The following is a 72,089-nucleotide window of genomic DNA, read 5'->3' as shown; positions in this document are numbered from 1 at the left end:
AAGCTAAGCAAATATTAATGCAATTAACAACTTGGGAAAAAATAATGAGGCCAGGCACAGTGGCTCACGCCTGCAATTCCAACACTTTGGGAGGCTGAGGCAGGTGGATCACCTGAGGTCAGGAATTCAAGACCAGCCTGGCCAATATGGTGAAACCCCATCTCTACTGAAAAATACAAAAATTATCTGGGCACAGTGGTGTGTGGCTGTAACCCTAGCTACTTGGGAGGCTGAGGCAGGAGAATCACTTGAACCTGGGAGGCAGAGGTTGCGGTGAGCCAAGATCTCACCACTGCACTCCAGCCTGGGTGACAGAGTGAGACTCCGTCCCCCAAAAAAAAAAAAAGGAATTGTAATCTTACTACAGCACTTGGTTAGTGGTAAGCAATATGCACATGGAAGCAATATTTACATAGGCATAATCACATAAACACTGAATATTACTCTAACCAGAAACACTGACTAGACTGTATCAGGAGACCAAGAAGAGCAAAGCAGCTGAATGACAGTGTGGGGTGGGAGCACTGTAAAAGAGCTAAATGCTCATCTACTGCAAGTGGAAGTCAATAAATCAATTTTTAACAGTCTAAAATAAACAAATCACGTAAGGAATTCCAGATGCAACTGCTACATGGATAGAAAATGGGTCCCTCCCAGAAACAAGACTAAACGTTTGGGTAGGGTAGGAAACTATTTTTTTTATTTTATTTTTTGTTTTGTTTTTTTGAGAGAGGGTCTCCCTCTGTTACCCAGGCTGGAGTACAGTGGTGTGATCATGGCTCACTGCAACCTCCAATTCGTGGGCTCAGGCAATCCTCCTGCCTCAGCTAATTCCAAGTAGCTGAGATTATAGGCATGACCACCACACCTGGCTAAATTTTTTTATACTTTTTTTTTTTTTTTTTTTTTTTGTAGATGGGGTCTCCCTGTGTTACCCAGGCTCGAACTTCTGGGCTCAAGAGATGCCCCTGCCTTGGCATCCCAAAGTGCTTGGATTACAGGCATGGACCACCACGCCCAGCCAGGTTTTTAAATTTTAAGCCTTTGTGTCCTATTTCACTTTTTTAATTTTGGTAATAAAATAACTTTTAATAATAAATAGAATAAAGGGGGAGTTCTTTATTAAGAAAAAAAAAGGCACCACTGGCCTGATTCAATCTGACAAAGCCTACAAGTAGCATCAATTCAATCCAATTATGAACTGTTCTTTTTCTAGTCTGGCTTGAAAAATCAACACCTTCCCTTTTAAAGAAAGCCCAGCCTCAGATTAATTAACACCTGAGTTGGCACACAGTTGTATTCAAATGATTCCTTCAGGTTCAATCTCAAATTAATTAATGACACTCTCCATTGCACTTGAACGTCGTGTATTTCATCTTTCACAATTACTTAGTTTGCCTTCTCTGGACAAGGATTTATTCTTTGGCTCTCAATATACTTATAGAAATTTACTCCTACCCTGCAAACAAGAGGAGAGAAAGCAATTCATCTGCCCAGGAGAAGCCTCAAGGTGAAGACCTCCTCTGTCTAAATCACCCTTCGACTAATAGGAAGCTGACAGGCTGCAATGAGCACATCAGCTGACTGTTTTTCTGTGCTCCGCTTTTAGAGGAAATCTCAGGGTGTATCACACACACATACACATACAAGAGCAGATAGTAGAGATGGAATTCCAAACAGCCAGGCTCAAGACAAATCCTAAGGCTAGCACATGTAGACACCTCTAACACCCCAACTCACATCTCTCAGCTCCCCATTTCACCTCAAATCGTCATGGACTTCAATGCACCCCCCACTGACAGTGCTTCCCCTCAGGCACAGCTGGGACTTCTCCAGTACTCTAGAGCCCACAGGTTTCATCAAGGGCTCACAGGGAGTTACCAACCCCCAGGGAAACCTCAACGAATGGGGGCCAGGAGCAGATGAATAAATACTTCTCCCAGTCCGTCTTCTGATAGACCATTCTGAGAGGTATTCTGGCTGGAATGTTCCAGGCAGGATTAAGCCCCAGTTACTCTCAATGTTGACCTCATTAATGTAGCCTTTTCCTTCTCCCCTTGCTCTCCCTGACTCCTCATCTTTGCAATTTGGCAGAACCTCCAAAATAAACTACCTGCATCATATCTTTGTCTCCAGGCTAAGCTTTCAGAAATTATACAACTTAAGAGCTAGGGAGACTCAGTGTCCCAGTTTTCTGGGGACACTGATAGTACCTCACCTCAAGTATGTGCTGGGGGACTCTTCCAACACTCCAGACCCCAGGGTTTCTTCAAGCACTCACATGGGAGAGTTACCAAGTCCCAGGCAAGCTTCAACTAATGAAGGCCAGGAGCCAATGGAGAAATCTCTCTCAGTCATGCTGGGTGCGGTGGCTCACACCTGTAATTCCAGCACTTTGGGAGGCTGAGGCAGGCAGATCATTTAAGGTCAGGAGATCTAGACCAGCCTGGACAACATGGCAAAATGCTGTCTCTAGAAAAAAATACAAAAACTAGCTGGGCATGGTGGCGGGAGCCTGTAGTCCCAGCTGCTGGAGAGGCTGAAGGTGGGAGGATCGCTTGAGCCTGGGAAGCCGAGGCTGCAGTGAGCTGAGATCGCGCCTCTGCACTTCATCCTGGGTGGCAGAGTGAGACCCTGTTCCCAAACACATGAACTTCTTTCGGTCATAAATCTCCCAGGGATTCCCCATGACATGGGATATTGAGTGCCAAAACCGGGAAAGTCCCAGACAAACCAGGATGAACTCACCCAAGACGGTGAATGTTCATCCACTCTTTGACACTTCTGATGTTATTATCTGAACAACTTAAGAAATATTATTCTTGATTATTTTTCATCAATTCATTCATTGTTTACGTGGCTCATACTCTGCCCCAATCACTGGGAATGAGAGATGAATGGGATATATCTCGGAGTTCTGTTGGTCTAGTGGGGAAAACAAATATAAACACATCACAGTATGTCGCAATGCATGTTGCGGCTAATACATGGGGCACCCCCAGAGCACGGAAAGAAGGCCTAGCTCTGTGATGGGGGTCGCAAAAGAATGCAGAAGTGGACCAGGCACAGTGGCTCGTGTGTGTAATCCCAGCACTCTGGGAGGCCGAGGCAGGTGGATCACTTGAGCCCAAGTTTCAGACCAGCCTGGGCAACATGGCGAAACCTTGTCTCTACAAAAAATACAAAAGTTAGCCAAGCATGGTGGCCCGTGCTTGTAGTCCCAGCTACTGGGGAGGCTAAGGTGGGAGGATCACTTGAGCCCAGGAGGTCGAGGGTGCAGTGAGCTGAGATCATGCCACTGCACTCCAGCGTGGGTAACAAACCTAGATCCTCAAAAAAAAAAAAAAAAAAAAAAAAAAGCGGAAATGACTGGTGAGAGGTTATGGAAGCTGCAAAACCCCTTGCAGATTTTGTTTTGTTTTGCTTTTTGAGACACAGTCTCACTCTGTCACCCAGGCTGGAGTGCAATCTTGGCTTACTGCAACCTCCTCCTCCTGGGTTCAAGTGATTCTCCTGTCTCAGCCTCCTGAGTAGCCGGGACTACAGGAGTGTGCCACCACATCTGGCTAATTTTTAGTAGAGATGAGGTTTTACCATGTTGGCCAGGCTGGTCTTTAACTCCTGACCTCAAGGGATCCACCCACCTCAGCCTCCCAAAGTGCTGGAATTACAGGCATGAGCCACCACACCCAGTCCTCCTTGGGTATTTTTTATGATTTAAATATTTTCATGAGTTTGCCCCACTAAGGTAAGAAAATGAACTGATGGATATCAGCATGACTTTTCAACAGCAAACTTTGGCATGAAAACAGTTTGGGTTGAACCTGGAGTATACCAGGAAATTCAGTTAACTACAAAACCCCTTCACTGACGTGTGAAGGCAAGTCTGATGGTAATTTTTTTTAAGTGCAGCACATTGGAAATTCCTGAGGGAGCAACAAGATGTTTCCCCACGTGGCAGCTTAAAACTTCCTGGAGTATGTAGTCCTCACCTCTGACAGTAACCTCAAAATCAGATAGGACTTCCACAATAGTAAATACTTCAGGTTAAAGATGATTAGCTGGATGCTTGGAAAAAGGATGCTGAGGAAAAAGAGATACAGAAATGTTCTATGGAAGGAAGAGAAAAAATTATTTTTAAAAATAATTACCGGCCGGGCGCGGTGGCTCACGCCTGTAATCCCAGCACTTTGGGAGGCCGAGACGGGCGGATCACAAGGTCAGGAGATCGAGACCATGGTGAAACCCTGTCTCTACTAAAAAATAGAAAAAAATTAGCCGGGCGCAGTGGCGGGCGCCTGTAGTCCCAGCTACTCGGGAGGCTGAGGTAGGAGAATGGCGTGAACCCGGGAGGCGGAGCTTGCAGTGAGCCGAGATTGCGCCACTGCACTCCAGCCTGGGCGACAGAGCGAGACTCCGTCTCAAAAAAAAAAAAAATTAAAAAAAAAAATAATAATAATAATTACCACATGATCCAGCAATCTTAATTCTGAGTATATACCCAAAGGAAATGAAATCAGTATATTTAAGTAATATCACATGCCCCTGTTCATTATAGCACTATTCGCAATAGGCAAGATGGGAAATCAACTAACTATCCATTAGCAGACAAATGAAGAAAGATAATGTAAATAGTATGCACAATGGAATACTATGCAGCCTTTCAAAAAGAAGAAAATCCTGTCATTTGCGAAAACATGGATGAACCTGGAGGACATTACATTAAGTGAAATAAGACAGACACAGAAAGACAAACACCATATGATCTCACTCACATGTGGAATCTGAAAAAGGTGAATTCATAGAAGTAGAGAGGAGAACAGTGGGGTTTGTGGGGGGTTGGGGGGATGTTGGTCCAAGGGTACAAAATTTTAGATAAGCAGGAGAAATAAATTCAACAGATCCCTTGTACAACATAGTGACTATAGTTAATAACAATGTATTCTATTCTTGACTATCACAAAAAGAATCGATTTGAAGTGTTCTCATCACAAAAAAAAAAATGATAAATATGTGAGGTAATGTACATGTTAATTAGCTTGGTTTAGCCATTCCACAATATATACATATTCCAAACATGTTGTGCCTGATAAATATATATAATTTTTACTTGTTAATTTAAATAAAGATATTAAAAACTGGATAAAGATGGCGAAGTGAACACAAATGCTATTCTCTGTCATACCCCAAATACCTTTAAAGTGACAGAAAAAATGTATTTTTAAATAATAAAATTCATAACAATCTTGGCAAAAATAAACAGCATCGTTAACAGAAATCTTAAAGAATTCCTGGAAGTTAGGAAGGAATCAGATTTATAACGAAACTACAGCAACAGGAAACTGCCATCCGAAACACTAAGATGCTAATAGAAAAAAAGGATGACAAGATAACGCACAAAGCAGATATTTAATATTACTGACAGCAGATTGATATCCAGAATATATAAAGAATATCTAGGAATCAATAAAAGGCCAGGCGCAGGGGCTCACACCAGTAATCCCAGCACTTTGGGAGGCCGAGGCAGGTGGATCACTTGAGCTCAGGAGTTCGAGACCAGCTTGGCCAACATGGTGAAACCCTGTCTCTGCTAAAAATACAAAAATTAGCCAGGCATGGTGGTGTGCACCTGTAGTCCCAGTTACCGCAGAGGCTGAGGCAGGAGAATCCCTTGAACCTGAGAGGCAGAGGTTGCAGTGAGCCAACATCACACCACTGCACTCCAGCCTGGGAGACAGAGCGAGACTCTGTCTCAAAAAAAAAAAAAAAAGGAATTTCAAAGACAAAAATAGGGCAACAAACACAAATAGGAATTTCAAAGACAAAACACAAATGCCCAGTAAACATATTGGGACACAACCTCAGCAGTAATCAGAGAAATGCCAATTAAAAACAATGCCTATCAGGCCTGGTGGCTCTCACACCTGTAATCCTAGCACTTTGGGAGGCTGAGGCGAGCTGATCGCTTAAGACCAGGAGTTCCAGACCAGCCTGAGTAACATGGTGAAACCTCGTCTCCACAAAAAATACAAATATTAGCTGGGTGTGGTGGCGCATGCCTGTAATCCCAGCTACACAGGAGGCTGAGGCAGGAGAATCGCTTGAACCCGGGAGGCAGAGGTTGCAGTGAGCCGAGATCGAACCACTGCACTCCAGCCTGGGTGACAGAGAGAGTCTTAAAAAAAAAAAAAAAAAAACGGCTGGGCATGGTGGCTCTTGCCTATAATTGTAGCAGTTTGGGAGGCTGAGGTGGGCAGATCACCTGAGGTGAGGAATTTGAGACCAGCCTGGACAACATGGCGATACCCAGTCTCTACTAAAAATACAAAAAAAAAAATAGCTGGGCGTGGTGGCGCACACCTATAAATCCCAGCTACTGGGGAGGCTGAGGCAGGAGAATCTCTTGAACCCAGGAGGCAGAGGTTGCAGTGAGCTGAGATCATGCCACTGCACAGCTTGTACAAAAGCTCAGGGAGAAAGGAAGGATTCAGGCAGCATTCAAGGAAGTAGAGAAGGTTAGTATGGCTGGCACTTAGAAAAGAGGGAGCAGCCAGGCGCGGTGGCTCATGCCTGTAATCCTAGCACTTTGGGAGGCTGAGGCGGGTGGATTGCCTGAGCTCAGAAGTTCAAAACCAGCCTGGGCAATGTGGTGAAACCCCGTCTCTACTAAAAATACAAAAAAAAAAAAAAAAAAAAAATTAGCCGGGCGTGGCAGCATGTGCCTGTAATCCCAGCTACTGGGGAGGCTGAGGCAGAAGAATTGCTTGAACCCAGGAGGCAGAGGTTGCAGTGAGCCGAGATCGCACCACTGCACTCCAGCCTGAACAAGAGCTAGAGTCTGTCTCAAAAAAAAAAGAAAGAAAGAAAAGAAAAGAAAAGAAAAGAAAAGAAAAGAAAAGAAAAGAAAAGAAAAGAAAAGAGGGAGCATGTTGCAAAATGAACTGGCAAAGGCAGGCAGGGGCCAGATCATGCAGAGCCTTGAAGGCCACATTAAAGGTTCTAATGCCTATCCTAAGAGCTATCGGAATCTACTGAGAGTCTTTGCCAGGGGAGTGACCAGAAGAGATCTTGGTTTTGAAAAGGTCAGCTCTGGCTGCAAGGGAGAAAACTGGATTGGCTGAGAGGCTGTACTGAATAAGAGGGTGAGAGAATGTGGACAATAGCCATAGTCCACACAAAAGATACAGGTGGCGGCAATGAAAATAGAAAGAGGTGGGCCAATTTAAAATGTGTTTACAGGCCGGGCATAGTGGCTTATGCCTGTAACCCCAGCACTTTGGGAGGCTGAGGCAGGCAGATCACTTGAGGTCAGAAATTCAAGACCAGCCTGGCCAACACGGTGTGTGAGTGTGTGTGTGTGTGTGTGTGTGTCTGTCTGTCTGTCTGTCTCTGTGTGTGTGTGTGTGTCTGTCTGTCTGTCTCTCTCTCTCTCTCTCTCTTTCTCTGTCTTTCTCCTTCTCTCTCTCTCACTGGAACATTCTCCTTCTCCTGCCCTTGGACGTTAGAGCTCCTGGTTCTTGAGCCTTCAGACTCTGGAACTGACACCAGTGCCCCCCTCACTCCCAGACTTGGACTGGGAGTTACCCATTTGCCTTCTCTGATTCTCAGGCCTTTGGATTCAGAGTGAATTATGCTGCTGGCTTTCCTGGTTCTCCAGGTTTCAGGCAGCATATCAAGGGACTTCTTGGCCTCCAAAATTGTGTGAACCAATTCCCATACTAAATATACTTTTACATATCTCCATATATCCTCTTGGTTTGGTTTCTCTGGTGAACCCTGACTAACACAGGGAGGCTAAGATAGCTGGAATGTATGGGCCAGAGTACCAGAGAGGAGGGAGCTATACAGAGAAAACTTTCCAGAAATCTGTGCAACGTTCTCCTCAAGTGTTTGACTGAATACTAATCCATACACAGTTATGGGAAAGCTCCATGAAGCCAAAAAAAAAAAGATGACTTTCAGGTAGCTCTGAGATGAACATTCTCAGAGCCCATTTAGGGTTGAGAGATGTTTTGATCTCCTCTCAGCCAGAGTAGAGGACTCACTGAATACACAGGCATTCAGAGTGACCTCAGAGTGCCACGCCTTAGTGGCAGAGGAAAAACTACTCTAGACCAGACCTAACAAGCTGAAAATCAAGCCTAGAAAAAAATCAAGCTAATCTGCAAGTAAGTTTACTGCCCACCGAAACAAACTTCAATGCTACTTAGACAACAAAATCCAAACCCTCAACAAAATATCATTCATAATGTCAACATCTAATTTTAAAATTACTAGACATGCAAAGAAGTAGGAAAATCTGATTCAAACCAGGAGAAAAGTTAGTCAATAGAAACAGAATCAGAAATAACAGAAATAATGGAATTACCAAGTGAAGGTGTGTGGGAGGGCAATAGAATCGCAAGCCAAGAGAGTATTGAAATACACAAGGCTTCTGGAGTATGTCCAGTTTCTTTTGGTTGCACTGGTGAGAACAAGTTGTACGGGACAGGAACCCGCTACCATCAGAGGGGCTGGGTGACATGGGACAAAGGTAGAAGCAGGGTCTTCTGGAGAAATCTGGAAAACTAATGTAGGTCCCATTAACTGACAAACAGAATGGCTGCCTTCCTCCCACCGTAGTTCAAAGTCCCCAGGACAAGCCAGAATTTGAGTGTCTCTGTCCTAATCATAGATTTCTCACTTATTTCTAAGATGAACTTGAATTAAATACTTGCGTTTCTAAAGAAATGAAAGGGAGTTCAGCTTTAATGAGCACTCACTATGTGCCAGAAACTATACCTAAGCATCCTCAAATTCATTACTTCAGTTAATCTTTAGACCAGTTCTGAAAGACAGGTACATATCTCTTTAGAAATGGAAACTGGACCAGAAATTAAGGAACTTGCTTGTGTCAGTCAAGTAGAGTCAATCTGAACTGAAATCTGTGACATTCAATGAATCAAACTGCGATGAACATTTTGAAGTCCTCTTGTGTAGTGCCACCTTTGCAGTCAACATACTTGGGTTTAATTTTCAGCTTAGCCACTTGCTAGCTGTTTGCCTTTCAAAAGTTCGCAACCTCTTGAAGACTCGGTTTCTAAATCTGTTGAGTGGTAGAAAAAATCATAGTTTGTACAGTCACAGGGAAGATTAAGTGAGAAGATTAAGAATGTAAAGAGCATGGAGTAGAAGCAAGTACATACCAGGTGTTCAGCAAATATCTGCCCACTCAGTCCTCCTCTTCCTCCTCCTCCATTCATTAAATATCTGATTCTGACCATATATAACTGCAGGAGCATTAAAACCAAAGCCATAACCAAATCAAATAGAAAATTTTTTCTGCAAAACTATGTCAGTGCTTCTCAAAATCAGGTCGCTGGACCAAGAGCATTAGCATCACCCAGAATTTGTTAAAAATGTACATTTTATGACCCCACCCCAGACCTACTAAATCAGAAATTCTGAGAGTGGGGCCCAGCAATCTATGTTTTAAGAAATCTTGGCATGATTTTGATACACACCAATGTTTCCAAACCACTTGTATGATAGCTCTTTTATTGCATCAATTTAATTCATATATTACATAGACTGTGGCTAGGTCTTAATAATCAATCTAACAATTGCTCATTTTCCTTTGTTTTATAGAGTGCCTTCAGATTACTTTAACTTATTCTGATTAAATCTCTCTCCAGGAAAGAGTAAACCAAGTAAAATGGTGTTACATTAAAAACCTTACAAAAAAGACTAGCTAAGCTATTTATGTGATACAGAAAGATAAATGTAGAGAAGTTCTTTTTGAGAAAAACTATTTTAATGGCCAAGTAGAGAGAGTGAAGCCTAAATTGGAAGCATTATCCCCACTCCCAATAACAGGTTAGCACAAGCGACCCTTCAAACATCCAACCATTTTCACAATAAATACCTTTTTCTTTTAATTTAGCTGTTTCTATTCCAATCCCTTTAACTAAAGTTGAATTACTAATTCAGCTGTCCTGTATTCCTGACCTGAAATGTTTGGAAACTATAAGGCAACTTTGATTTGGAAATGAGGCACTTGTCATTAGGTGCAAACGTTTATGTGCTGAAGACCTCAAACTATTGAAAGTTACAAAACCAGAACTGGGTGTGGGTTGGGCAGCTGAAGTCAATTATGCAGATTTGACATCTAAAGAAAATGGTACATCTGAATACTTAGAATGATTCCCAATTATATTCCAGTTGTTTTCATTTTTTTTCCAATTGCTGCAACACTCCTCCACATCCCTCTGCCAGGGCGGTACTCCTCCATCCTGGCTTGCAGATGATTTCAATTGTTTCACATTTTTTAAATCTTCTCTTTTATCTCCGATGCTTTTCCTTCCTTCCTCATTTCATCATTTTTTTAACGTGACAGTCATGCACCTGATGATTCTACAGATGCAGGGATTCTTCTTCCTGTCCTTGAAGCGACAGCTTGTCTTTCCCCTCAAGTGTCTTTGTCGCAATGCCTGATAAACTGTTTATTTTTCCTAACGGCTTTCCTTTTTAGCCTGAAAAACAAACATTAACCAAAAACCTACTTGTTTCACTAAATTGTCACTTTCAATGCAATCCCTGGTGCTGGAGCGCCGCCTGCCGAGTAAATGAGAATTAGCAGATCATAGTTCCGTTGGGTTAGCAGCAGAAAAAATAATGGGCCATTTTATCATCAACAGATTCTTCAGAAATGACTGGTGTAACATTCTTGATATTGTTCCTTTCCCAAACCATGCCGCTGAAGTCACTGTACGTTATCTGTAAGAACTAATCCAAAGTATTTTTAAAACTGCATATTTTAGCACCATCTACTAAAAACTCAGCAAAATGTCCTCCATAGAATAGGTGCTCAATTAAAAACTGGTAGATAGCAGTTAATTAATACCATGTGAAAACATTTATCAAACTGTGTGTCAGTTGTCTACTTCTCTTTCTCTCTAAATAACTGTAGAGCTCCTTGAGGGGGAAAAAAAAACACATTTTTTTAAAAAACCTATATATGGCCAGGTGCAGTGGCTCACACCTGTAATCCCAGCTAATTAGGAGGCTGAAGGAGAATTGCTTGAACCTGGGAGGCGGATGTTGCAGTGAGCCAAGATTGCACCACTGCACCCCAGCCTGGGCTACAGAGCGAGACTCAGTCTTTAAAACAAAACAACAACAACAAAAACTATGTATTTCACCATAGGTATTCAAAATACATTTGAAGAATACTGATTAAATAATTCTAAATATTTATTTAATAGTCATCATCTCTAGTACCCATTATGTGCTAAGAACTGTTCTAGCTATTCAACAAATATTTTCTCTAATCCTTAAAACCTGCCCAACAATTTTTGGAAAAAGCTCCTTATCAGCTGCTAACTTGACGTCCCAGCTGAATGCAAAACCCTCATTTCCAGGGCTTCTTTGTTACTCTGACACATTCTTTGCACCAGGTTTTACAGAAGCTTACATTTTATTTTTTCTTTTTTGTTTTTGTTTTTGTCTTTTGGTTTTTGTTGTTGTTGTTTGGTTGGTTGGTTGGGTTTTTTGTTTTTTGTTTTTTGGTTTTTTTTTGAGACAGAGTCTCACTCTATTGCCCAGGCTGGAGTGCAGTGGTGCGATCTCGGCTCACTGCAAGCTCCGCCTCATGGGTTCAAGTCATTCTCCTGCCTCAGCCTCCCGAGTAGCTGGGACTACAGGTGCCCGCCACCATGCTTGGTTAATTGTTTTGTATTTTTAGTAGAGAAGCGTTTTACCATGTTGTCCAGGCTGGTCTCGAATTCCTGACCTCAGGTTATCTGCCTGCTTCGGCCTCCCAAAGTGCTGGGATTACAGGCCTGAGCCAGCGCACCCGGCCCAGAAGCTTACATTTTCAACAGTAGCTTGAGACATTTTCCTGTTAGTGGTCCTTACACAAGGTGAGAAATCATGCGCTGACAAAAATTACAAACCCAGGTGTAGTAGATGAAAGAAATGGCCACCAATTCTTTTCCTCCTTGTACCTACACCCTAGTAATGTGACACTGTAACTCCTTCCATCAAGAAATAAAGTGTTTTTCTCCCCTTATTGAATCTGGACTGGCCTTGGAATTTTCTTGGGCCTACACCTCAAAAATCCTTGCATGCTTCTGCTCTCACGCATGGAACCCTGAGCTGCCATGAGAATGAGGTAGCATGGGAAAGAGTGAGTGATCAGATGGAGAAAGACTGATCATCCCAGCTGAACCCACTGTCAGTCAACCCAGCCAAACTACCAGCTGATGAGAGACACATGAGCAAGCGCATCCAAGCTCAACCTACACCAGAAGCTCTTCCCAGCTTATCCCAGCCCAAATTAAAGACCAACCTTCAGAATCATTAGCTAAATAAATAGCTATGATGCTATATAAACTGGAAACATCACCTATCATAGCCTTAAACGGTTAACTTGAATCTAATCAAGACTCAGATCTAATTTCCAGTTCACAAGAAATGTAAGATAAAGGAACAAGCTAACTGATGTTTTGAGGTGAGGCAGGTATACATAAATACACACATACACACACGCCACACACACACCCATTTACACTCTCACTTTAATGGGTTAAGTTAGCCAAAAATAGTCTCAAAAATTTTTTTAAATGATCGAATTCATGTCCCAGCACTGCCCAGAGTGTTTACAGTGTTCTGTCAACAGAAGATGTGAAGTTGTATTTTGTGGATCCCATAGAATGTTGAAGTCTAGGCACTTGAGAATCTGTGAAGATTTATCTATATACAGTCTCTGGATTGATCACTTCCCAGTTAAATCTTTTTAAGGATCATTTTAACAGTCAATTTCTGGAGCCAGGCGTACAGTCTCTATGATTCACTCAGAGCCAGAGAAAATCATCAGACTGACCATTTTTCATCTCAAAATTTTTATTCTCATTGGCATAAGAAAGGATTTATTATCAACTTATGCAAGATGCAGATAATAAATCAGCCTTAGGAGTTTGAAGTAGAGATGAAAAAATATGGCAGCAGTTTGAGCTCAGCTGGTATCTGGAATGGTTTGGGGTTTTGAAATTCTTTTTAACTACTATTATACAGTTTTAAAACCCAAAACATATTTTCTTAAGGCTTTTCTCCTTCATTTCTAAACCCAAGCGTATGATCAAGGAAAATGGAATCCATGTGCTATTGAATGTATTTACACTCCATTCAGTTCAGTGCATTACAATGTACGACACTGACATTCTCTTTTGTAGGAGTTATTTCAAGGCCTAAATGATTCTGAAGCTAAAATTTTAGGGCCTTTTTCTTCCCCAGCCCCTGAAAGAGTCCCAAAATGTGCAAGCCATACTCTTGACTCCTCACCTGGAATATCAGCTTCTTATAAGTTTTAATATTCATATGATGGAAAGATTAGTGAAACAAATTCTTCCCCTCTCTTTTGTCCTTGACCAACTGCTCTGGATAAATAGAACGAGATGGTGTCTTTATGAAGAAACAATCAATACTATCTTGCAACTCTCTCAGCAACTGAGTGGAATGGGATGACAGTGGAGAATTCCACAGTAAAGAAATCAAGGGCACAGTATGAATACAAGGTGCTACCAGACTTTTCCCAAAGCCCTTTGCAAAATATTATCTCCTATTATTGCAGCATCCCCAAGGGGCAGGTGTAGAATTATTAATGATACAACTGGAAAAGCGTGTTAATGCAAGCTCAGGAGAGTGCATTAGGATGCACTTCTCCCGAGCTTCTTGAGCTTCCTCTGGAAAGTGGCAGGCTACCCTTACCCCAAAAGATGTTATGTGAGTGTTTCTCCTGCATGTCCAGCACAGTGCTGGCGGCTGAAGCTCCACGCTTGGGCAGATGAGCTGGTGACACTAGAAAGGAGCATTTTTGAAGACTGACAGTGACTCAGAGAACTGGCTGTGCAGAATGGGAAGTGCTTACATTTAAGGATTAAAAAAAAGATTTTGTGCATTAAGTAAAAATAAATTTAAAACCTTAGGTATGGGTAGATTGCATTGACCATCATTTGTGTAAAGTATCACATTCGATGTTGCTAATATGCAAGCATAAAGGCTTTTCAATAACTTATTTTTCAAATATGAATTAAAGTAGATTAGAAGTTATCCCTATAAAAATACCACTCTTACCAGCATTTCCTAGATTAGAGAGGAAAGATACTATTACCACCAGGGTCCTGGAAATTGTATGTTAAGTGTTCCAGTTACTGTTACTGCATAACAAAATACTTCAAATGTAGAACTGTAAAACAACAATCACTTTATTTTGCTCACAAATTCCATGGGTCAGGAATTCAGGCAAAGCTTGATTGGGCAGTTCTCACTTGGGGTCACTCAAGAGGTTGCAGTGAGATGTTAGCTGAGGCTGCAGATAATTGAAGGTTCCGACATCCAAGATAGTTCCCGCACACGGCTATCAGTGGCTGCTAGCCATCGATGCAAGCTCTGCTGGGGCTGACCAGAGAGCCTACTTATGACCGCACCAGCATGGCAGTCTCAGGGTAGTTGATTTCTGACACAGCAGATCAAACTCTAAATCCAAGTGTCCCAGCAACCAAAAATGTTGCATAACTTTCTATGACTTGACCTTGGAAGTCACATAGATCACTTCTGTCATATTCTATTGGCCAAAACGGTCACAAACCTGCCTTGATTCAAGGGAAGAAGCCAAAAGCTCATCTTAAGGGGAAGTGTGTCGAGAATTTACAGATAAGACTTTAAAACCATCACTGTATAGTATAAATACTATCACAGAAGTGTGTTATGTCATTGGAAGTTAACCACAGAGGCAGACACTGTTGCTGCCCTGTCCTATATCCCCCTGGTCCATGTCTGAGTTCAATGCAACTACGGTGGACAGTTCCTGTGACTACTGACGGCTTCCTACCTCAGGTCCCCAAGTGTAGAATTCCCCAGGTCCTTCTCGTTTTTCCTTTGTCCTGGCCAAGAAACAGAGTGCCGTAACTGCTGTGTGACCAGCCAGCTGCGTATTTTTCCCTGCAGACTTGAACTGAAGCCAGGCCTTGAATATTCCCAGACACTGATAAACTGGTTTAAGTTGTTGCCTGAACCATGAAAAGAACAAACATGTTACTAAACATGTAGAAAGTAGCCCCCAGCCCTAAATGGAATTCCTTAGACCTGCATGTAAACTCCATACCTGGGTCTGCATGCTGTGGACATACCTAGACAGATCTTGTTTCACTATCTGTCAAGAGACCGCGCTGTAGCCCCCTCCATACATAAGTTCCCCTAATAAGTATTTGCACTGATCACCCTGGCATTTAGTGCTTGTTTCTTTGGAATCCCAGCCAGCCCCATCTCAGGATGGTTTGGGGCAGTTGCCTGCAGGAATTCCCCTGCTGCCACTTTTGGGCTGATTCCAGGCTCCAGTTCAGCCACACAGAACACCAAGTCTCTCTGTTTCTCAGCCTGAGGGTTTTCTCTGGTAAGTGGGGTCTGGTTCAGCATACAGAGGTAAGCTTCAGCCAATAAGAGACAGAGTCAGTGGATAAATACCCCGACTCCCTCGTCCCTTAGTGGGACAATTCTGAGGCACATTCAGGTGGTCCCCGACATGACTGACCTCAGATGCCCTTAGTGACACCCAGCTCATTAGGCCCAACACAGGCTCTCCTCTCCCCCTCTGGATTTCTCTCTCCCTCATTTCTGCTTCCTGGCATCAATTCCCAGCAGTCAACTGCTTGTCTCTGAATTGGCTTTGGGAGGACTCAAAGTAAACACCCATTATATATGTCTGGGTCTGAGTATAAATGACCTCTATGGTCCCTACCTAGTCTGAATTCCTGTTATTGTTATCATCATTTCATCCTTTCGTGTTTGTTTTTGTTTTGTTTTGTTTTGTTTTTTAAGATAGGGTTTTCCCTGTTGCCCTAGGCTGGAGTGCTGTTATATGATCATAGGTCACTGCAGCCTCGAACTCCTGGATTCAAACAATCCTCCCATCTCAGCCTCCAGAGTAGCTAGGACTACAGGTGCACACCACCATGCCCAACTAGTTTGTTTAATTTTTTGTAGAGATTGTGGCAGGGGTGGGGGGGTGGGGTGCTCTTGCTATATTGCCCAGGCTGGTCTTGATCTCCTAGTGATCCTCCTGCCTCGGCCTCCCTAAGTGCTGAAATTACAAGTGTGAGCCACTGTGCCCAGCCATGTTATCATCCATTTTATAAACATGGTTACCCAAGAAGTTCTAGAATTGTCCTGAGTTCTCAAAGAAGTCACAGGGTAAAGCCAAAATCACCCCAATGCCAGAGTGGATAACAAGGTTTCATTAGTTGATCCCACCTTCCGAATAAAATAAAGCATTTCTTACTCCAAAAAAGAAAGTCCTTGCTCCCATAAAGTAGCCATAAAAATCAGCACTAAACAATGGTCTAAAGTCTGAAAAATTAAGTGAGACTGCAAATAGAAATATCCCAGTAAAACCTAAACTTTCATAGACAGCAAACTTAGGGTAATTGCAATGTCTATAGCTAAGGGTACATTTTGTTTTATTCTTTAACTTCTCATGCCTCCAAGAAGTACAGTCATGCACCACATAATGACGTTTCAATCACTGAAAAGCCACATATATGACAGTGGTCCCATTAGATTATGCCATATTTTTACTGTACCTTTTCTATATTTAGTTATGTTTAGACACACAAATACTTACCACTGTGTCAGAACTGCCTACTGTATTTGGTACAGTAACATGTTATGCAGGTTTGCAGCCTAGAGGCAATAGACTATACCATACAGCATAGGTGTGTAGTAGGTTATCCCATCTGGGTTTGGGTAAATACACTCTATGATGTTTACAGGATGAAATCGCCTAATGACACATTTTTCAGCAAGTATTCCTGTTGTTAAGCAACGCATGCATCCAGGCTCAAGTTATGCTCTGAAATTAGCTTATCAAATGAATCAGCCTTCCCTTGGCTCTTAAATCTTATATAATTAGCTTTGTAACATAATGCGTTCAGTGGCTGTGGGCAAAGCTCAAAGGAGTGAGAAAATCCATTTAGGGCAGTTGCCAGAATTTCCGGTGTTTTCTCAAGCTGAGCTGCTAATTCATTTTCTTGGCATAGCCTAGGATGGATCCCAGATCTGCCAGGCCCTTCTGGCTTCCCCTCCATTGGAAATGTCTCGAGATTCAGTCTTCTGTTACTTTGAGGCCTTCTTTTGATGTCCCACCTGAATGAAAGAAGTGTGGTCACAGAAACGAGAGAAGTTTATTATTTGTCAAACCTCGGATTTGAGCGGGAATTGATTAACTGTGTATGTGCCAAGCATCCCCAAAGTTTCTTAACTCCCACAGCGTGTCAGCAACAAAAGTCACAAAACTGCACAGGAGATAGATACGCAGTTGTTTTCTTGAAAGAACTCCAGAAACCAAGTTATACAATTTCTAACACTGGGCTAATTCAGGGGCCTGGTAAACACAGAAACCACAGAGGGGAGGGAAGAGGAAACAGGGGAAAGCAGGATGTCTGGTCTAATTCACCATTCACTTTGCTCTGCTCTGTTTTATAACAATGTCAGCTCTATGGAATAAAACAAAATGTGGCTTCTGTGTCTTTAAGGCCCAGGCAGCATTGGCAATGGATAGGTTTCCATAGCAACTTGTAATTCCACTGTCTATTAAGTGGAAAAGCAACAATAGAAAATCCCTAGCAAATAAAGTGTGATACCTCTCAATGACAATTATCTGCTTATTACAGTCTCGCTTTGAGTGCTTAAAAATACAAACACCTAGAATCTTTTACTCTGTTTGAAAGAAGCAGGGCTATTTCTTTTATTCTTTTTCTTTTGAAAAGCTCTTAGACACAAAAGAAGAAACAAGTTTCTGAGGGTGTTGAGATGTCAAGCCTCTTTGGTGGCCCCAGAAGAATTCTCCCGCTCTACACGCACACTGCACAAAAGCAGCAAGGAGGATTAAGCAACTCAGAAATCGACAGCAACATGAGGTAGATTCCTGCCACAGGACCTCATCCAATCAGTGGCCATCAGACTTGCTTGTAAAAGGCCTGGGACCACATGAAGTCTAGAGCAGTGTACTTTGCACACACAAAAACATTTTAAGATTATAACCTTCCTAAACATCGATCAGCATCCATAGTCAATCAATTTAAATAACATTTATGGAAAGACTGTTAGGCAATTTGTGAGACACTAGAAAAACAAGAAAGTCCTCTAGAAGCTCACAAATGGGGAAGGGAGAGAAAAACACAAATCTTTATGTGACCAGGTTTCCCAAGTGTTACGAGCTGAATTGTGCCTCCCCAAAATCCATATGTTGAAATTCTAACACCCAGTACCTCGGAACAGAAACTTATTTGAAGATAGAGTCTTTAAAGAGGTCATTAAAATGAGGGAATTAAGGTGGGCCCAATACAATCCCACTGGTGCCCCTAGAGGGAAGAAAATGTGAAGACACAGGGAGAAGACGCCCCTCCACAAGCCAAGGAGAGAGGCCTGGAGCAGCTCCTTCCCTCACAGCCCTCAGAAGGAACCAGCCCGGCCCACACGTTGATCTCAGACTTCCAGCCTCCAGAACTATCAAGAAATTAACTTCTGTTGTTTAAGCCACCGAGTCCATGGTCCTTTGTTACAGCAGCCCCAGCACATGAATAAACCAAGCTCGCGCTCTCTCTCTATCTCTCTCTCTCTCTCTCTCTCTCTCTCTCTATATATATATATATATTTTTTTTTTTTTTTTTGAGACAGAATTTCACTCTTGTTGCCCAGGCTGGAGTGCAGTGGCACAATCTCGGCTCACTGTAACCTCCACCTTCCAGGTTCAAGCAGTTCTCCCACCTCAGCCTCCCGAGTAGCTGTGATTACAGGCACCCGTCACCACACCCAGCTAATTTTTTTGTGTGTATTTTTAGTAGAGATGGGGTTTTACCATTTTGGCCAGGCTGGTCTCGAACTCCTGACCTCAGGTGATCCCCCCACCTTGGCCTCCCAAAGTGCTGGGATTACAGGCATGCGCCACCGTGCCTGGCCCATTTTTTTTTTTTTTTTCCCCAGACAGAGTCTCTCTGAGTCGCCCAGGCTGGAGTACAGTGGTGTGATCTCGGCTCACTGGAAGCTCTGCCTCCCAGGTTCAAGCAATTCTTGTGCCTCAGTCTCCCAAGTAACTGGGATTACAGGCATGCACCACCATGCCTGGCTAATTTTTTGTATTTGTAGTATAGATGGGGTTTTGCTATGTTGGCCAGACTGGTCTCGAACTCCTGGCCCCAAGTGATCCTCCCACCTCAGCCTCCCAAAGTGCTGGAATTATAGGCATGAGCCACTGTGCCCGGCACCAAGCTATATTCTTCCAGAGCAGTGGTTCTCAATCTTTTAGCTGGAACAGAATCACCTGGAAAACTTGTTAAAACACAAACTGCTGGGCCCTACCCCCCAGCCTCTGATCCAGGTGGTCTGCAGTATGACCCCAGAATCTGCATTCTAGGTAGTGATGATGATGGTTGGAGGACTACCCTTTGAGAACCACTGTACTAGGAAGTAAGTATTCAAGATACAGGTTGTATCTAATCCTAGCCAGCTCAAGTCAAGGCGTCATGCTTTCTCCTCCCTGAATCTAAAGTGGACATGATTCCAACCTGAGTTTCACACCCAGGTACAGTCACAGGAGGTATGCTGCAATTTATGGTGAAAGGAGGTTTAATTGACTCACAGTTCTGTAGGCTATCTATGCAGGAAACATGGCTGGTGTGCTTGCCCCGCAGGAGAACACAATCACCAAAGCTGTATCTGACAGAGACCCTAAGCTTTAAGGCACAGTAAGCTTGTCCACTACTAAAACATGGCCCATGAATAAGTGTCCTGGGTTCTGAAATATTAGACCAGCAATTCTCCTTTCATGGGGAAATGAGGCAGGTGGATGAGGGTGGAGGTTTTCTCTCCTATCCAGGCAGGGTTGGGGAGAGGGGACATAAGTTATCTCCCTCTTTTCTCCTCCCTGCAACTCAGGCTACTGGGGCCACAGAAGGCCCAACTCTGGCCCTCCTCGGACTGTGCCCTTGCCCTAAGCCAAGAAGACACACCTGCCCAGAGCCCAGAACCCCTTATATACCAAGCTCCAGTCAACTTAATTTGCTGCCCAGAGGGGACCTGGGCCTTCCAGGGCCTGCCTGAGACTATTTCCTTGGTCCTCCTGCAGGCAGACCTCACTGCCCATGTGCGCAGACTGAGGCCCAAAGGGGTGGCTCAGCAGGTGACTGTGTGAAAGATAAGGTAGACAGCTTGGACCTAGGAGCTGGGATGTCCACCGTTATATGTGAGAGGCTTAGCTGCAGGCGGGTACCTGGGGTGGAAGGAGCCCTATCTGTAGCATTTACTGATTTCCACAAAATCAATAACTACTCCCACCATGGCCAATCTCAAGCTACTAATGTGAAGTCAACTGGCTCACAAAATTCCTGAAACACTGGCTTTCATGAGCTGGTAAGAACTGGCCCCAGCACACCACTGGAGAGGTCCTTCATGCTAGGGGACAATGGCAGGAGTGGAAAAAGGACAAAGGCAGAGTGAGGACCTTCATCTACATTTTTGCTCTGACCCTTCATGTATCTGGCCCTGCATTTCTATCAACCAGGATGTCGTTCTGGTCACCGCTGAGGGTGGCCATCAGTACTGAGCTCACAAAGAAGGACCCTTTCTTCCTTAGTATTCGATGTAGAAGATATGAATGACTCTTGGTGTCCGTATTTGTCCGCAGTCACACTGCTATAAAGAACTACCTGAGGCTGGGTGTGGTGGCTCACGCCTGTAATCCTAGCACTTTGGGAGGCCAAGGCGGGCGGATCACTTGAGCTCAGAAATTCAAGACCAGCCTAGGCAACATGGAGAAACCCCGTCTCTACCAAAAATACAAAAGTTAGCTGGGCATGGTAGTGCACACTCATATTCCCAGCTACTCGGGAGGCTTGGGCACGAGAATCGCTTGAACCCGGGAGGCAAAGGCTGCAGTGAGCAGAGATAGCACCATTGCATTCCAGCGCGGGTGACAGAGCGAGACCCTGTCTCAAAAAAAAAAAAAAGAAGAACTACCTGAGGCCGAGCACAGTGGCTCATGCCTGTAAACCTAGCATTTTGGGAGACCAAGGTGGGCGGATCACTTGAGCTCAGGAATTCGAGACCAGCCTGGGCAACATGATGAAACCCCATCTCTACAAAAATTACAAAAAAATTAGCCGAGCATGATGGTGTGTGTCTGTAGTCCCAGCTACTTGGGCTACTGAGGTAGGAGAATCGCTTCAACCCAGGAGGTCGAGGCTGCAGTAAGCCAAAATCAAGTCACTGCACTCCAGCGTGTGTGACAAAGTGAGGCCATGTCTCAAAGGAAGATAGGAAGGAAGAAAGGAAGGAAGGAGGGAAGGAGTTAGGGAGGAAGGGAAGGAGGGAGGGAGGGAGGGAGGTTAAGAAAGAAAGGAAGAAAGAAAGATTAAGAAAGAAAGGAAGAAAGAAGAAAAAACAAATTAAAAACAAAAAGACCTGGCCAGGTATGGTGGCTCACACCTGTAATCCCAGCACTTTGGGAGGCCAAGGCAGGCCGATCACCTGAGGTCAGGTGTTTGAGACCAGCCTGGTCAACATAGTGAAACCCTATCTCTACTAAAAATACAAAAATTAGCCAGGCATGGTGGCAGCCGCCTGTAATCCCAGCTACTTGGGAGGCTGAGGCAGGAGAATTGCTTGAACCAAGGAGGCAGAGGTTGCAGTGAGCCGAGACCACACCACTGCACTCCAGACTGGGCGACAGAGTGAGGCTCGGTCAAAAAAAAAGAACTACTTGAGACAAGACAATTTATGGTGAAAGGAGGTTTAATTGACTCATAGTTCTGCAGGCTATCTATACAAGAAACATGGCTGAAAGGCCTCAGGAAACTTATACAATCATGGCAGAAGACAAGGAGAAGCAAGCACGTCTCACCATAGAGGACCAGGACAGAGAGAGTGAAGGCGGAGGCAATTCTAAACAACCAGATCTTATGAGAACTCACTCTCACAAGAACAGCCAGGGGAAAATCCGACCCCATGATCCAGTCGCCTCCCATCAGGTCCCTACCCCAACGTTGGGAATTACAATTCGACACAAGATCTGGTTGGGGACACAGAGCCAAACCATATCAGAGGCCTACGCGATAGCCTTTCCCCAACCGCTTCTTTCTGGAAGAGCCCGCTGCTCTCTACAGAGGCTGAAAAATGTTAGATACTTGCTTTCCCAGGCTCCCTTGAAGCAGACCCAGTCTAGCCAACAGGAACTGAGGGGTGAAGCCTGCGAGGGCCTTCTGGAAAAGATTCCCCCCTAATAGACAAGAGGAAGGTCTTTGTCCTTCTTATCAGGACATGGTACCTCTGTTGTGATGCCTGAACTGTGGCAGCCATCTTGCAACCATGAGAGAAAACATTAGAAACAGGCACAGGATGACAAAGAAGGATCAGAACTCCTAGGTTCCTTTTTTCTTTTAATTAATTGTGGTAAAATGTACATAACATTTACCATCTTAACCTTTTTTTTTTTTTTTTTTTTTTGATACTGGGTCTCGCTCTGTCGCCCAGGCTGGAGTGCAGGGCACAATCTCGGCTCACTGCAAGTTCCGCCTCTCGGGTTCATGCCATTCTCCTGCCTCAGCCTCCCATGTAGCTGGGATTACAGGTGCCTACCACTACGCTCAGCTAATTTTTTGTATTTTTTAGTAGAGACGGTGTTTCACCGTGTTAGCTCGGATGGTCTCGATCTCCTGACCTCGTGATCTGCCTGCCTCGGTCTCCCAAAGTGCTGGGATTACAGGCGTGAGCCACTGCACCCCGCCCATCTTAACCATTTTTAAGTGTACACTTCAATAGTGTTAAATACAATGACTTTGTTGTACAACCCATTTCAAGAATTCTTAAAAATGATTATGGGTGCATAATAGTTGTATGTATTTATGGGGTACATGTGATATTCTGATGCAGGCATATAATGTAAATGTAAGTGATCAAATCAGGGTAATTGCGGTACCATCACCTCAAGCATTTATCATTTGTTTCAGGGACATTCCAGTTCCACTCTTAGTTTACAATTCTTTTCATCTTGCAGAAGAACTGAAATTCTGAAATAATTCCCCCTTTCCCCCTCCTTCGAAACCCTATTCTTCTACTTTCTGTTTCTATGAATTTGACTACTCAAAGTACTTCACATAAGTAGATTCTTACAGTATTTGTGACTGGCTTATTTCATTAAGCGTAATGTCTTCAAGGTGCATCCACGTTGTAGGATGTGTCAGAATTTCCTTCCTTTTTGAGGCTCAATAACATCATATTTTGTTTATTCATTCATCCTTCTATGGAAATCTGGGTTTTTCCCACATTTTGGCTATTATGAATAATGCTGCTATAAACGTGAGTACAAATATCTCTTCGAGACCCTGCTTTCAATTCGTTTGGGTATATACCCAGAAGTGGAATTGCTGAATCATATGGTGGTTCTATTTTTAATTTTTTGAGGAACTGCCGTACTGTTCTCCATCGTGGCTGCACTGACTTACATCCCCAACAGTGCACAGTGCTTCCAACTTCTCCACATCCTCACCAGCACTTATTTTCTGTTGTGTGTGTGTGTGTGTTTTTCTTCCTGATAGTAGGCATCCTAATGGGTGCCTGTGTTTTTTATGGCATTTGTGAAGCCACTGAACCAGCCTGAAATTGTCCTGCCTCTACAAGTCTTGTGTAGGAAAAAAATTAATAAGCATCCTTATGAAGGAACTCCATGTTTTTTAATTTTTATTTTTTTTAAAGATAAGGTCTTGCTCTGTTGCCCAGGCCGGAGTGCAGTGGTTACAGTGAGTGCACAGCTCATTGTACAGCCTCAAACCACCAAACCCAGCTAATTCTGAAATCTTTTAATAGAGACAAGGGCTCACTATGTTGCACAGGCTGGTCTTGAACTCCTGGCCTCAAGCAATCCTCCCACCTTGGCCTCCCAAACAGCTGGGATTACAGGGATGAGACGCCATGCTCTGCCTGAACTCCCTTTTAGACAGAGCTTAAGCACCTTCTAATTGATATACTGCTCTTTCAGTAAGACTGAAGACAGAAAGTATTCATTCTCTTCATGATTTATTTTTGTTTCTCATGCTTTCCATTATATACTGCTTCTTGAACTCTTAGAACTTAGCACAGATTCTATACCAGGGTTAAATCACGAAACAGTGCAATTGTAAATACAAAGGAGTGTTCATAACAGCTTTATACATAATAACGAAACTGGAAACAATCCAGATGTCCATTCAATAGGAGTATGGATAAACCACGATTCATCTGTACAATGGAACATGACTTGCAATGAAAAAAAACAAACTGCCAATACACGAATGACATGAATGAACCTCAAAAACTATGCTGGGTGAAGAAGCCTGACACAGAAGAGAACTGTTAGTCCAGCTCCTGCTGCTATAACAAAATAGTGCAAACTGGGTAATTTATAAAGAAAAGAGGTTTCCTGAGCTTATGTTCTGGAGACTAGAAAGTCCTAGATAAAGGGGCCATATCTGGTGAGGGCCTTCTTGCTGCATCATAACAGAAAGGTGAGCAAGCACGTGAAACAGAGAGAGGAAATCAGGCCAAACTCACCCTTCGCAGGAACCCAATCCCACTATAATCCATTCAAAGAGGCAGAGACTTCATGGCCTAATCACCCATTTTTAAAATTTTATTTAGTTTTATTTTTTTTGAGATGGAGCCTCACTCTATTGCCCAGGCTGAAGTGCAGTGGCACGATCTCGGCTCACTGCAACCTCTGCTTCCTGAGTTCAAGTGATTCTCCTGCCTCAGCCTCCCCAGTAGCTGGGATTACAGGCACGCACCACCATGCCTCACTAATTTTTGTATTTTTAGTAGAGACAGTGTTTCACCATGTTGGCCAGGGTGGTCTCAAACTCCTGACCTCAGGTGATCCACCCACCTCGGCCTCCCAAAGTGCTGGGATTATAGGCATGAGCCACCACGCCAGGCCTAATCACCTCTTCTTTTTTTTTTTTTTGTGAGATGGAGTTTCACTCTTGCTGCCTCTCTGCTCACCGAAACCTCCACCTCCTGGGCTCAAGCGATTCTCCTGCCTCAGCCTCCCGAGTAGCTGGGATTACAGGCATGTGCCACCGCACCTGGCTAATTTTGCATTTTTAGTAGAGATGGGGTTTCTCCATGTTGGTCAGGCTGGTCTCGAACTTCTGACCTCAGGTGATCCACCCACCTCAGCCTCCCAAAGTGCTGGGATTATGGCCGTGAGTTCATACACCTGGCACTAATCACCTCTTAAAGGCCTCAGCTCTTAGTACTATTACAATGGCAATTAAATTTCTACGTGAATTTTCCTGGAGAAAGTCAAGCCATAGCAAGTACATTCCACAATGATTCCTTTATACAGTTTTAGGGCAGGCTATTCTAATCTATGATGAAAAAGCAATTACTTAGTATATGTATCAGGCTTCACCGCAGAGGGTCTTTGAATACATCTCCCTCAGTCTTACATCCACTGTAAGTATTTTATCCTTTTTACATGAGAGAAAAATATATTTGGGGCTGGTGGAAGATAATATTAAATTCCTCTTATGTATTGAATCTTTGACTAGGATCCAAAGCTTCCCCTTTTCTGACTCCCAAACAATCCTATAAATGAGTATTAGCTCCACATATGTACAGATCAAAGCAAACTTACCAAAAACCACTCTGCCAAGGAGGAGACTCCAAGCCCAGTTATGAATACAGTTAAGAGCAGGCTCTGGAGCTCAAATGCCTGAGTTTGCAGCCCAGCCCTTATTTAGTAACTGTGTAACCTTGAGTAAGTTCTTAAACCTCTCTGAGCCTTAGTTTCTGTATCTAGAAAACAGAATTGCCTCTTGGGGTTAAGATCAAATGAATTAGGCCGGGCGCGGTGGCTCAAGCCTGTAATCCCAGCACTTTGGGAGGCTGAGACGGGCGGATCACGAGGTCAGGAGATCGAGACCATCCTGGCTAACACGGTGAAACCCCGTCTCTACTAAAAAAAATACAAAAAACTAGACGTGGCGGGCGCCTGTAGTCCCAGCTACTCGGGAGGCTAAGGCAGGAGAATGGCGTGAACCCGGGAGGCGGAGCTTGCTGTGAGCCGAGATCCGGCCACTGCACTCCAGCCTGGGTGACAGAGCGAGACTCCGTCTCAAAAAAAAGAATTAAAAAAAAAAAAAAAAAAAAAGATCAAATGAATTAATGTATGAAAATAGTGCTGCAGTGGTAAATGTTTAACAACCAGCTCTCTGGGGAGGAAAAATGTGCGTAGGTATTTATTTAACTTTACTGAAAAGGCATACAGAGCACAATTTATAAAATGTACAATACTCTTTATTGTAAATTCCATATAACTAATTAATTCTCACAGAAAGCAATGTACTTGATTTCTGCCTAAATTGCATCTGACCAACAGGCACAGTTCTGGCATGAATGTAGATTGATATTTGAATGCATATTAACTAATGAAACAAAAACACAATAAAAACTATGTCAGAATTTGACTTAATGTGTGTGACTTCTTTGCTGAATTTTCAAACACTAGAATATTTCTTCAATTTTCTGTGCTATCCACAATGTCAACCGCCAGAGACATGACACACTTTTAAGTTTAATTTGTATTATTAACATTTTCCCCATCAGTTTCTCAAGTCTAGATAATCAACAAAGTAATAACACAAACCCTGATTTTCATGGTATTTGCAGATTTCTGTGGTATAAATAATCCCACCCTAGCCAATTCCGAGCTACCAAGTTGCCCTCAATAGCAGGAAAGAGATGTCCACGAGCATAACATTATGAAGTATTTCCACCATGCAGATAAACAACTAAGGTATTTAACCTCAAAACTGTAAATAACAGTCAAATACTTTGGAAGTAAATTTTGAGCATTGTCTTTTAAAAATACAATTCATTTCATAGAAAGCTTCATTTAATTGGTAATAATGGTTGAACCTATAAATGGCTCCCTGAATTCCTGGAAACAAGAATCAGACCTCAGGAGCCTTCACAACCAGCTCCAGCATATAAGGTCTACAACAGCAGTGCCTGGCAATTATCCTTCAAAATGCTGGGATTGGTAGCCATTGTGCTCCACATGCATAGAACTCCCCTAACACTATCTGAATTAGTTGGCCAGCTTTTCATGGAACCTCATTTTGCATTCGAATTTTTTTAATCCTGACACATAGATATTCAATAAACGTGTGCAATTAATAAGTGACTAGGCCAGGCGTAGTGGCTCATGCCTGTAATCCCAGCACTTTGGGAGGCTGAGGTAGGCCTCCTACTTGAGGTCGGGAGTTCAAGACCAGCCTGGCCAACATGGTGAAACCCTGTCTCTACTAAAAATACAAAAATTAGCTGGGTGCAGTGGCGTGCGCCTATAATCCCAACTACTCAGGAGGCTGAGGCAGGAGAATCACTTGAACTTGGGAGGCAGAGGTTTCAGTGAGCTGAGATTGAGCCACTGCACTCTAGCCTGAGCGACACGGCGAGACTCTGTCTCAAAAAATAACAATAGTAATAATAAGTGACTAAACCATTAGTCTATGCACTGAAAATCTGATCAGATAAAACAGCTTAGGAAAGCAGCAGCCATAGTAGGGAACAAAAAGTTGATCAAGAGAATGAAAGTAGGTAGGTGCTCTCCACTTTGGAAACGACCCTAACTGCGTTTAACTGCAGAACTTGAACAGGAAATTAAACAGCTATTGCAGGGGGAGAAAACAGATGAGTATTTACAAGCAAAGCAACAAAATAATAGGGGGAAAAACGCTGAAGTTAAGGTGTTCAGAGCAATAAGAGACAATAGAAAATAAAAAAATACAGAACGGACTTCAGAGACTTTTAGAAGATCGTATTTGACTCTGTAGGCTCCAGTAGAAAAAATAGGGGGAAAAATTTTAGGAACACCATACTCACCTGTGGATTCTGTTTTTGAGTCATTTTAAAAACACTGATCCGACCCGTCAGCAACTTGCATTAAAAAGTATGGGAAATGCTGACTTTGAGCATTGAGAGCATGTTTACATTTTGGAGAATGTGCCCCATATTAAAGCAAATGGAGAAATTCTGAGCTTCCTCCAAGACCTCCCTTTAGGGCTCCTCTACACACTGCATTCAGTGTTGTTGTAAGCGGATTTTGTACTCTGGTGTCAAAAATCACCCCACAGCATCCAACTCTTACACAGTGAAGAGCAACACTGATGTGGCTACTAAAACACATGCCACAGCTGTTTCTAAGCTTTTACATAGACAGAGAATAAAAAAATCAAACATAACAAATTTTAACACAGACCCAATCTAGTGTAAAACTAAAACCAGATCTGTGAAGTGATTATCTTTATTCCTGCATTCACAGACAGCACTCCTCAATTTCAGAAGGAATTTAATCCATTTTGTTTTCCATCAACCACACATTTACTTGGAGCTTGCTTATTAAACTGTGCAAAGAAGAGGACAAAATAAAATCCAAATTTGTGCAATAATCCACTGAATTCGATAAACATCCTGACTAACACCCAAAGTGGGTATAAGGTTAGCAAGGTTTTTTCTCCTAAAAGCTCTTTCCTAAGAGTCCCAACAAGTGCTCAGCACAGAAAAAAAAAAAGGGCAAAGGGGTTATTTAAAGGAAGAAAGTTGGATGAAAATGGCATCCCATTAAACCCTTCCTTAAAGGATTCACAGTGCTCACTGCCTCACTGCACAACAGGACTGACATGGAGACATTGCAGTAATCTTGTTTAACCCAGCATTTCCAAACTTACTTGATCAAGGAGCCCATTTTCCCCACCTAACATCACCTAATATCCGCAGAAACACAGCGGAAATTTTTTTTTTTTTTTTTTTTTTTTTTTTTTTTTTTTTTTTTTTTTTAAGACGGAGTTTCGCTCTTGTCTCCCAGGCTGGAGTTCAATGGCACGATCTCGGCTCACCCCAACCTCCGCTTCCAGGGTTCAAGCGATTCTCCTGCCTCGGCCTCCTAAGTAGTTGGGATTACAGGCGTGTGCCACCACGCCTGGCTAATTGTTGTATTTTTAGTAGAGACAGGGTGTCACCATCTTGGCCAAGCTGGTCTCGGACTCCTGACCTCATGATCCACCAGCCTCGGCCTCCCAAAGTGCTGGGATTACAGGCGCTAGCCACCGCGCCTGGCCAACATAGTGGATATTTATGGCAGAAGCTGCTCCAGACAGCCTATGGCTGCATCACACTAGCTGCAGCAAGGAGGTGCCTCCAGAGCTGCATGCTCCATAAACCCGGTGGGACGCCCACTCATCTGGGTGCAGTCGCAGCTGCCCTAACATCCCTGCACTGTTTTTGCTGTTATTTTTTGAGACGGAGTCTCCCTCAGTTGCACAAGCCAGAGTGTGGTGGTGCAATCTCGGCTCACTGAAGCGTCCTCCTCTGGGGTTCAAGCACCCTGCACTCTTGGGGGCACAAAGAAGGCCCCCCCACTGCCCCTACCCTCCCAGGCTCACAAGTCCCTGTTCCCACTGCCTGGCTTCCCCATGCTATTGGCACCCACTCCGACCTTGGAGCAAAGTTGGGGCCAAACCCTGGGGTCATGAACAGTAGCAAGAGGCAGACGGGTTCCTGGGCGGAAGGAGGCGGGTTCCCAGTGAGGCCCCACCTTCAGGACCTGACGGCTGAGGACTGAAGAGCCAGCCCTGTGGACCCGAGTGGAAACTTGTGGTGCCTTTTCCAGGTCCGCCCATGGCTGCCCATGGACCAATCAGCGTGCACTTCCTCCTCTCTGAGGCCCATAAAATCCCTAGGCTGTCAGAGCTGGGGAAGAGGTAGGGATGACCAGCTGCAGAGAGGATCTACCCACTCCAGGGCCTCCTCTCTGCTGAGAGGATGGGAAGACCAAGGGATGGCCAGCTGTAGAGAAGAACTACCTTCTCTGCTGAGAGCTGCAGAGACGACAGGACGACCTGCCAGCAGAGAGGAGCCACCCACTCTAGGACCTTCCCTCTGCTGAGAGCTCCAGAGTGGGACGACAACCTGCCCACAGCAAGGTGCTTCCCACTCCAGGGTCTCCTCTCTGCTAGGCCTAAACACTCATTGGGATACCCTGGCTACAGAAAGGAGCTGCCCAAAAGGAGCTGCCCACTGCAGGTCCCCTGAGTTATTCTATCCCTCAACAAAGCTCCTCTTCATCTTACCCTCCACTTGTCTGTGTACCCTCATCCTTCCTGGTTGCAAGACAAGAACTTGGGACCCACTGGATGGCAAAGCTAAAAGTTGTAACACAAACAGGGTTGAAACATGCCCCTTGCTCACCACGCTGTGGGCCAGACAGAAAAGCTGCAGCCAGCCCTTCAGGGATCTCACACCTGGGAGCTCCCCAAGCCAAGGCTGTGATTCCCTCTTTGGGGCCCTGTGGTTCCTGGCATGTTCAGCCTTCTGGCCACCACTGCATTCCCCGGTGCCAGCTGGGAAAGCTGCTTATGGTGTGCCTGGTCCAGCTGCAGCCTCGCAAAGAGCTGGCACCTGGAGATGTCCACCGCGTGGCAGCAGCTGACTTGTCTGCACAGTAGCTGGACGCCACACTCGCTCACACACGCCTTGATGCTCCATGCCTGACTCAGTCTCCCTTGAAGGCGTGGGATCCAGGCCAGTAGCGTTAGCTGAGTACAGCCTGCCAGGCCAACTGGGTGAAACAAGCCCAGTGGGCCTGAGCAAATCTCAGGCAAAGGTGCCACCAGCCACAGATTTCCAGCCAGAAAAGCAACACCCCCAAGATTGCCTAACAATATTACTGCAGACAATGCAGATTTAAATAGCTATCTTAATTTTGCCAACATGGGAACAACTGATAGGAAAGGAAAGAGAGGTTAGTAGTCTTGCTGAGGCGCCCTACCCCATTCATGGCCAAGGGTGATTTCTGGTTATATCACATACCCCATTCCTCTCTCACATCTCCTTTCTAGAAAGACTACCTTATTACACACAACGAACTGTTACTCAGTTGGCATTATAGAAAATAGCAACAGTCCTTGACGGAATCTCTAAACTCTAAAATCTTTTTTTAAGCCCTTTGTGTGTGTATATACACATACATATATATACATATATGTGTATACACATATATATACACACACATATATCTATATACACACACATATTTCCCCAAGCTGAAACAGAGATTCACATAAAAGATCCTGCTATGCTCAGGGGAAAGATACTTGTAGTGAGTTAAATTATAGTTTTACAAAAATGGCAAGGTAGATTAGACACCAAACACCACAGTTGGTTAGAAATATTTATTATCCCCTCCCCCCACATACAGATTACTTCTCAGAAACATGAAGATATTATCCATGTCCTCATCAATTACAGTTTGTAGAAAATAAACTTAACTCATATCCCATCAACAATGTATTTCTATCATTTTTTAAACAATAGCCATTTCATTTTTCCATGTTAGTTCCAGAATAGCTTCAAGTTTTATCTTTTGGATCGAATCAAGTCAATCTTTTTTTATAGGTAATAGTTTCCTGACAGATCCCCTCCCCCCAACCCCTAAAAAAATTCTATATCCTAAGTGATAAACTCTTCTTGTACATTCAGCAAACTTTATATTGGAAAAGAAAAAGAGTAATTGAGATAGGTATTTACTTTCGTGCACAGTAATAAATCTAGCTGAGCTGCTACACCTTGCTTTGCAAAGATGTTTACATAAAATAAATCATCTCTTATCAAGTTTACAATGGTAATTTCTTGAAATGTAGATATGAAAGCTATACACTTAATCCACTGAAATTTCCTTCTAATTTTTAAATCTGTAATTAAACCATCACCATAAGAACAAGCTTCATCCCAAGATGTTTCCCCTTTTCCCCTCAGCTATTTCTATCAACTTGAATCCTCTCTCAGATCATGTAAAGAGATACATTAAAAGCACAAGAAAAAAAATGTTTTAGCTTGCTGACATAATGCCCTTAAGTTTGCTGACATAATGCCCACATTTTAACTTTAAAATGTAAAATCAAAGTTAAAGCATCACTTAATTCATACAGTACATTATTAATCAACAGTGTCCCACCAACTCGGAAGTTTCCTAAATTGGCTGTCTTCTCTGCATTTAGTACGTTTATAACCAATGACTCAATCAAAGAATGTGCTTGTAATAGGCTGCTGGTTTAATTTTAGAATCAGAAGTTTCATATTGGGCTACTTTCAAATATAGAAAAGCTATGAGTGACATATGAACTATTAATTTTGCTTCCCATTACCTACAGGAGGAATTTATTCAAATAAAATTTTACAAGACAAAATGCAAATCTATATACCTATATAGAGATGTATATATGTATATATTGAACCTAACTAAAGTTTTATAAGCAATACTAACATAGTTCTGGTTACACATTCCTAAAGACTTAATTGTTTTAAAGATACATGTTATAAAGAGGCTTATGCAAAAGGCAAAAATTAAGAATCAACATGATCTTTGAGGTTTTCAATATTACTTCAAAAAGCTGTTTCTATCCCCCATAGAAGAAAACTATGCATTTGTTTACCTTAGGAAAAAAAATTATAAAAAGATAATGCTATCATGTAAAGATTCACAAAAACTATATTGTATATCCCATAAGAGTTATACCTACTTAAGGTAAATCACAATTATGGTTTATATTGTATTACAGACATCACCATTGCCTTTCCTCTTTAATAATGAGAGGGTTTAACTTTTTTTTAAACTTACTTAACTAGTGCCACAGTAAATCAAGTCCCAGTAGCAACAAGTTAAACAAGATTACAAAATAAGGCATTCTGCTCACACGTCAGGAAAGTAACAGGCTTAGTACAGTAAAGCAGGCTCTTATCGTTTTTGCAATTTTATATAATCCAAACATTATATAGAAGGCAATCTTTACTAAAAAATCCAATTAATTGCTGTTTTCCAGGGAAACAGAAAAACATACATAAAATCCTCAACTTTGGCTATTTCTCCTACTACCATAAACAGATGCTGATCTTATCTATTTAATCAAGTCCACTATTAGAAATTTGGATAAAATGTCTTTGACTATACCATTTCTAAGCCTGTAGGTCACACACTAGATGATTTTTCAAATTATAAGTTAAATCTAATATGACAAAATCCCTGTAGTGTTATTTAGGAAAAAAGAAGTGGACTCAGAACATACATACGCACGCATACACACACATGCCATCATATTAAACAGTTTCTTTAAACATTAAATAGTTCTTCTGAAAGAATAAAAATTCTTTAACATCAAGCTGCAGCATGTGTATAAGGGGCAGCAATGCAACCTTTTTCAGCACAAGGTAAGAATATGAATCAACTTTTAAACAACTAGTACCCTGAACCAAAGATTTTGCCAAAGATGAACTCTAAAATACATGGGTTTTTTTTGTCGTGGAAATTTGGACTCAATTGCCTGTTGCACTTTTACATTAAGTGTTGCTTAAATAAACAAAAATAGAGCATAAATTCAATATTCTACTGTCTAAACATTTTAAAGCAATGGTTATGCCATCATCAACAGGTAAAATGCACCTAATTTGGGTCTTTTGACACGTCTTGTTTTAAGTTTACTGTATGATAAAGTTCTTCACAGTTTAAAATATTGTGAAGAAACATATTTATGTTTAACTATATTCACATACATATTATGTACATGTACTATGTCTTTGTTATACCCATAAACTTCGAGTATGTGTGTATCAGTAGGATACCCCACACATATGCAGGAACCCTGAATAATATGGTTGGTGTGGACTGTGAAATGATTTCCCAGAAAGGCTTAGAAAGAAGAAAAGAATGTTATTATGAATAATTATAATAACAAAAAATTTTACCTTATTTACATAGTGCCTATCTCCCAAGAGGTAAATATGCTTTACAGACATTTTTTAGTAACTCTGTGAGGTGGGGCATTGGGGACACTATCAATTCTCATTTTCCACAAGCAAGTAAACTACTCAGGACCACACACTTTAACAGTGGTGGAGTAAAATACAGACATGGAGATCTCCTAAATCCCAAAGTCTCCAATTACCAGATCAAATAGTCTTGTGGTAGTAATAAGATTTCCATCATTCAACAGAACTCCTACCACAAAGGATTAATTTCTAAGTCCTCATACACTTGTGATTGTGCGTCATATTTATACCACAGGGAGATCAAAATGGTTTTTGGTTTTGGCAGATGAAAAAGTCTAACATTCAGTGTGATTATACTTCAGTGTAACTTCTCCAGTTTAAGTGCGACACAGCTGATTGGTCTGTCAGGGAGATGCGGTCAATGTCTAATCATGGCTGAAGAGTTCTCAATCCAAACAGCTATTGCATGATTACAGAGATAGCCTACAATCTTTTATTGTCTTAAAGGTCTTTTCTATCTCCACATATGGTATACACATATAAATAAGCATTTTAGCACAAAATGTACAGTTACCATCAGTTCATGTTTAAATAAACAAAGGCCTTAAGGGTGAACTTTAAAGGCCAAGAGCTCCTCAGAGTGCATGTTGTTTAAAGATCGAAGATCTGGCAACTTTAGAAGCAGTTTTGTAAAAATAGAGGCCTCATTTGGATGGTTTTTCATTATTAAGGTCCTTAGTGCACGAATGAGAGTTTCCTGCAAAGCCTCCACAGAGTTGACGTTTTCTATTCCAGATCGATCTAAGAGAGATCAGGAATAGGGAAATATGAAAGACAGGATAAATTATTAACATTAAATATAAATAAAATTCTTGCTCATCAGTGTCACTAATGAATAGAAAACAAGGTTTTATACATTTGAATAAAGGCAAAAGTTGACAAATTTCTCAAAATCTCAGTAACAAGTCATTAGCCAGTTACTATATATTATAAAGCATATACATCACAAAAAACATTTGATAAATCAAAATTCTTTACTGCTTAAGAATTTTTATTCACAAAAACAGAGGTTCTGACTTTTTAAAATTAGATGTCATCTGATTTCAACTGCTTCTAATTAGCAAAATAAAATAATGTAGTATATAAACATATTTTCAATACATATGGAATATACTCCCATTTGTATGTCACCACGTGTGGTAGGCAGTCCCTAAAATGACCTCCGATGATCCCCTCATCCTGGTATTCACACCCTTGTGCAATCTCCTCCTATTAAGTGGACCGAGACTTAACTAAATTCTAATGAAAAAAAGTATGGCAAGAGTGATAGGATGTCAGTTCTGAGATTAGCTTATAAGAAACTGTGGCCTCCATCTTAGGTACACTCTCGCTCACTTACGCTGAGAAAAACCGCTGCCATGCTGTGAGCCACCCTGTGGAGAGGCCCACCCACATGGCAAGGAACTAAGAGTGGGCTCTAGCCAACAGTCAGCAAGGAACTGAGGTGCTCAGACCAACAGCTTGCAAGGAACTGAATCTTGCCGATAACTACATACAAGTGAAAGTAGATCCTTCCCTACTCAAGCCTTCATATGAGACCACAGCCCTGTCCACAACTTAACTACAACCTCCTAAGAAACCCTGAGTCAGAGGCACGTATCATATCCTATCTCTCATATCATATCTTAACTCTCAAAAACTGTGAAATTAAATGTTTGCATTTGCAAGCCCCCGAATTTTGGGACAATTTGTGATGCAGTTATAGGTAACTAATACACTATGCAACTTTATTGCTATGTTACCCTACATTCACTTTCATTTAGCATATTGTGTTTATTAAATTTCTCATACAATATGTTAATAAACCAGTCATTTGGCATAACCCTGCAATAAAGTATCTTAAAATTAGGCAAACCTATATAGGTCACCCATAGACTTTTTCATCAGCAAAAGTATTTCTTTCCCTTTGTAACAGGAGGCAGGAGTACACAAAAATATTCAATGGTCCCCTAGATGGGAGGTTGTAATTAACAAGAAAAAGACTTCTAACTTCTACAAGGAAGCAAAACTTCTGGCCATTCATTCCCTTTCGTTTTTTAACAAGGATATTGAGGAGGTCTTCCATTGTAAGTGGTAGCTGAAAAAGGTCATTTGCAATGCAAGCACTTAAAACAAGGACTAAAATTTAATAGTAAAGGGCAAAAAAAGAAAGGTTTGATTAACTCTAAATGCAGAAAAATGATAAAAAATAAGTTTATCCTTTTTTTTTTTTTTTGAGATGGAGTCTTGCTCTGTTACCCAGGCTAGAGTGCAGTGGCGTGATCTCGGCTCACCGCAACCTCCACCTCCCAAGCTCAAGCAATTCTCTGCCTCAGCCTCCTGAGTAGCTGGGATTACAGGCGCCCACTACCACACCCGGCTCATTTTTATATTTTTAGTTTCACCATCTTGGCTAGGCTGGCCTTCAACTCCTGACCTCATGATCCACCCGCCTTGGCCTCCCAAAGTGCTGGAATTACAGGCATGAGCCACTGCACCTGGCCAGTTTATCTTATATTTAACAAAATTTGAATATTATAACTATGTGCTAATTCTTTCTTGGAAAAAAAGGTCAGGCATGGTGGCTTACACCTGGAACTCCAGCACTCCGGAAGGCCGAGGCAGGAGGATGGCTTGAGCTTAGGAGTTTTGAGATCAGCCTGAGCAACATAGTGAGACTTTAGTCTCTACTAAAGAAAAAATTAATTGAATGTGCATGATGACACATGCCTATAGTCCCAGCTACTTGGGTGGCTGAGGTGGGAGGATCACTTAAACCCAGGTCAAGGCTGCAGTGATCCATGATCATTCTACTGCACTCCAGTCTGGGTGACTCAAAAAACAAAAAGAATGTTGGGGCAGGACGTGGTGGCTCATTCCTGTAATCCTAGCACTTTGGGAGGCCAAGGCAGGTAGATCAACTGAAGTCAGGAGTTCGAGATCAGCCTGGCCAACATGGTGAAACCTCGTCTCTACTAAAAATACAAAATTTAGCCAGGCATGGTGATTGGCATCTGTAATCCCAGCTACTTGGAAGGCTGAGGCACGAGAATCGCTTGAACCCAGGGGATGGAGGTTGCAGTGAGTCAAGATCATGCCACTGCACTCCAGCCTGGGTGACAGAGTAAGACCTTGTCTCCAAAAAAAAAAAAAAGTTGGATACTGGTTTGTGGGGGGAGGGGCAGGGTCACAATTTTTCAGACAAAACTACTGACAGAGATCTCTTTCTCTTGACATTTAACTTTGGCCAATCATAAGTTATCTTTATAAAAATAAAGCCTTCAGTAATGCTTTGAAGAGTCTCTCTTGCCTTTGATAGTCAAGTAATTATTTTTTTTAAATAACCTTCTTTCACTTGATGAAATCGTTTGCCAAACATTTATTAAATATATGTACTGGTTACTGTTCTAAGGTGCTTGGAAATCAGCAGTGAACAAAACCAGAAATCCTTTAAGGAGCTTACATTCTGACAGAACAAAATAGTCATGTGCCACATAACAACGTTTCAGTTAATGGCAGACCACATGTAAAAGGGTGGTCCCATGAAATTATAACATTGCTGAAAAATTCCTATCGCCCAGTGACGTTGCAGCTTTTGTCATAACATCACAGCACAACACATAACTAATGTGTTTATAGTGATGCTGGCGTAAGCAAACCTATTACACTTAATAATAGTAAACAACTATATTACTGATTTAAGTATTTACTATACTATACTTTTTATCATTATTTTACAATATAGTCCTTCTACTTTATTTTTTGTTATTTTTTGAGAACTCCTGACCTCAAATGATCCACTAGCCTGGGCCTCCCCAAGTGCTGGGATTACAGACATGAGCCACCTCGCCCATCCCTTCTACTCAAAAAAAAAAAAAAAAAAAGGTAACTGTAGAGCAGCCTCAGGCAGGTCCTTCAGGAGATATTCCTGAAGAATGCACTGTTATCATAGAAATATAGAAGGTGATAGATGGTGACAGCTCCATGCATATTACTGTTCCTGAAGACCTTCCAGTAGAACAACACATAGAGGTGGAAGACAGTGATATTGATGATGCTGAGCCTGTGTAGGGCTAAGTTAATGTGTGTGTCTGTCACAGTTTTTAACAATAAAGTTTAAGAAGTAAAAAAATAAATTATAAATAGAAAAAAGCACATAGAATAAGGATATAAAGAAAATATTTTTGTATAGCTGTACTATGTATTATTTTTAAGCTAAGTGTTATTACAAGACTCAAAAAGCTTTTAAAACTTTAAGTTTATCAACTAAAACGGAGTAAGCTAGGGTTAATTTATTACTGAAGAAAAAAACTTTCAATAAATGTGGTGTACCCTAAGTGTTCAGTGTTTATTAGGTCTATAGTCATGTATGGTAATATCCTAGGCCTTCACATGCCCTCATCATTCACTCACTCATTCACCCAGAGCAACTTTCAGTCCTGTAAGCTGCATTCATGGTAAATGCCCTACACAAGTATACCAGCTTTTATCTTTCATATCTATTGTTACTGTACCTTTTCTTTGTTTAGATATGTTTAGACACACACATACTTATTATGTTACAAACTGCCTACAGTACTCAGCACAGTAACATGGTGTACAGGTTTGTAGCCTAGTAACAATAGGCTATACCATAAAACCTAGGTGTGTAGTAGGAAATACCATCTAGGTTTATATAAGTACACTCTATGATGTTCACACAATGACAAAATTGCCTAACAATGCGTTTCTCAGAACATATTTACGTCATTAAGTGACACATAACTCCGGTTTCACTCATATGATTATAATACCGAAAACTGAGAAAGAATGACAGTAATTCCCACAAACAAAATAATCTAGATGGGCAAAGAAAGAAACAACTGATAAGGGGGGAAGATACCTGAGTGGGAACAAGTATTATTAGTAGTTGGTTGGACAGGTGTAGGAAGTCACACAAAAAATTTAAAAATGTTTTTAAGTCGTTGGCCTTTCAGTGGCTATTTTGTGTTTACATGACCTATGCTTTGTTATACAACTCACAACTTCAGGGAAATCGATGCCTACATCTAAAACCATAGATTGTATTAAATTTTTCTAAAGTCTCAATTTCTAAAACCATGGTTTTTAAGATTTCCAGGCCAAAGAACCTAAGGTACAAACCTGGTTGGATGGTAAATAATCTTCTGGAGACTATAATGCTAAGAGTACACATGTTGAAGTGGAAATTCATCTTCTAAATGGTGCACTAAATGCTACACTAGTACTGTAGAGTTTAACTTATTACATATCTATCTTCTCTCTCCTTTGCTGGTTCTTCATCACACTCCCAAGCTTGTACTCCTCACCAAATATTCTATTTATTTTCACTTCCTACACGATGAAAGTCAAACCTTCAACAAAAATCTCTATGAAGACAACTAAAATCTGTATGTAAATGAGCCTTGACCTCACACCTACATGCCAGTCCTTAACCTTCAACTGGAAGTGTTGTTACTTTAAACAACCTGAAAAGAAACTTACCTTCCAGGTATAATTCCCCTTCCATGATACCGGGATTCTTCCAATCTTACAGGCAAACATCATGTTTGAGATTTTTCTCCCCCTTGGCAGCTAGAGCTATTCTGTTAACAAGTAGTATAATGGAAAGGCTTTGAAGCCAGACTAATGGGAGTTCAAATACTTGCTTAGCCAGTAATTAAAAATGGACGTTGGGTAAATTACTTAACCCCTCTCTTCCTCAAATCCCTTATCTGTATAACTGTGAATAACATGTCCCAGCTCACAGAGATCTACTGTGAGGATAAAATTATATAATGATACATAGAAATTAGCATTTCTTCTGACAACCCCAAAACAACAGAAGACAACTATACATTCCCAAAAAGAAAAAGCTATTTTAAAGATAAAGCAAACTATGTTACTTAATTCTAAACAATTAATAGAGAACTGAAATAAACTATCCATTCATTCCCTGATACAAGGAACATCACTCTTCAAAGTGCAGAGGTTTGGAGAAGAGGTTTCCATTATTCTTTACCATTTCAACCTCACTGTGTGAACACTGTAAGTAGTATTTACACAATCATAATACTATAAATGCTGACTTTTGACTTTTCAACTTTGGGAATCAACTGATCAAACCACGACAAACAGTTATAGAACAAGATATAAATGTTTTAATTGACTACATAAAAGGAATGTTACAGCAAAGTCAGAGTACAGAGGAAAAACAGTGTCTTTGAACAATGAAGAGATTCTATCTAAACTATCCAAAAGATTATATATAAGGTCAAAAAATGTGAGTATATTAAAATTACAAATAAAACCATTAAAGTAAATTAAAAAATAAAACATAACAAAATTGAGAGGGAAAAGTAACGATACTTTTATTTATAAGTTATACTTACTAAATAAAGAGGTATTGGCTGGGCATGGTGGCTCACACCTGTAATCCAATACTTTGGGAGGCCAAGGAGGGTGGATCACCTGAGGTCAGGAGTTCAAGACCAGCTTGGCCAACATGGCAAACCCCCGTTTCTACTAAAAATGCAAAAATTAGCTGAGCATGGTGGTGGGCACCTGTAATCCCAGCTACCTGGGACGCGGAGGTTGCAGTGAGCTGAGATCACTGCACTCCAGCCTGGGCGACAAGAGTAAGACTCCGTCTCAAAAAAAAAAAAAGAGAGAGATAGAGATAAAGCATTGTATTCAGAGTTGGGTGGTCAACAACCAGAAATTAAAAAGAAGGATGTTAAGAAATCCAGTTTTCGGAGGAATCAGGCTGGCAGTAGAGGAAAGAAGCAGAGATTTTAATTTTAAACTCTTCTGTAGCTTTTGAATTTTATTTTCATGCCTAGATACTGCTTAAAAACAGCTAGTAATTTATGCTGCTGTTTGGCCGGGCACAGTGGCTCATGCCTGTAACCCCAGCACTTTGGGAGGCCGAGGCGGGCAGATCACCTGAGGTTGGGAGTTCGAGACCAGCCTGACCAACATGGAGAAACCCCGTGTCTACTAAAAATACAAAATTAGCCAGGTGTGGTGGCGCATGTTTGTGATCCCAGCTACTCTGGAGTCTGAGGCATGGGAACTGCTTGAACCCGGGAGTGGGAGGTTGTGGTGAGCAGAGATCAAGCCACTGCACTCCAGTCTGGGCTACAAGAGTGAAACTCCATCTCCAAAAAAAAAACAACAACAACAACAACAACAACAACAAAAAAGCTAGTAATTTTTAAGTGGTAAGGATTAAAATTTTACATGAAACTTCAAAAATGTGTACTTGTACATGTTCATATAGTGACCTAACAAAAAAGAGAATCCACTGTATTCTTTTACGATCACTCTTTTGCACTTAATATTTCCATTTTTTAAAATATATCCTACATAAACAAACAGGTGAATGGATAGATGGATAGGTAAATGGATAAAGACCCCCAATATTAATAGTGATCTTTTCTGGTAGTGATATTATAACCTTTTTTTTTTTCCATTTCAATATTTTCTACACTTTCAAAGAACCCATATTAAATTTATAATCAGAAAAAAAAGGCTTTTTCAAAAACAGATTAAATCAAACTAAATATGCTCCTAGAGAAAATATAAATGAAATAACAAGGTTCCTGGCACAGAGAGTTTCCCTCTACCCCTTTGCTGTCATTTCTTTCTCTGAACTACCTCTGGGATGTTGGCCCTGCTACTTCATCTCACCTGCCTTAATTTATTTGAGAAGAGTTCACCCCACTGCCTCATACCTGATGTCCTTTCAAAAGCTTCTCAACCTAACTCTCTAGCACTAATAACTTACCTATCTAATCCGCCCACCACAATAATAATGCAGAATTAATGCTAAACATTACTTTGTTCAACCGGATCACTCTCCTACTTAAGAAGGTACACAGACTTTCTTCTGCCCCGTATTTTGCTTAAAACCTCTCTGCTTAGTTCTCATAGCTGTTAGTCCATAACCTGGTGCTCCCCTAACTCTGAAGGCTTTTGTCCCCCCTCCTCCTTGATGTACACTCCAGGCTTTGGCCACCTGACCTCTCCCTGGCCCTATCTCATACTCTCCCATGCATTTCCATCTCTTCTTCATTGGGAAAGCCTAATAATTCAACCTTCAAATTCCAGCTCCACTTCTAACTTTCCCCACAGAGCCTTCCAAGACGATTTCATCTTCCTTTCTACAACTCCAACTTACCTCAGTCAGAACTACACAGTATAGTAGCATAAAGCTCTTTGTGTAGTTCCATCTCTCTAAATAGAATGAAAACACTTAGCAAGCTTGTGCCTTAAAGCTTTTTGTCTCCCCCCTGAGCACCTAGTAGGTAAGGCATATTCATCAGATAAATAATTTAACAAGTATTGATTATCTTTGGTTTCAAAATAATCGATTTATTAATCTGATGTCAACTCAAACCAATACTAATTACTTATCAAGAGATTCTGCAAATGATAGGTAAAATGCAAGAAGCATTATAAGTTAGCAATAAAACAGATATCCCTTATTGACATATTCTTTCCTACTACTCCCATGTTATACACACATTTTTAGTTATCCAGGTAGAGCTGGTCAGAAAAGGTAGCCAAATTATGTTACCAAATGGCATGTCTTTATTCTGCTGAGGTAAGGTCCTTAAAATTATACAAATAACTTGTTCTTTTTTTTTTTTTTTAAGACGGAGTCTCGTTCTGTCGCCCAAGCTGGAGTGCAGAGGCGTGATCTCAGCTCACTGCAACCTCCGCCTGCCGGGTTCCAGCGATTCTCCTCCTGAGTAGCTGGGACTACAGGCATGTTCCACCATGCCCAGCTAATTTTTGTATTTTTAGTAGAGATGGGGTTTCACCATGTAGGCCAGGCTGGTCTCAAATTCTTGACCTCAGGTGATCCACCCGCCTCAGCCTCCCAAAGTGCTGGGATTACAGGCGTGAGCACCCACGCCCGGCCAAGAACTTGTTCTCTTTAAAGAGCTACTAATTTATGATTTCGTCACATAATCAGAGGCCATAACTTATAACTCTCACAATGCCTAGCACTGTGCCCTTTACACAGTAGGAAGCAAATGGGAAACAAAGTCATAACCCAATACTAAAAAATTTCCAACAAATGTTGGAAATAAAACGATACCTAAAAATAGCTGGCACTTACTTAGACATACCCAGTAAAGTGTCTCAATTTCCAATTTGTTATTGGGAGTAACAATCTCTGCCTTAATGGGTACTGTCTGAATCAAAACACTTCAGGTCAGAAATAACTGTAATGTTAATGCAAGATGGCAGGGACACTGGGAAACATCATAAATGACTCATATAAATAAACATTAAAAACTCAAAAATCTTGCTCACTCATTCTAACAGTGACTGAGTAGCTCTTCTATGCCAGACACCATACTAGGCTCACATGGTGCAACCCCTTCCTTTGACAGGATGAGGAAGGAATCCAAGACCCAAAAGAGTAAAGTTACTTACCCAAGTTACCCACAAAATTCAATGGCAGAGCTGGACTAAAGCCTAAAACTAATTCACATTTCTCTGCAACAAATCATACTAATACCTCTTGATACTTTTAATGTTTTCAAGTATCCCACATTGTATTTGAATAAAAACTGGAATTCATATTAGAACCACCTACCTGGAGATACATACCGTTCTAACAAATCCATGAAATAAAGATTTAGACTCATAAAAAAAAAATTATGAACAAAAAGCTAAAGACTAACAGTAGTAAATACAAGGTCTAGATATAAGTACTACTTTATTCCTATAGCACTTTGACATGTATTGTTATAATGAAAAAATTAGTTACACAAAAATAACAGGGTCATACAACTTAGCATCTTCCTTAAGGCCTTATTCCCTCCATATAACTTTCTGGAACCTGTTAAATGCCACCTTCTCCTGAGTTGGTCACTATATGCTAGGTGTGGCACAATTTTGAACCAGCTTGCTTACCTGCAGACACCAGGACAACAGCTGTAAACAAACTCATCTCTTCATCACTAAGTTGGAGGGCATTTAGCTTCTCACTAAATTCAAACATAGAGTTTAGCAGATCCCCTGCTCCCATTGAGTGTAAATCATCCACACTATATTTCTTTCCACTTAAAAAGGTGACAGTACGTTCCTTTGCATCAAATAATGATGCAAACCGTACCATTAAAACCTGTAAAAGGAAAAAGAAATGTATTTGGAGAAGTCTAACAGCAATAATAAATAACTTAGTATTCAAGTCAATTATGAATCATCCCACACATATAAAAGAAAGTTATCAAAGAAAAACAGGGTTTACTTTTACTCAAAGCCATTTTATTTTTTTGTTTTATTTTATTTTTAGACAGAGTTTCGCTCTTGTGGATCGAGCTGGAGTGCAATGGCGTGATCTTGGCTCACTGCAACCTCCACCTCCCAGATTCAAGTAATTCTCCTGCCTCAGCCTCCCAAGTAGCTGGGATTACAGGTGCATGCCACCACATCTAGCTAATTTTTGGTATTTTTAGTAGAAACAGGGTATCACCACGTCAGCAAGGCTGGTCTCAAACTCCTGACCTCAGGTGATCCACCCACCTCGGCCTCCCAAAGTGCTGGGATTACAGGCGTGAGCCACCACGCCCAGTGATTTTATTTTTTGAGATCTCGTGGACCGAGCTGGAGTGCAATGGCATGATCTCGGCTCACTGCAACCTCCACCTCCTAGGTTCAAGCAATTCTCCTGCCTCAGCCTCCCAAGTAGCTGGGATTACAGGTGCATGCCACCACATCCAGCTAATTTTTGGTATTTTTAGTAGAAACAGGGTATCACCACATCAGCAAGGCTGGTCTCAAACTCCTGACCTCAGGTGATCCACCCGCCTCGGCCTCCCAAAGTGCTGGGATTACAGGCGTGAGCCACCACGCCCAGTGATTTTATTTTTTGAGACAGAGTTTTCTTCTTGTCGCCCAGGCTGGAGTGCAGTGGTGCAACCTCGGCTCACTGCAACCTCTGCCTCCTGGGTTCAAGGATTCTCCTGCCTCAGTCTCCCAACTAGCTGGGATTACAGGCACGCACCACCATGCCAGCTAATTTATGTTTTTAGTAGAGATGGGGTTTCATCATATTGACCAGGCTGGTCTCAAACTCATGACCTTAGGTGATCCGCCCGCCTCAGCCTCCCAAAGTGCCGGAATTACAGGCATGCGCCACAACGCCCGGCCTATTTATTTATTTATTTATTGAGACAGGGTCTTGCTCTGTTGCCCAGGTTGGAGGTGCCAACACAGCTCACTGCAACCTCAACCTCCCAGGCTCAAGTGATCCTTCCCACCTCAGCCTCCTGAATAGCTGAATACAGATAAACACCACCACACCCAGCTAATTTTTGTATTTTTTGGAGAGATAGGGTTTCACCATGTTGCCCAGGCTGGTCTCAAACTCCTGGACTCAAGTGATCGGCCTGCCTTGGCCTCCCAAAGTGCTGGGATTACAAGGATGAGCCACCGCACCCAGTCCCAAATCCACTTTCTTAAGACAAATTCTCTACCAAAGCAATAAATACTCCAAGAAGAACATCAAAAGAAATTATAGCCACTGATGGCAAAGATACTCTGCCACTCTATTAACAAAGATTCTGAAATGCAATATAAAATTAGAGCAAGAAATAGTGCCAGTAAATTTAAAACTGGGCCCTGGCCAAAGGCATTAAAGAAACTCTTTAGGCTGCCAAGTATACCACATGGCCTCTATGCCTTAAGTAAAAAGAGCAAAATTCCAATGCAGCAACACTTCGAAACATCAACACATCAAATGCAGCCAAGGCAAAGGAAGCAGATGAAGTCTAACTGAACTGCTTCAAGAAACCATAACCCAAAGAGACTATCCACAAAGAAAGCTATCACAGTAAGTGTTCTAAGCGCCATGTTATAATTGACATCCAAGTTACATCAGTTAACAATTATATTACTTAGTTATCTCACTCCCTCCGTTATACTAGATCCAGGGAGAAGAAGTGAAAATACAGCCCTGGCTCACTTCTCCCATCCATCAAAGGTTCAAAGATTTGGCCCACCAAACATCAACTTCCTCTCACCAACCCAATCTCAGAGTTATCCTTAATTAGGTCCCAACGCATCTCACACCTTGGCAGCAAAAGGAATGCCCTGGGGCAGAGAGAAAGTGAAAGACACCTAATTAAGAACCAGGAGAGGCACTTCTGTAAATTATACAGTAGAGACTACCCCAAGCTCAGGCAGGATACAGTGTTGCAAGAAAAGCAGGACAGAAAAGTAGCCAAGGATCCTGAAGCAAGGTGAAGCCAGGAGGAGCTAAGGTGGCACACAAGAAAAGTCTGACATATCCCCAAAATATTCTACAGTCTCTCAAAAAACAAAAACCACATTCTATTTGCCCTTCTTATTCTGTATCGAATACAATAAATGGTAGGCTAGGCTTTCAGGAGGTGTCTAACACTGCAGAAACTTGGTAAGTCCACATCTGAAAGGAATACTAGAACTTAGGAGTTCATATGCTGGAGATACAGAATACCTATATTTCAAATCCTAAATAATAAGTAAAAAATAAACACAAAATCCTAAACAATTCTGGATTTACCAAGTCTCTTCCCAAAACCCTGAGATGATGATTATTTTGTTGATAGCTTCAGACTCTGGACTATAAATACTGACTTAGAAAAGAATGAAAACATCTGCTGGGCACAGTGGCTCACACCCGGAATCCCAGCACTTTAGGAGGCCAAAGTGTGCAGATCGCTTTGAGCTCAGGAGTTTGAGACCAGCCTGGGCAACATGGCAAAACCCTGTTTCTACGAAAAAAAAAAAAAAAAAAAAAATTAGCCAGGCATGGTGGTTCACACCTGTAGTCCCAACTACTCAGGAGGCTGAAGCTGGAGAATGCTTGAACCCAGGAAGCAGAGGTTGCAGTGAGCTGTGATCGTGCTACTGCACTCCAGCCTGGATGACAGAGCAAGATTCTCTCTCAAAAAAAAAAAAAAAAAGAGAATTAAAACATCCATGAAAATAAAATACTACATGCCCTGCCTGCATCAATATTCCGGATAAATAAAACCTACCTCAAAAGTCCCAGCCTTTAAAAGGTTGACCTGGTCATGCTGAGAAAGATCTCTGAACCCAGGAATACGCTTTGCAAATTCCACCACTTCTTTCACCGCTGGAGTGAAGCTCATCGAAAATTCTTCCCAGATTTCATGTCCCGATTTATGAGGATCCACATAAGGAGACTTACTCATTGGACAAACCTGGTATACACAAAACGGAAAAACTCTTAAATACTAAGAGGTGGTAAAGAAATGTCAAAAGCAGCATCTCAATTATCAGAAACCCCAACATGAATTTAACCCCCAAAACACAAGTAAAATCTACTGAAATATTAGCACTTTATCCATTTGCTGCCCACCAATGTAGAAAGCCTCTTGGCAACCTAATATAAATAGCAATTAGCTTATCATTAAAAAAACATAGCCTAAGCAAAAATACCATCTATATCAAGCTATTTCAAACACCTGTTGCACAGGTTTAAGAGTTTATTTTGTAACACTGCTGCCACCTTATGCTAGTATATGGTGTTTTATAATTTTGCAAACAAATTCACTTGTTTGATTCTCAATCTGTTGTTTATGGTACACTATAATTTCCATTTCTTAGGTGGAGAAATGAGACTCCGAGAGGTTTAGTGATTTGTCCAACACAGCTAGAAGTCACAGGTCTAGGCCCAAATTCACATTTAGTTAATATTTCAAAAATCCCTTATTTCTAAATAGGCAGAATTACAATGTTGTAATTTCCAAGAGGAAAAAACAGCAAGGTGTCTCATTTTGTTAAAAAGGTCACTCACTGCCTGGCCAGGCGAAGTGGCTCACGCCTGTAATCCCAGCACTTTGGGAGGCCGAGGCAGGCAGATCACAAAGTCAGGAGTTCGAGACCAGTCTGGCCAACATGGTGAAACCCCGTCTCTACTAACAATTAAAAAAATTAGCCAGACATGGTGGCGTGCACCTGTAGTCCCAGCTACTTGGGAGACTGAGACAGAAAAATCGCTTGAACCAGGAGACGGAGGTTGCAGTGAGCCAAGTTCATACCACTGCACTCCAGCCTAGGTGACAGAGACTCAAAAAAAAAAAAAAAAGTCACTGCCCATTTGTTTCAAAAACAAATGGTGTGATCACTGACTTCTACTTTTCAATTAGGAAACAAGGACTGCACATACAGGTGCACCTTCTAAATGAGGATTAGGTGAAGGAAAACAGGAAACCAAGAAGTTATTTAAAAAAACACCAAAAAGATGATGAAACACATTCTGTATCTATTAGTAAAATCAGCCTTTAAATTTTCACTAAATCCACACAAAATCTAGGAATGGGATGATTACAAAACCATGGAGAATATCATGAAATCAGAACCCAAATGCCTACAGATTTTTCCTTCATTAAGGCAGCCACTTGGCTAGGCATGGTGGCTCAAGCCTGTAATCCCAGCACTTTTGGAGGCCGAGATGGGCGAATCACTTAAGGCCAGGAATTCAAGACCAGCCTGGCCAACATGGTGAAACCTGTCTCTACTGAAAATACAAGAATTAGCCAGGCATGTTGACACACGCCTGTAATCCCAGCTACTCAGGGCATGAGAAGTGCTTGAACCCAAGAGGTAGAGGTTGCAATGAGCTGAGGTTGCACCACTGCACTCCAGCCTGGGCAACAGAGCAAGACTGTCTTAAAAAAACAAAACAAAACAAAACAAAAAACAAAAAAGCAACTACTTAGCCTAACATAAGGTCCACAGAATCAAATAACTGCAAGTGACAACAAAAAATTTAATGAAGATTGAGGTAGAGTCAACTATTTTGAAAATGAAAAAGACGACTTTAATTACCTGTCAGTAGAAAATACCAAGCACTATCAAAGGACCTCATGGTTTAAACTGGAAATGGTGTGGTACTGCTGTTTTTGATGGAATTTTGGCTGAATATGAACACTGTACTTTCATGTAGAATGTCGTATTTGATGGAAAAATAGAAAAGCTTGAATGATATGACCAACATTAAGTCATCTCATAAGATGAAGTCTGAGAAAATCCTTAGAAACTAGCCTATGAAATTAAAATACTCCTAAATTTATCAAACAATAAAACATCTATGTTCTATACTCAAAGATCTTTTGGCATAAAAATTGTTTTTTAAAAAAAAAAAACCTCTTTCTATAGAAATCAAAGAATTTTTAACTATGGCAAGCGAAAAGTTCAGCCCTTTGAGAAAATCCCAAAGCTAGTAAAGTACTAATTAATCAGAATGCTTAAATTTTCAAAGGGATTTCCAAGAATTAAAGGACCAATTGTGCATGAATAATATTTTACATAAAATCCTAATCTCAATCCCAGATCAATCAAATCACATGCTTGTACCTAGCTGGGTGTGAAATTAGGTCATTCATCAAATGATGTTTATTAAAATTATTTGACCTAAAATACTGTACAAAATTAAGTCTGTAAATTCCTTAGGTTTTCTGACACCATCCCCCCAGGTTAGCGTATCTCCCAAATAAAATTTTCAAAGCTTTCCCTGATACAATGTAAGCAAAAAATTGATTTCACTATACCAGATGCATTCTCCCTCCAGTGTTGCACAGGTAACTATTCTTGTTCTCATTCTGAGAAAATCCATCTATCGGAACTCTATCACATACTCTTTGAGTATAAGCATTGGAGAAGTTCATACAATGTCCATTTGCAATACAAATGGCATGCCCATTTGGGTAATGCATTATGTTCCTCCCTTTAAACTGTCCATTGAGATGCTGCTGGCTCTCACTACAGGGAAAATGGCTGCTAAGCCCATTGCCACAATGATCATGATTTAAATTATATTGCTCCATGTTCTTGGGAATCCGTTCTCCTCTCTGGGGCTGCATGCTCTCAGCTGAGTTTTCTCGCTGCTCTTGATTATACATAAAGGTATCCTTGTGAGCTCTGGTCACCATGCCAATTACTTCTTCCTTTGCAAAATCAGAAGAGGGAGGAGAAGAGCTTTTGATGTTTTCTTGTTCCAGTTGGGGCTTGGGTCGCAGCTGTTCCTGAGCTGGTAAGGCTGTCTGTTCATGATGTTCTACTAATGTGTCATTTTGCAAGTGACCACTGAACTGGCTGTTCATCATGGTCTTCATCGCACTTTGCATTTCAATTAGCATCCTCTGTTTTTCACGCTTAGGAATACGACCAAACCGAACAGCTATTGAAGAAAAAGATATTTAACATCTATATTCTAAATAAGACCTGTTTTATATAAAAGAATAACACAAAATTATCCAATAGCTATGGCCTCTAGTCATACATATAAAGAATGAGTCTACACATTTCTGGTTCACATTTTTCTAAACTTGCTGATCTTGATACACCAAAGGAAGTAGGAGAGGGAGAGAAAATTTTCCATTTTCCCCCAAAACAAAGTTAAGGAAATGTATCTCCTAGGTATTTCATAAGCAAAGTCTAAGAAAAGAAATAGGAAATTTGGACGGGCACAGTAGCTCATGCCTGTAATCTCAGTACTTTGGGAGACTGAGGTGGGTGGACCGCCTGAGGTCAGGAATTTGAGACCAGTCTAGCCAACATGGTGAAACCCCATCTCTACTAAAAATACAAAAAGTAGCCAGGTGTGATGGCGGTCGCCTATAGTCCCGGCTATTCTGGAGGCTGAGGCAGGAGAATTGCTTGAACCCAGGAGGCAGAGGTTGCAGTGAGCTGAGATGGTGCCAAAGCACTCCAGCCTAGGCGACAGAGCAATACTCCATCTCAAAAAAAAAAAAAAAAAAAAAAGAAAGAAAAAGAAAAAAGAAATAGGAAATTAGCTAATGAAAATCAGTTTGAAGCAGACCAGTATTACTACACAGCTCCTTACTAACAAAGCTGAGGACTGTTCCCAGGATGGCATGTGATTCAGCTACATACATCCATTACCATGAATGGAACCTGGTAGGTACAATCATTCCCTGAACACCTGGCCCTTGTCAATTCATTTTTGTAACTTTACTCTCAAGATTTAACTATTAAATTATCTGCTGTCTTCTTTTCCAGCCTCTTTAAAAAAAATCCTTAAAAAAAAATTCCGCAACCAGTAGAAATGTACTTACTGAAAAATAAACTTGGTAGATTTTAATTAAAACCAGTGAAATAACTAAAAATGAGATAAGTCATCCTCTACTCTTTTAGAAGCTAGTCTTAAGTGTCTTGTCTCCAATAATCCTATTGGAGACTAGGAGAAACAAAAGCTTCCTTCTAGTCTAGTATTTATACAGAGACAATAAAAATTCAGTATACTTGCCCAGAAAGCCTTGTTAATCTAATCTTAGCCTCTGACATTACTGCTTTCAAAAACAAACAACTTAATCATGTTTGATACTTTACCTCTACTCCTCCCTTCACAAATGGTCGTCAGTTTCAATATCCATCGACTATTTTTATAGCACTAGTACTTTTAGCACTAAAAAAAAATTTTCAGGCAATTGAAAAAACATCAATTGCTGAAACTTGTTACTCAAGAAACTCTTGGCCAGGCGTGATGGCTCACACCTGTAAACCCAGCACTTTGGGAAGCCGAGGCAGGTGGATCACATGAGGTTAGGAGTTCAAGACCAGCCTGGTCAACACAGTGAAACCCCGTCTCTACTAAAAACACAAAAATTAGCCGGGCATGGTGGTGCATGCCTGTAGTCCCAGCTATTCAGGAGGCTGAGGCAGGAGAATTGCTTGAACCAGGTAGGCGGAGGAGGTAGGAGTGAGCTGAGTAGGCACCACTGCACTCCAGCCTGGGCAACGGAGCAAAACTCCATCTCAAAAAAAAACACGAAACTCCTTATTGCAATATTCTATGTCTGTATCAGTAAGATACTAGAGTAACCTAACGAATTGCTTAAGTGGGCCTTCCCTAGATAAATACGAAGTTCATTTTTAACAATTCTTAAATAACCCTACTGGTCCCTCTGAAAACCTCATACCTGTTGTTACTTAAAACCACCAAAAAAAAAAAAAAAAAAAATTATCCAAAAAATGAATAAGCATAATAGAAGAGTCCAATCTTACAATAATGTCATCCACAGATAATACTTATAGTCCCACAAATTACTCCAATTTTGCATGAGAATAGATCATGCCAGAAGTGAGCAACTACCTCCACTCCAGACCCTAATGCTTCTTTCAATTTTGCATCTCTTTTCCACGTGTTCAGAATCTGTGCCCCAAAAGCACCTTACCACCTCAGAGCTAAGAAAGAGAGAGAATTCATGTAAGAAGAAATGAGATCCTCAGTAATGTTAAGAAATCAAAAACAAAGAGGAAAGGATTGCTATATCAAGAAAAGCTATGGTGAGGTTTGGGCTTCTGGTTAAAAACAAAATGTAAGTTAAAAAACAATTTCTTTTTGGCCCAGCGCAGTGGCTCATGCCTGTAATCCCAGCGCTTTCAGAGGCCAAGGCGGGCCGATCACGAGGTCAGGAGTTTGAGACCAGCCTGACCAACATGGTGAAACCCCGTCTCTACTAAAAAAAAATTAGCCAGGTGTGGTGGCAGGCACCTTTAATCCCAGTTACTCAGAAGGCTGAAGCAGGAGAATCACTTGAACCCGGGAGATGGAGGCTGCAGTGAGACAGTCTCACTGTGTCACCCAGGTTAGAGTGCAGTGGCATGATCTCACCTCAGTGCAACCTCCACCACCTGGGCTCAAGCTATTCTCCTGCCTTAGCCTCCCGAGTAACTGGGATTACAGGTGTATGCCATCATGCTCAGCTAATTTTTTTTTTTGTATTTTTAGTAGATATGGGGTTTCACCAGGGCTGGTCTGGAACTCCTGACCTAAAGTGACCCACACGCCTCAGCTTCCCGAAGTGTTGGGATTACAGGCATGAGCCACCACGCCCGGCCATACAAAAAATGTTTTTAAACTCCATCGTTTTTAGGAAAAAAATAAAAAGTAATCAAATTGCATAGGAAAAAAAATGGCTCTTTTTAGAAGTAGTAACAACCACCAAAGTTTAGCCAAAAACTGTTTCTGGGATGATAATGCTAAAATATGACTTTAATCAATTTGGTGTCTTGTAAAGCATGAAAATGTGTTTTCTGCTTCACCTTAAACACAAGAGGGTTCTTGGTAACTGGCTTATAGCTCTGGTTCATGCTGAGGAATAAAAGCCAAGCTCCACACACTTTAGGAACACTCTTTAAACTAGGTACATACCATCTCTCGACATTCCAACAGACAGACACTTTTTAAAGCGACACTGCTGACATCTGTTCCTATTCATTCTCATTATAGAACAGTTTTCATTCTTCAGGCACTTCTTGTACTGGATGTTTTGTTGAATACTTCTCCGAAAGAAACCCTAAGAACAAAGGAAGATTTACTTATCCATTTAAAAACACCCAAATGAACTTCTTATAAACACTGTTCCCATATCTACCTAATATATATGACGAACTACAGTCCATACCAGTGTACGACTTGCTATCTGGGAAACACTATGTCTTAGGCTAGAGGGAAATACAATGTTGACACACAGAATTTAATTCCATTCTTATTGGCATGAGTAACCTAACACCTACCAACCAAACAAAATTCTTCTTCCCTTTAGAGATTCTTTGCCTTACCCAAAGCACCCCTTGCAACAACCACACTACCCTGTTAACAGACCCTGCCTGCAGTCTGCACATTTTCCATCTCATACTTTTATTCACTACAAATTCCAAAACTCTTGAAGTATGAATGACCTTTTTTTTTTTTTTTTTTTGAGATAAGATCTCTTTCTGTTGCCCAGGCTAGAGTGCAGTGGCATGATCACAGCTCCCTGCAACCCTGACCTCCCTGGCTCAAGCAATTCTCCAACCACAGCCTGCCAAACAGCTGGGACTACAGGCATGCGCCACCACACCCAGCTAATTTTTGTATTTTTTGTAGAAATGGGGTTTTGCCATGTTGTCGAGGCTGGTCTTGAACTCCAGGGCTCAAGTGATCTGCCGGCCTTGGCCTCCCAAAGTATTAGAATTACAGGCCATAAGCCACCACCACTCCCAATCTGATTTTTTGTTTGTTTGTTTGCTTTCTTGAGACAGACTCTTGCTCTGTAGCCCAGGCTGGAGTGCAGTGGCACAATCTCAGCTCACTGAAACCTCCATCTCCCAGGTTCAAGGGATTCTCCTGCCTCAGCCTCCCCAGTAGCTGGGATTACAGGCACCTGCCACCATGTCTGGCTAATTTTTTGTATTTTTAGTAGAGACAGGATTTCGTCATGTTGGCCAAGATGGTCTTGAACCCCTGACCTCAACTGATCCACCCACCTTGGCCTCTCAAAGTGCTAGGATTACAGGTATGAGCCACCGTGCCCAGTCTTTTTTTTTTTAAAGAGACAGGGTCTCGCTCTGTCACCCAGACTAGAGTACAATGATGCAATAATAGTTCACTGCAACTTTGAACTCCCGGGCTCAAGCAATCCTCCTGCCTCAGCCTCCCAAGAGCTGGGACTACAGACATGTGCTACCACATCCAGCTTTTTCACTTTTTGTAGAGATGGGGTCTCCCTACGTTGCCCAGGTGGGTCTCACACTCCACCTCAAGCAAACCTCCAGCTTCGGCCTCCCAAAGAGGTAGAATTACAGGCCTGAGCCGCTGCACACAGCCTGAATGACTGCTTAAAAGTTGACTGAGAAATATGTTTGATAGCTACAATCCCCTCACTAGAATTGTGGATTACATTCACAGAAGTTGGTCTTCCTCGATCATTACCTGCTGACACTGGCAAGGCCTGTTATACATGTCAGAAGTCACTGACTACATGTCAGCAACAGGTAAGTGTTACACCACACACCAACAGAGTAGCTAACTATCCAAGGAAAGACAGTTCCCAACTAGATGGCTACAAACAGCTGCCTTTACTCCACAAACAATTCAAGTACATATTCTGTGATAGGTCTTCAAAGATCTCCAGTTTTATGATACCAGAGAGGACAGAAAAATCAAGAATGCAATTACCAAAATTATTTTAAACTGCATTTTCCTGTTATATGACAACTAAACACATTTCCTGAATCTATACTACATAATCATGGGACACAACATTTTTATATTTTATTATTGTGATACTGTACACTTGATTTAGATACAAGAGCTGAACTAGACACATTTAACTTTAAGAGTACTGCACAGATGTGTATTTATCAAGAATACGCAATCAGCTCATTCAGTTTGTGCTTTTATTTTCTAGCTATAAAATAAGAATAATAATGCCTGCCCCAGTATTACTTCACATTTTTGTTAAAAGAAAAAAAATATATATATATATAGAGAGAGAGAGAGAGAGAGAGAGCACGAATTTTTTTTAAACGATGAAAAAAAATGCTACATCTATAAAAAATACTGACTCGTCTTACAAAGTTACCCAGCCATTAAAAGTTAGCAAACTTGGCAGGGCGTGTGGCTCGCGCCTGTAATCCCAATACTTTGGGAAGCCGAGTTGGGCATATCACCTGAGGTCAGGAGTTCAAGACCAGCCTGACTAATATGATGAAACCCCAACTCTACTAAAAATACAAAAATTAGCCTTGAGTGGTGGCATGTGCCTGTAATCCCAGCTACTCGGGAGACTGAGACACGAGAATCGTTTGAACCCAGGAGGCAGAGGTTGTAGTGAACCGAGATGGTGCCACTGCACTCCAGCCTGGGCAGTAAGAGCTAAACTCCCTTTCAAAAAAAAGAAAAACTGGCAAACTCACAATTCATTCAGAGCCACACTTGAAAATATTTCCTCTCTCATCATGTATATTCATTATCTTGTTTACTCATCATGTCTTGCCAAACTAGATTCCTGCTTGTGGCCTCAAGTCAGAACAGCAAGAACATGTGTCTTTGTCACGTTAATTTTTGATACTCAGGAGAAAAGATTGTGCCAAGTTTTTTAAAAAGAGAGAAAGACTCCCTGTATACAGGTAGGGAGGTAGAGACCATCTCACTTGGAATTATTTGACCAATACTCTAATAGCAATAACAAGAAAATAGTCAACTAAACTTACAAATAAACTAGCTTTCCCAAGGGCTCAACTTATATTCAGGACTATTTTACTCACTTGGCATTATTTCTTAAGATACCACATTTTTTTCAAGTATCTAGGAATTATTCCCAGCTCCCAGTACCTGATGTGTCATTAAGTCAAAGTATGTGATGAAACCTAATTCAAAGTTTGGTTTAAACTAAGTTCCAACAAGGCAGGAGTAGTGCCTGGTCTGTTTTGTTCCTTGTTATTTCACTACCACCTAGAACTGTGCTTGACACATTAATGAATGAGCATTTGGTGCACTTGGTTTAACACAATAAGTATGTTTAATTGAGACAGCAAATTTACTTTGTTCAAAATCTTAAAGAAAAAAGAAATAGTTTCACTGAATTAAGACTATTTTTTAGGCCAGGCGCGGTGGCTCACACCTGTAAATCCCAGCACTTTGGGAGGCCGAGGCAGGCAGATCACAAGGTCAGGAGATCGACACCATCCTGGCTGACAGGTGAAACCCCGTCTCTACTAAAAATACAAAAAATTAGCCGGTCATGGTGGCGGGTGCCTGTAGTCCCAGCTACTCAGGAGGCTGAGGCAGGAGAATCACTTGAACCTGGGAGGTGGAGGCTGCAGAGAGCCGAGACCGTGCCACCTCACTGGGCAACAGAGACTCCATCTCAAAACACACACACACACACAAATATTTTTCAAAACAAGTTATGCTTATACACTACATAAAATGCTTAGAACTTAAAAAGAGCAGCTGACTTCTCACTCTCTCTCAGATTATCAATTGTGGAAATTGGTAAATCTAAACCCAACTTCTTATCCCAGAATCGTTGCTTAAAGAAATAAAAGCATGCTTTACCTTACAGCCTTCGCAAGCATGAACTCCATAGTGGAATCCTGACGCCACATCCCCACAGACTTTACACAGTAGAACCATGCCACTAAATTCTAGGACACAAAAGGACATGAAGTAAAAAGCAGGAAGAAACACTGAGTCTGTCTTCTTTCCAATTAGATATTTTATTTCATTCAACTTGTAAGAGCTTTTAAAAGATATGTATCTACTTTCATAATGTAAAAGAAAAATATTTTCAAATCAAAAGTAATCATAATTTTCTTTTCTTTTTTTTTTTTTTAAGATAGAGTCTCCCGCTGTCGCCCAAGCTGGAGTGCAGTGGCGTGATCTCAGCTCACTGCGACCTCCACACTTACCAGGTTCAAGCGATTCTCATGCCTCAGCCCCCCAAGCAGCTGCGACTACAGGTACACACCACCATACCAAGCTTTTTTTGTAGTTTTAGTAGAGATGGGGTTCTGCCATGTTGCCCAGGCTGGTCTTGAATTCCTGGGCTCTGCTCCACTCAGCCTCCAAAAATGCTGGGATTACAGGTGTGAGCCACCACACCTGGCCATAATTTTCTTTTAAACACAGCTTATGGCACTGACAAAAACACCTCACAGACCTGGATTTTTCCTTTCCTGATTTTAGAATTACACTGAAATTTCGTAAATTTATTTTTTTTCCAGACCTGTCAGCACGATATAAGAAATTTTGTAAATTTACAGTTACTTTACATCAGACATGCAACCAGAACTAAGAAATCAATTCTCTGGGTAACAATTAAGAATTCAGGCAGAGAAGTCAATCAGTAAAAGGTGGAAAGGGATGTCTCTCCACAGGCAGCCGTGTCAGTTTACTTCACCTACAGGGGCCACATAGGTCCAAATTCCACTACTCATTTGGTTATCCCAATCCAACATTTCCTAATCCCAAATGTTCCCAACTCCAGTTTCACTAATGTAACCCCTTCCCATAATGAGCAAGTACTCTGTTCTAGAAACAAGACTTAGTTCTAGTAGCCCAGAAGAAAAGTAACTGTGAAATGTAGTAAAAGAGGGTACCCTAGAGGGAGCAGGGCCATGCAGAGGACAAAACCACATATCTTGCTCTGAGGCAAGAATTAATGACAGCCCCTAGGTTATAACTTCTAAAATCATCACTGATTTCTTCCCTAACTACAGATGTATGATCACCGAGCAGGGTGCGAAAACTGTACCCAGAAATATAATGGCCCCCTATATGAAAAGCAGATAAAATAAGCCCCATTTGCAATTTATGGCAGCCAGCTTTAGAAAACTAAAGTAACTTACTTGTCACACCACTATGACTTTTTGTCATGCCAGGTGCACTCGATTTGCTTGTTTTCATAGAACAATCTATTCGATCATTCTTCAGGATGCCTTCAATATTGGAGAGATCACCATTCTTGGGATTACCATTGGTATCAGAATTAGAGCTATTTGGAGAAGATGGAACAGAAGAGGAGGAGGACTGGAAACTATTCTCAGAACCCTCACTGTGACAAGAGGCAGGGCTTGAGGCTGAGCTGGAAGAACTGATATAGGCAATCACACCTCCTAGAAAATAGGAGGAAAATCACGTAATTAGATACAAGATAATATGTATTTTTTATTTTTGCAAATCTCAACAGCAAAGCCATTAACTTTAGAAATAGGATACTGATGATATGAAATGTTTGCTTACACCAAAAGCAAAAAGTAAAGTATTTCCTTATTTCCCATTATTCGTCCTGCTTCCACAAAGTTCAAAGCACGTGTAACTCCCACTGATTTAAAAAGGGAGATGGGCCCAGCACACTTGCTCATGCCTGTAATCATACCACTTTGGGGGCTGAGGCGGGAGGATTGTCGCTTGAGCCCAGGAATTTGAGACCAGCCTGGGCAACATAAGGTAATGCTGTTTCTACAAAAAAATTAAAAAACTTGCTGCGTGTGGTTTGCACCCAGCACCTCTAGTAGTCCCAGTTATTCAGAAGGCTAAGGCAAGAGGATCACTTGAGCCCAGGAGTTCGAGGCTGCAGTGAGCCATGATCATGCCACTGCACTCTAGCCTGGAGACAGGGCAAGACCCTGTCTCAAAGAAAGAAAAAATTAAAAGTGAGAAGGATTTCACTGGCTTGGATATTCTGAGCACATGCAGACCCCTCACACCTAAAGCTTTTCATTTTCCAATCTTGTCCTAAAAGGACTAAAACATGCTCCTAAGCAACTTCATTGCTTAAACAAACTGGTCACAAAGAAATCTGGTTCTGGTCTCTTCTTTGCATCCTCTGATCTGACACAATCCTAGAAACAATGAATTTATCATTTGCCTCCCCCAACACTTGGCTAAAAGCACAGGTTAATCCAGAACAGATGTAACATTTAGAATGGTAGATAAGGGATCCTTTCATAGCCCTTGCTCCCACACCTTTCTGTTTCGGTGTTCCCAGAAGACATAAGTGGCTATACACTAACCAATCCCCAGTTAAACTCTCCCTTCTCTACCCCATTCTGCCATTCATCTCTAAGCAGCTCTTAAGAAATCCAGACTCACTCCTTGTTCTTCTGACTCGCTCTTTATAGGTGTTAAAGATGCTGGAAGAATGTATGCTATACCAGAATAACAGTAAAGCTGAAGCTAATTCCCTCTACACAGACTTATTCTCAAAATGTGATTTGCAATTTTATATAACCTCCACAACCCCTCTGAAAACTGGCCTTGACCATTTTTTTTTTTTTTTTTTTTTGAGACCAAGTCTCATTCTGTCACCCAGGCTGGAGTGCAGTGTCACAATCTCGGCTTACAGCAACCTCCACCTCCTGGGTGCAAGCAATTTTCCTATCTCAGCCTCCTGAGTAGCTGGGACTACAGTCACATGCCACCACTCTCAGTCAAGTTTTGTATTTTTTTTTTTTTTAAGTAGAGACAGGGTTTCACCATGTTGGTCAGACTGGTCTCGAACTCCTGACCTCAGGTGATCCACCCACCTTGGCCTCCCCAGTGCTGGGATTACAGGCGTCAGCCACCATGTCCGGCCTATCAATCATTTTTAAACAAAAAACCCACATAGCAAAATGCTGAGGCCAAAACAATCCCAAAAAGATAGACATTTCCATTTTCAGACAAAAAAAAATTTAAAGTCATTTTCAGTTTGTTATGTATTAGATATCACATATGTATTTAAGCACAAATTATATATACCGAGGCTAAAGGAAAGCACAATCACAGCTCTCAAGTACCGAGGCTAAAGGAAAGCACAATCACAGCTCTCAAGGGGTTTGAATGCAACCCAGAAGGGAAGATAAAATAGTTGCCTACTATGCCAAAAAACATACAATGTTTTTCATCAGACACAATTTTTTTTTTTTTTTTTTTGAGACGGAGTTTCACTCTGTCACCCAGGATGGGAGTGCAGTGGTGCAACTTCAGCTCCTTGCAACCTCCACCTACCAGTTCACACAACTCTCCTCCCTCAGCCTCCTGAGTAGCTGGGACTACAGGCACCCACCACCTCGCTTGGTTAATTTTTTTTCTTTCCTTTTTTTTTAAGTAGAGACATGGTTTCACCATGTTGCCCAGGCTGGTCACGAACTTCTGACCTCAGGTGATCCGCTCGCCTCCACCTCCCAAAGTGCTGAGATTACCGGTGTGAGCCACCATGCCCAGCCTAGACACAAATTTAACATGCATAAATTCAACGATATGCACTTGATTTGTAAAGACAAAAATATCACTAATGTAGACAATTCCATCCGTTGTTTTATTCATGAAGCCTATGCCTGGAATCAATCATGAGGTGAGAGGTGCAAATCCGCTCTTCCCACAGTTAGACTCACTGTCCATATGCTCTCTTGCTATGTGCATCTCACCTTAATTAATCCTGCAATTAATATTTTTCCTGCAACGTGGTCCCTAACTAGAAACCAACCATCTCAAAGTGTGGGCCCTGGACCAGGGGCATCGGTATCACCCAGAATCTGTTAGAAATGCGAATTATCAAGCTGGGCTCCAGATCTACTGCATGAGAAACTTTAATAAGCCCTCTTGGTGATTCTGATGCACATCCAAGTTTGAAGAACACTGCCACAAGCCAACAACTTCATCTGTGCTCCCTGGAAGACAAAGTGACCAAGGGCAGTTTTCATCTACCATTCATTTTAAAATCTAAAAACTCCAAAACTACCAACACAAGAAGAAAGATTCCCAACTTATTTTCATCACCCAGAGAAATTATGTAAAATACAGATCCTCAAAACTAGTTGGTGCTTTTTCAGAATACATGTTTCCAAGGCCCTGCCCAGACTGGAGAACACATCCTCAGGAATGTGCATTTTTAACAAGCTCTCCAAGCAATTATTTGCACACTGAAGTTTAAAAATGGCTACCATCAGTGAATTCAAACCAAATTGGCCCATAGTTTTAAAGACTGATATTTTCATCGACACAACCACCAGAATATCATTAATACCCTGTGAATCCAAAGAGAAACCAATTTAACCTGGAAACCTAGCCAGTGTCATGTTATTGGGTAAAACCATTGTGCTGTCTTTATAAAACTTTAGAGTCTTAAGTCCACATTAAAAATTCCAGGTATTAGCACACAGCTACTTTTTTCACAAGTGTCTCCACTCACAACAGGACACTTTACAAAGACAAATATTCTTAGTCCTCAATGAAATTCCAAAAGAAGATCTCACAGCTATTTGTCTCCTCTAAAATAGTGTCTTAGGTACTAAATTCACACCTAACATCTCAGGAAAATAAAAGATAAGAAAGTGATGTTTTTGCTTGGAAGTAAGACTTTCCTGGGGCCCACATTTTCAGTCATTTATGTTCACAAGATCTGCTGACTACCTTAGCTAAGAAATTCACTTTTAGAAATTAGAGCTGGCAGGGCACAGCGGCTCACGCCTGTAACCCTAGCACTTTGGGAGGCCGAGGCAGGCGGATCGCCTGAGGTCAGGAGTTAGAGACCAGCCTGACCAACATGGAGAAACCCCATCTCTACTAAAAATACAAAATTAGCAAGGCATGGTGGCACATGCCTGTCATCCCAGCTACTCAGGAGGCTGAGGCAGGAGAATCGCTTGAACCTGGGAAGTGGAGGTTGTGGTGAGCCGAGATGGCACCACTGCACTCCAGCCTGAGCAACAAGAGCAAAACTCTTCCAAAAAAAAAAAAGAAAAGAAAAGAAATTAGAGTTATGCAGATGGCTCAAAAATTGGTTGCAAGCATTGATGGTAATTAATTAACTAAAAAACAATTTCCTTTGCAAAAGCTTCAATATCCAACCTAAAAGAAATTACTGGGCTATTATCAATCCAGTTAAGATCCAATTCCTGTCTTAAGAAAACAAGCATTTGTGCCAGGCACCAGAAAATCAAAGAGGATCCATCTAGAAACAGCTGCATTCTCCTCACAAGACCTTCAATACTGATTTAGTTGTCTTAGCATCTATTCTTGCTACTAGACACCCATTTATGAACCTGACTGATAGCAAACCAAATGGGTTAAATTTTAATTTCTTAGAAGATAAGGAGTACATCTAGTAGTTCCTCAACCTAATGAAGAAAGGAAAGTGAAACTGTAAGTTACCAAGTACCTGCTGGATGTCAGGAATAAACGACACAATTTCATCCTCACAAGAACTCTGTGAATTAACTTTCATTAACTCATTTTTGTAAACAAGGAGCTCAGAGCTCAGAGAGGATAAGTCAGCCACTAAGTGGCAGGCTAGAGTTTAAAGTCAAGGTTGTCCAATTCCACAGTACAGACTTATTTGGTGAGAAGAACTGAGCAAGCAAGTCACTTTCAATCTTTCTAAACCTGAGTCATCTTCTATAAAATTGGAACATCTGCCACTTATTACAAGACTGAAATGAAATGGTGTTCATAAGGATTATTAAAGTGCTTTTTTCATATACTGTTTTTGATGATAAAGTAAGAACAGTAAAAATCCCTGAACCAGCAAGTCCCAACACCTCCAAGAAACAGGCAGAATGTACCTCTTTGAAACCTTGAGCTAAAATTAGCTGAGGCAGTCTTCTCTATTTTCAGTTGAAAGGGACCCTGGACCTGGGCCAGGTTCCTAGGCTAGGGCTTACCCAGTGGTCAACTTCAGACAAGCCGAAAGTCAATATCCAATTTTGTACTTCTAGGAAGTACTGATATTCCAGCAAATATTCAGGTCTTCTTACCCATTTTCTAGACTTGTCCATCATCTAAACCCTCCCACTCCCACTGTCCACCAACCTGGAGAGTATGTTTGACTTCAAGTCAAAGTACAGTCATGACTGTACTTTTTTGCCCTGTGGCTTAGAACAAAACATTTTATCACCAAGAAGCTTGAGTTTCCTCATTTTAAAAGTGTTACAAATAATTCCTACTCAAAGGGTGGTAGAGTAGATCTAAATGAAGCATTAAAATTCCAATTGTGTCCTGGGTGTCAGGGCTCCAGAGAACAGCACGGTCCTTTCCCTGAAATGCCTTATAAACCAACCGGGGAAACACCCATGTTATCAGGAGCAACGTTTCATACAAACGATTGTGAACTGCTGAAGATCATACTAAAGAGGGCAGAGATCAACAGGGGTAAACACATCCAAGGTGGCAATATCTAAGTGGGGAATTGAAGGGTGTGTAAATTATCAAATGATGTTATCACATAAGAGACATTTTTTTAAATGGGGTGACACAAAAACAAATGGTGTGGGTGTTTTTTTTTTTTTTTTTTGAGATGGAGTTTCACTCTGTTGCCTAGGCTGGAGTGCAATGGTATGGTCTCAGCTCACCGCAACCTCCGCCTCCTGGGTTCAAGCGATTCTCCTGCCTCAGTCTCCCAAGTAGCTGGGATTATGAGTACCCACCACACCCGGCTAATTTTTGTATTTTTAGTAGAGACAGGGTTTCACATGTTGGCCAGGCTGGTCTCTAACTCCTGACCTCAGGTGATCCGCCCGCCTCAGCCTCCCAGAGTGCTGGGATTACAGGCGTGAGCCACCGCGCCCAGCCAAATGGGTCTTATTTTATAAAATAGATGTTATTTTAATCTCCATGTAAATTACTGGAGGAGGTGGTCAAGGTGTAATCTGATGTCTGGAAATAAGCCAGCATGACTAAACAAAGGACTGATGAAACTGGGAGGCCCTGCAGATGACTATCCTTTTCCACCAGCTATAACCTACATATATCACTGCAAATTGAGTGGGGATCCATACACATGCGGTATCTCCTTCACCCTCAAGAAGACAGGACACTAAGTTGTACATAAACCTTCAAATATTATGCAGGCTAAAATATATTATAGCACAGTAGTTAACAGTTTGTGTTCCCAAGTAAACTTCGTGGATTCAAACTCTGGCTCTACTACTTGCCTAGGTAAGTTATTTAGCTTCAATTTACTTAGCTCCTCATCATTAAGATGGTGGCAACAGCATCTTCCTTCATGGAATTAACGTGAGGAACACATGTAAAGGGCCTGGCACATACGAAGAAGCTGATGATTATTTTTTTTGTCATCATTATACTAGAAGAGTTCCATCAAAATGGTTCAAACCAAACTAACCCTCCCTACACATTCTTCACCTCATTTTTTAATGTGTCTTAAGGATCCAGTGGTTTCTTTTTGGTTATTTCCACACTCCTTTTTGAATCTCTTAACCGTACTGACCAGTCGAGCAACTTCTTACTTCAATTCTGGCTTTTCCTCACTCCAAGGAAAGATTTCTTTGCCCCACCTCTACAATTGTTTTCCAAGTTTTTCACTCCATTGTTTTCACACATTACTCATGGGGCCAGCAGACATAGAGATGTCATGAAGGACAGTAAGATGACATGATCACTGGTTGAATGTTTGTCAAATGACACCAAACTAGACGGAAGGGTAGAGGTGTGCCACACAGCACTGAATCTGGCCCCACCTTGGTCAATGTTTACAAAAATTCAAAAGTTAAAAGGCTTTTCTTTTTTTTTTTGAGATGGAGTCTCACTCTTGCCCAGGCTGGAGGGCAGTAGCACGATCTCGACTCACTGCAACCTCCACCTCCCGGGTTCAAGCTATTCTCCTGCCTCAGTCTCATTGAGTAGCTGGGATTACAGGAGCCCACCACCACGCCCGGCTAATTTTTGTCCGTTTAGTAGAGAAGGACAAATGTTGGTCACGCTGGTCTCGAACTCCTTACCTCAGGAGATCCGCCTGGCTCAGCGTCCCAAAGTGCTGGGCTTACAGGCGTGAGACACTGCACCCGGCCAGTTAAAGTGAATTCTTATTAGACCTCCCACTTACAGACAGATGGTAGAAACTGTAAATACGGTGGGTAGCAGCTTGCAACAGCTTTGAACTTAAGGCCAAATGAACAAGAGTAATTTTAAGAACGATCACTGTAAATTCCTACACTTCAGGTCATGCAATTATCTGCACAATGAATGAAATCTAACTTCATAACAGTTCACATGAAAGGTCCTAGTTGATTGCAAGGTTACTGTGAGTCAGCAAAGCAATATGCCAAAAAAACTAAGCCTGCCAGGGAATTCATTTGCAGCAGGATCCAAGACAAAGAGGGCAACTTGGAACTTGATAATTATCCAGCCACTTCCACAAGAGCCTGTTCACTTCTGGGTGCTCCATCCCAAAGGGCAACAAGGATGACGAGTGATCTGAAAAAAAAAACGCTTGGCAAGGACCAAGAGATGAGAACTGCAAATCGAAGAACTGAAGGGGGAAGGGGATGGTCAACACTCATCCAGAGGAATTTTTATAATGTGTAGCTCCACAAGGCAAGATTTTGAACAGCGAAGTAGTGGAAAAGGGCTCAAACCAGAGAAAAACTTCCTAATTGAGCCAGCCCTCATGAGGCTACTAAAGCTACTAGAATTCATGCTAAAGAGTAGGTTAGAAGAGGTTCACCCTGATCACCTCTAAATTCTAACACGTATAAGTTTAGTTCTATGATAAACTCGTAAAATTTTTAAAAACGCCCTCAAAGACTAAGTAGGTCCATTAGGTAATTAAAACACAATTAGATCCAGATTTTTGTGAGGCAGGTAAAAAAAATAAGTAAATTTTAAAAATAATAAAACAATTTGAAAACGACTATTTTTACTCTTGGTGAAAAGTTCACAATACACTTGTTATCGAGGCAAGATTCTTAGAGGCGCATTATAACTCAAAAAATAAAACAAAAGCTGGCTGTTTCCATAACCTCACTTACTTCAGCTCTGCTCCATCATTTGGGGCAGACAAAACGAAGGAAGGGCACCCTATTGTTCTGTTGCAATATAACAAAATGTGACAAGAAAAGTATTTATAAAGCCAAATTCTCTTGATCAGATTCAGGAAAATTCAGCGACCCACAGGTTTTGTTGTTTTGTTTTTCTTAAATGAAGACTGGCCAGTTTTACATATAGTGTTGGAGTCACCTACAATCACCTGAGTCATCCTGACCAAACGTGAGCTGCACGCTCAGCTCCGGGTATGACCCGTTTACAGGAAAATTTCAGCCTGAGGGGATCTGGAAGCAGTTTTTAAGACTGTGGGTGTGTCAGACAGGCCTAGAGGAGCCGTTTCCTAGAGGAAACGGAGTTTTTTTTAAACAGCGAGGCGGCATCCTAACAAGGGCGGTGCTACCCAGTCTGCGGGGCACCGCTTGGGATCGAAGCACCTCGGAGCTCCTTCGAGCGTATCCCTTCGGGAAAGCCCCAAGCCTTCCCCGAGGCGCCTCCTCCGGCCTGCACCACGCCCTCGCCCCGCACTTCCTCCTCAGAATCTGCAAAGTGTACAGCTACCAGCTCGTCAGGCACCGGTTCGTTTGTTTCGCGCGGGGTCCGCGCCTTGGGGGTCACCTCGCGAAAAAAAGCTTGCGGCTCCCGGCGCACTGCGGTGTCAGCGCCCGCGTCGGGGCCCCCTCGCCGCGGGGCTCAGCGGGTGCGCACGCGCGGCCTCCTCCGCAGTGTGCAACCCCGCGGGGGAGGAGGGAATCGCGGCAACGTCACTACCCCGAGGCTTCCAAAGGGGCGGAGCCTCCCGGGAGGCTGCGGCGCTCCCAGCTACCGCGCGCGCGCGCGCGCGCCCGCCCCCACGTGTCCCTGCGGCCCCGGGGAATGTGGGTCAGGGAGCCGACCGGCCTCACGTGTCCCCGCCCGCCGCCGCCGCCTCAGCTCCCATTATGTAATGCCGCGTCACGCGCCCGCCCAGCCAACCGGCGCCCGGGCGCCGCCGAACGTAAACACAGCGCGCACGTGGCTCGCGAGGCCGGGCCATGTGAGGGGGGGGCCGGGTCGGGCGCCGCCGGGCCGCGCTGCGGCTTTGCAGGGAGACGGGAGGGCGGGCGCGGGGAGGCCAAAGGGGCGATGGAAACTGAGCCAGAGGCGGACACGCGGCGCGCAGCAGCCCACGCCGCCCCACCGACCATGGGGACACCCCCTGCCGCCGCCCCCAGAAGTTCCCCGCGGGCTCCGAGCGCTCCCTCCGGCCATCCCCCACCCGCCGCAGTCCGGCTCTTACCCGCATTCACCTCCATGGTGCCCTCGCGGAGGGGGCAGGGGCCGCCCGCTTCCCGCAGAGGGGGCAGCGCCGCCGCCGCCGCCTCAGCGCCGCGCCGCCCCGGGCTGGAAGCAACGGTGGTCGCGGGGCCCCTTCATGGGCAGAGCGGGTGGGGCTCCCGGGCCCCAGGCCGCGCAGCGCAGAGCAGGCTGCAGCCAGAGAAGGTGGCGGCGGCCGGCGAGCGGCGCTCCTCCCGGGGTCCCTGACAACAAAAGCGGCGGCGCGGCGGCTTCCTGCAGCCAGCGCACCGCGGCGGCGAGGGCGGCTGACGGGGAGGGCAGCAGCGACCATGTGACCCGCGCACACACCCCCTCCCTCCGCCCGCCCTCGGCGGGCCGCTGCGGCGACTCCGCCCCGCCGCTCCCCTCCCTCCCTCTCTCCCTCTCTCCCTCCCTCTGTCCCTCCTTCTCTCCCTCCCTCCCGCTTCCCAGCTCCCCTTTTCTCCTGCGCTTCCCCTTTCTCCCCTCTTTCTTGCCGAGCCCCTCCTCTTCCTTCGTTTTTCCCCTCCGCGCCGTAAACCTCTTATCCGTTTCCCTCAGCCGCATATTCCTCCCCTCCTCCTCCTCATCTCCCCCTTCCTCCCAGCTGCTCTTCCCGCCTCTGGCCGCGGCCCCCTCCACGACCTGCTCCCCAGCCCTGCCCCCCAACCTGGTGGCTCCCAGGTCAGAGCGGTGGCTTGGCGCCGAGCAGAGGTGCTTCCCAGGAACCCGGCTGACTCGGGCTTGCTCAACCCCTGCGCCCCCCGGCCCCGCTCCCACCCGACCGACCTCCAAACGGTGGTCTTTGAGGGCACAGACCCTTCCCTTTCCCTCGCCACCCTGTAGGTGATTTTATCCAATCTCATAGCTTAAGTAGACCTATGTTCTGGTGATTCCCAGATTTATATTTCAAGGCGAGACCTCTCCTAATCTCCAGATTCTTACATCCAGCGACCAGTTTGATTATGCCCCTTTTTTGCATCTCAGATTTTAGACGGGTGTACGCGTGTGTCCGAACTCAGCTAATGTGCAGTCAAGATCTGGGCATTTCACCTTGAATGTAAATTTCAGATCAAAAGAAAAATGCTAGAAACAAATTGTATGCGTGCTGAGGTGAATTCTGAGGAAAGTACATTGATGCCCGCAATTTAAACGCATTACTAAAGTAAGATGGGCTAATAGAGACATGAGTGGATGATATAGTAAGATGTTAATAAACTTAGGCAATGGGGATATGGATGTTCCTTGTAAAATTCTTTCGTTTGCTCTGAAATTTTTCAGTATAGAATGTGGGGGAAATGTCACGTGGAAGACGTAATTACATGTGCAACACCCTATTTCGCCACCCCCAGGTTTCTTCACCGTGTCAATATTTACTATGTTGGTAAATCTGCAAGTTCCTGAAGCCAGCAAAATTGTTTCTCTCCTAACACTCTCTCTCACTGCCTTTTATTCTCCGTTCAATCCATTAGCAAGTCTGAGCTCTTCTACCTTCAAAATATGTTCAATCCGTGTTTCTCACCGTTGGCATTGCGAGAGCAAACCATTGTCTATTCCCTCAGCTACTGCTCTGGTTCCCTAACTAGGAGAGTGCTCCTTGGGTCCTCCTACAGTCACTTCTCCCCAGCAGTCAGCGTGTTATTTTTAAAATGTAAATAAGATCTGATTACTCTGCTCAAAAGCCTCCAATGGCTTCGTGTTACACTTTGAAAAAATTCAGCCACTTACCCTGACCTGCTTCGCCCTGCACAGATGTGGGTCCTGCTTCTCTTTCCAAGGCTTTCTTGATACCCAAACCCTTCTAAACACAGTTCCCTAACCACGGTAGCCCTCTATTCTTCCCTGCCTCTGGAATTTATCACCCTCATGTGATGCTGATGCAGGAGTTCCCCAAGGCCACACTTCGTAGCTTGCTTGCATTTTCATTTTCATGTATCAACCATCATCTACTTCTACACAGGTAAAATGAGGTTAATATGAACAGTCTAGAAGGCAGAAAAGAAATCATAAAAGAGGATACCACTCTAAAAAGGCTATGTACTGTGTGATTGTAACTATACGACATTCTAGAAAAGGCAACTGGGCCGGGCGCGGTGGCTCAGGCCTGTAATGCCAGCACTTGGGGAGGTCGAGGCGGGTGGATCACCTGAGGTCGGGACTTCAAGACCAGCCTGACCAACATGGGGAAACCCCGTCTCTACTGAAAATACAAAATTAGCCGGGGTGGTGGTGCATGCCTGTGATCCCAGCTACTCGGGAGGCTGAGGCAGGAGAATCGCTTGAACCTGGAAGGCGAAGGTTATGGTGAGCCGAGATCGCACTATTGCATTCCAGGCTGGGCAAAAAGGGTGAAACTCAGTCTCGAAGAAAAAGAAGAAAAGGCAAAATTGGAGACAGTAAAAAGATCAGTGGTTACTAAAGGCTAGAGGGGAAGGAGGGATGAATAGCGCACAGAGGATTTTTAGGGCGGGGAAAGTATTCTGTATGATACTATAATGCTGAATACGTGTTTTTATACATTTCTCAAAACCTGTAGAACCTACAATGTCAAGAGTGAGCCCTAGCTAGGCACAGTGGCTCACACCTGTAATCCCAGCACTTTGGGAGACTGATGTGGGAGGATCATTGAGCCCAGGTATTGGAGACTAGCCTGGGCAATATGGCGAAACTCCGTCTCTACAAAAAATACAAAAATTAGCCGGGTTTGGTGGTGTGCACCTGTAGTCCCAGCTACCCAAGAGGCTGATGCAGGAGGATCTCTTGAGATGGGAGGTTGAGGCTGCAGTGAGTCATGCTCTCCCCAGTGCATTCCAGCCTGGGTGACAGAGCGAGGAGACCCTGTCTAAAAAAAAATAAAATAAAATAAATGTAAGCTATGGCTTTGAGGCCGGGCGCAGTGGCTTACGCCTGTAATTCCAGCACTTTGGGAGGCCGAGGAGGGCGGATCACCTAAGGTCAGGAGTTCGAGACCAGCCTGACCAACATCGAAAAAATTCCGTCTCTACTAAAAATACTAAATTAACCGGGTGTGGCGGCACATGCCTGTAATCCCACCTACCAGGGAGGGTGAGGCAGGAGAATCGCTTGAACCTGGGAGGCCGAGGTTGCGGTGAGCCGAGATCGCGTCATTGCACACCAGCCTGGGCAACAAGAGCGAAACTCCGTCTCGAAAAAGTAAAATAAAATAATAAACCATGGCTTTGAATGATATATCAGTGTAGGTTCATTAGTGATGACAAATGTACCACTGTGGTGCAGGATGTTTGATAGTGGGAGAAGCTGTGCGTTTGTGGAGGTAGGAGGTGCTTGAGAACTCTGAAGTTCACAGTTTTGCCATGAACTAACTGCTCTAGGCCGGGCGCGGTGGCTCACGCTTGTAATCCCAGCACTTTGAGAGGTCAAAGCAGACGGATCTCTTGAGGCCAGGAGTTCAAGACCAGCCCAGCCAACATAGCAAAACCCCATCTCTACTAAAAATACAAAAATTAGCCGGACGTGGTAGCGCACACCTGTAATCCCAGCCACTAGGGAGGCTGAGTCACAAAAATCCCTTGAACGCAGGAGGCAGAGTTTATTGCAAGCTGAGATCATGTCACTGCACTCCAGCCTAGGCAACAGAGTGAGACTCTGTCTCAAAAATAAGTAAATAAATAAATAAATAAATAAATAAATAAAAGACTATTTAAAAGTGTGTAAGAGGTTACCACTATTTAAATTTGAAAAGAAGAATGTAAGTGTAAAACAGCCATTGCAAAGGATACAAGACCCTCTCTTCAATGATAATGCCTATAAAATAATATCGGTGTCTATGAGCGTTTTTTAGAGGCTGTCTTCTTCCTATGAGACTTTGCAAGAAACTAGCAGAGGCTATAGAGCTATAACCCAAGTCAGTCACCAGCCACGCCACTGGCCACTGGAAATTCGCTGGGCTCCCTAGTGCCAGAGAAGGATGCTCAGCAGCATCCTCTGGTTGGGCAGTACCCAGCGTGCTGTAGCTGCAGTGGAAATTGCATTGTGTTGCTGTCATTCCAAGGAGCCTCATTTATTAATCCTGTGGTGTCTATGGCTCAGTCTGTTCAGATTCTCAGAATATTCGTAGTAGATTTCTGCCTACTCCTCCTTCCTCATTCTGACCAAAATAACATTGAATGAAGTGACTGTGTCTTCAAAAATTATCTGTTAAAAATGCAAATTACTTCCTGGGAAAGCTACCTCATTAGCCCTTACATACGATTAACAGAGCCTGCAAAACAACACAAGATAAGTCCATCTGGATGTGAACAAAAGGAAGAAGAACCTAAATATTAGAGTCTTCTTATCCCAAACTCAATTAAGATAGGCCAAGTGGCGCGCTGGAGTATGAGGACCTAGATGAAGGAGGGGCATTAGGAAAAAGAGAGAAAGATGGAGTCTATTAAAGATAAGGCCAATTAAAAACATTTAAGGTCATTCCTCATTTTAAAATGTTCCAATGAGTCCTGCTAGTTGCTAATACCGAAACATCATGCCGCTTAAACTGCCTTTTCTGTGCCCTAGAGCAGCAGTTCTCAAATTTTTGATCTCAGAACTCCCCTCCACTCTTAAAATTATTGAAGACCACAAAGTGCTTTTTTTGTGGACTATATCAAGATCTACTTATTAGAAATGAAAACAGAGACATCTGAAACACAAAAATTTCCAAGCATGTTTGTGTCAGAGCAGTGACGTCATTACATAACAACAAATAGCTCTGGCAGTTTGCTCTGCCACAACAAATTGCAGTTGCCATTCATCATGACATTTG

General features: G+C 42.4%; 1 protein-coding gene across 1 annotated transcript; it reads right to left on the bottom strand.

Moving 5' to 3' along the window:
• Positions 1 to 31,284: 31,284 nt before the first annotated feature.
• On the bottom strand, positions 31,285 to 67,599 carry NR1D2 (nuclear receptor subfamily 1 group D member 2). Its single transcript, XM_008009290.3, has 8 exons — positions 67,290 to 67,599; positions 58,096 to 58,362; positions 56,804 to 56,892; positions 53,132 to 53,276; positions 49,506 to 50,134; positions 46,968 to 47,153; positions 43,858 to 44,068; positions 31,285 to 34,689 (listed from the first exon to the last, which is right to left on the bottom strand). The coding sequence occupies exons 1-8, from the start codon at positions 67,303 to 67,305 to the stop codon at positions 34,493 to 34,495; spliced, it is 1,740 nt and encodes a 579-aa protein (XP_008007481.1). The 5' UTR covers positions 67,306 to 67,599; the 3' UTR covers positions 31,285 to 34,492.
• Between the last annotated feature and the right edge of the window lie 4,490 nt (positions 67,600 to 72,089).

Source organism: Chlorocebus sabaeus, chromosome 15 (genome assembly GCF_047675955.1).
Source record: "Chlorocebus sabaeus isolate Y175 chromosome 15, mChlSab1.0.hap1, whole genome shotgun sequence".
Taxonomy (NCBI): Eukaryota; Metazoa; Chordata; class Mammalia; order Primates; family Cercopithecidae; genus Chlorocebus; species Chlorocebus sabaeus.
The sequence above is the reverse complement of the archived record's forward strand: the minus strand, read 5'-3'. Positions and strand labels throughout refer to the sequence as shown.

Bases quoted from the DNA above. Each gene is read 5' to 3' on its own strand.
- NR1D2 (XM_008009290.3), bottom strand. The intron at 56,893-58,095 runs GTAAGTTACTTT...TTTGTGTCCTAG, and splicing joins AAGTCATAGTGGTGTGACAA to AATTTAGTGGCATGGTTCTA. The intron at 34,690-43,857 runs GTAAGCAAGCTG...GATCTCTCTTAG, and splicing joins TGTTGTCCTGGTGTCTGCAG to ATCGATCTGGAATAGAAAAC.